Source organism: Chionomys nivalis, chromosome 10, assembly GCF_950005125.1.
Source record: "Chionomys nivalis chromosome 10, mChiNiv1.1, whole genome shotgun sequence".
Taxonomy (NCBI): domain Eukaryota; kingdom Metazoa; phylum Chordata; class Mammalia; order Rodentia; family Cricetidae; genus Chionomys; species Chionomys nivalis.
The window spans coordinates 10,353,707-10,425,795 of record NC_080095.1 but is presented as its reverse complement, the minus strand read 5'-3'; the positions used below and the strand labels follow the sequence as shown (position 1 = coordinate 10,425,795).

Genomic DNA, 72,089 nt, shown 5'->3' with positions numbered 1-72,089 from the left:
TCTCTCTGTGGGTTCTCTGTGTCGTTTATGCATCAGTCCAGGCAAGAGCAGTTTCTTGCCCAAATGTCTATCAAACTCCATAAGGAGCCTCTTCGATGCCCATCTTCCTCTTGAAGTAGATTGGTGCTGTCAGGAGCAGATGTGTCTCATTTTCATAAAAAGCCCTAAATTATTAAAACACTTAAATGCCATATTCTGTAGCCTTTGAAAGATATGAAGAATGCCTATCTGAAATATATCTATGCATATCTAGAAAATCTAACTAACATGACTACAAGCTTTACTATTATCGATGATTATCCATTAACAACCTATATTTACATTACATTTTTAAATGAACTATACAATCACAATACCTTAATCAAGATTAGAAATACATATACTTATAACAAAATTGACCTTAAAATCATACCAATGCAAATTATTCATATCTATATCATATCCCCCTTTAAATGTAAAAGAACATTTATAAACAATATATGGGAACATGGGCGCAGTTTTTCTCTCCAAACTGCTTCCTGCTGAATGGGGGCGTCGTTAATTAGGTCTTTTATGGGATAACCTGTGTGCCAGGGTCATCTCAGTTGGCAGTTGAGTGAAGTAATTTTTTGAGGGCGTTCACAGTAACGTTTCAGGAGGGCGTGGTCTATCATACCATATTGGGATAGAAGAAATCCACAGGGTCGCATCCTGTGTGAAAACAAAAGAAGACCCTCTCCAAAGCATCATATCCTTAGACCCATATTCTGAAATAATAATACCCTTATATCCATTCTGGTTTAGCTTGGCAGCCCATATAATGAAATGTCTCTCTGTACTTAACTCCTTCACAGTCAAAAATTTTAAAGAAAACACAATAATACAAAGAATCCAGACTCTCTGTGAATTTTCCATTTTTACGTGGCTTATTTTTCTTTATTTCTTTTAATCTATAACTATCTGTACTCTGTCTCTTTAAAGACTTTACCCGTTTTTTTAAGACTTAACTTTATTCTTTATATATATGTTTTTCTCTCTCAAGCCTACGTACATTCATTCAACACTGTGATCCATTTATAGGTCTGAATCTGTCCTATTGTGAATCTGTAATTTTTTTACTATCCAGGAGCTTTTCTTAAAATATTAAGCATTTCTTAAAAACTTAAGTTGCACCATGTACAGGTAATACGGTACCGCCTGTGTCCTGCCCAGTGGAAACCTTAACTGCGCTGTTATTACAGTAATTATGGTAGTTCCTGCCTGAGAGGAGCACAGTTTAGCATGGTGGAGCTGAGCCCTCCTGCCTCAGAGCCATTTAGTGCCCCTGAGCCACACACAGTTCCAGGCACACAGCAGTCCACATTGCCATCAAGCAAGCCATAGCACTTTACTCCAAATGCTCCATTCAAAAGCTCTGTCTCCTGCAGGAGCCAGACAGAGATCGCAATGGCGGCACAGCCCAGAAAGCCGGCATTTTAAAACAGCCAGTTTTTTCCTGCTGCTGAGTCAGGACAATTTCTTTGCGGCACGCAACCCACAAACAGCAAAAAGCTGTCTTAAATTCTCTTTCTGTCCTTTTTAAGCCCTCTCAGGTTTTACGTGGAGTTCATTAGCACGTTGGGCGCCACTCTGTTGTAATAAGAGTGGCGGGGCTGCGTCCACGGCACCCGGCCGCCCGCATGGCTAGCTTATGCCCGGAAATAATTACACGGAATCTGTATTCTTTTAATCACTGCCTGGCCCATTAATTCCAGCCTCTTATTGGCTAGCTCTTACATATTGGTCTAACCCATTTCTAATATTCTGTGTAATACCATGAGCTGGCTTACCAGGAAAGATCTTAACCTCCGTCTGTCTGGAGTAGGAGAATCATGGCGACTCCTGACTCGGCTTCTTTCTCCCAACATTCTGTTCTGTTTACTCCACCCACCTAAGGGTTGGCCTATCCAATGGACCTAGGCAGTTTCTTTATTATTTAACCAATGACCTTCCTCCATCACTTGTTCTATGCAACCTACTCTGCCCACATGCATTGGCCAAGATGGAAGAACCAAAGGAGAGGATGGCATGCAGGAAAATGTTAATGGGGGCTGTTATTATTTCTGTGGGGTTGGAAAGGAAACATGAGACACGCGGGGTCCCACGTGGGTAAACTTTAATGGGGGGGGGGGTAACAGACAAGGGACAGGAGTGAATAGACGGAAGGGAAAAAGAGGGGGAGGCAGGTTGAGACACCCCGTTTTTAAGGGGCTCTAGGTGTATGGGATAAAATGTCCTGCGCATACGTGACTTTCCATTGTGCTGCTGGGATTTGTGGTCCACTGGGAGGCTGTATTCTCTGCGCATGTATGGCCTTGTCTCCAAAAGAACAGCATTTCACCCTTTTGGTTTTATTAAAAAAAAATTGGGTGGGGTTGAGGGTCTTAACGGTAGGGAATAGGGGCATAGCCCGGTCTCTCATGACTGCTTCCTGCTGGCTTTGGGCATCGAGGGATCGAGGGAGCATCCGATTGTCCTGATGATGTCCTGTTGATTATGTCTTGTTCACTGGCATTGAGTGGCTGATTGAAGAAATCACATCTGTCTGGAAATCGCATCTGTCTGGCTCTTGAGTAGCTGGGTCATCATTAAGATCCTGGAAAACAAAAGTCGCATTAGTAGAGAGAAAAAAATTAAAGGGGAGAGGAGGTTTGGGAAATTAAAGGGGAAATTTGGGGTGGAGTGGGAAGATTTTAGGAGGCCAAGGGTCAAGAATAATAAAAAATTAAATGATACTTATTCCGTTAATGATCCGCTTGTGTCTGCTTTGTTCAGGTGGGTCGGGCTGGTGTCTTGGAGCTTAAAGAAAATGTCTTAAAAGAAATAGATTTTAATCATATATTCCTTAACATTTTAGGGGTCACTGCTGCAGTCAGTGACAAACCTGTTATGTCAGGAACTTTGTTAAGAATTTGCTTATCACCTGAACCTCTTGGCTCCGTGTTTGATGATGATTTCTGTAGAGACAGCTGGATGGTTATTTAGGAATTTAGAGAAGGGAGGGTGTGTTAGCACTGGAGGATTAAATGAAGATGAGACCACTGTTTTCCTTAGACTGGAGTAGAGGGGGCTGAACCCGGTGTCCTTTGGAACTTGAGAGAACATGGTCCTGTCTGAGTTACCGTGTAAGGAGGATTGTCTTGAGCCGTGGGGATGAATGGTTTTAGATGTGACAGGTGAATCCAGTGAGGAATTCCCTCGAGCTTGGCAGCTGTGAGAGTTAGAAGAATTACTCTGAGGGGACCCTGCCATTTAGGGGAAAGGGGTGAGCGACATTGGCCTGGAGGTGAGAATAATACCTTATCTCCTATTTTAACTGGCGGTGGACATGTGTTAACACATGGTTGAAGTCCCACAGCAGTGAACGTAGGTGGGAAAGGAGGGGAGTGAGCAGGTGATCAGGAAGGGGAGAGGTTCCCAGTGGGAGGCCAGGGGTTAAAACCGGCCGCCCATACATGAGTTTAAAGGGTGAAATGAAAAGGGGGTCCTTTGGGAGGGCCCCAAGGCTGAGAAGAGCCAGAGGCAGAAGCCTTACCCAGTCGAGGTGAAGTTCTTGTGACATCTTAACGAGGGCATCCTTTAAAGAGCAGTTAGTCCGTTCTACCTTACCTGAAGACTGAGGGTGGTATGGTATATGAAAATTCCAGGGGATTCCAAGTGCCCTAGACAGATTTTGAGAAATCTGGGAAGTAAACTCTGGGCCGTTATCTGACTGAAGAGAAGTTGGGAGCCCGAACCGCGGAACAATTTCTCGGAGAAGAATATCAGAAACTGTCTGGGCTCTTTTGTTAGAGGTGGGGAAGGCTTCAACCCACCCAGACACTGTATCCACCAACACCAGGAGATATTTAATTTTCTTGACTGTGGGCATATGAGTAAAATCCAGCTACCAGTCAGTTCCTGAAAGGGAGCCCCTGGCTTGGTGAGTAGGGAAAGGAAAGCTACGATATCTGGTCCTGGAATCTGACTTTTGGCAGATCTGACAGGAGGCAGTGGTTCACTTGGGAGGCTGGAAGAGGAAAGGGTGCCTTAGTGTCAGAAGATTGTGGGGCCAGGAGAAGAAGCAGCTACATCACCGATGAATCTGGAACAAAGCGAGTGGGGGCATAGGGCGGGAGGGGGATGGGGAAGAATCCCAAGATGTTTTTCACTGCCTGTGTGACCTGTGGTGGGAGCGAGGGGGAAGCCTCCAGCTGCCTGTGTGACCTGTGGTGGGGGCGGGGGGAAGCCGGGTCGGAGGAGCTAGGCGAGGTCCTTACAGATCTGGAATTTAACGGAAGGAATTAAGGCGTGGGGCTGCAGAGCTTCCAACAGCTGTCCCAGAGGGGAAGACGGGGGAACTGTTTTTGAAGGCTTAGCGCCCATGGCTAGAACCGTGAAAATATCCGCAGAAGGCACCCGAAGATGCCAGGAACACAGCTGCTCTGGACACAGGCGTCCGAGTGACCAGAGGGCCATGTTATGGGCTCACTGACCCGATCCCAGTCTCAGACGGGAGATGGGGGGTCCCGGACAGGAGGGGACAGTTACGCCTGAAGGCCGTCCGTTGCAGCCGAAGCGCTTCACCGTAGCAAGCCCATACGTAAAGAGGACAGAGAAAGAGCAGAAAGGAGAGGAGGAGAGAGAACCAGAAGCACAAAACTTCTGGACGTGGATAAAAACAGGTCTAGCCGAGGGTGGAAGGCCGGGGGAGGGGGGGTTAGCAACCATACCCAGGACACGCCAGAGGAAGCTGGGAGCTCGGCCGGCCTCCTCCGGGTGAGAGGGGATGGTTAGCCAACTCAGGTAAACTCACGAATCAGCCACTGATGGTTGGAGAGGGCCGCGTTGAGGAGCGCGTGGAGTGGTCGTAGGTTGTTGGTTCTGACCTTGCCCCAGGGAGGCCCCGAGCTCCTGGAGGTGCCAGAAAAAACCAGAGTCAAGGCCTCAGGTGAGGGCACCGGGCGAACAGGTCCCCAAGCAGACAGCACCAAAATGTTATTATTTCTGCGAGGTTGGAAAGAAAACACGAGACACGTGGGGTCCCACGTGGGTAAACTTTAATGGGGGGGGGGTTAACAGACAAGGGATGGGAGTGAAGAGACAGAAGGGAAAAAGAGGGGGAGGTGGGTTGAGACTGAAAGATCCCCGGTAGGGACCTTCCCTCAGGTGGAGACCCCGGACCCAGAGACCAGGCTGAGAGCATGAGTTGGATGCAAACTGCAGGAGGTTTATTAGGTGGACACAGGTACCTGCGGGCGGCAGAGTCTTTCGGAGGACTTGCGCACCTGCAGACTGGGAGGAGGACTTTTTATAGGAAAGAGGGCAGCGAAAAGCAACTTACAGAAGCAGAAGCGTGGTTATCAGAATGAGGCGGGGGGCATGAATGGTTTTCCTCTCCCAGCATGGATGTCTGGCAGCAGACATCCTGCTCTTATCTTATAGATATCCTACTTTGCAGCCATCTTGCTTTGTAGATGTCCTATCTTATAGATATCCTGTTTTCCTCTCACGAGAGCAGGCTAGCTGCTGATCTTGAGAATCTTTCAAGCAAACAGGACGTTCTCCCGGGGAGCCTGCTAGCTGCGGGTTCTGAGGAGGGGGTCTGTAGGGTCTTTCAGAGACGCCCCGTTTTTAAGGGGGCTCTAGGTGTCTGGGAGAAAATGTCCTGCGCATGCGTGGCTTTCCATTGTGCTGCTGGGATTTGTGGTCCACTGGGAGGCTGTATTCTCTGCGCATGTGTGGCCTTGTCTCCAAAAGAACAGCAGGGGCAATAAAGCTATGTGCTATCCTTAGACTCAAATTTCAGACAAGTGATAGAAATGAGTTATATTTGAGAAGAAAATTGAGACTGATCTTTTGGATGAGACAAAAAGATTAGAAGTTAAAGGTCCTAACCTTTTACTTTTTGAAATTTTCTATATGTATCAAAGCTTCATATAAACAATGGAGCACTCACATTGGGTTAACTCTCAACAGTGGATGAGAAAATGAAATATTTTGTTTTTAATTATGTGTGTATGTTTCTGTGTGAGTAGTGTAGTGTGCATGGGGACAAGTAGACACCATGGGTTCTCCAGATTTACAGGTAGATTTACCCATTGTGGGTGCCAGAAATTGAAACTGTTTCCCTGCAAGAACAGTATGCTCTCTGAACCTCTGGGTTGCTTCCCAAATGTACAGATGATCAGTGGCAACCTTCCCTTTTATGTTTGCTGCAACTCAGTTCTCAACAGTTGAAATATCAAATCAATCTGCATGAACATGGAGGGCATTGTATCAAAACAGCCAGGCATCAAGAGGACAAGATGACCACTTAGTCTGTGGAACTTAAGAAGCTCATTTTAGGAATAGTAAATAGGGAAGTCTGATCATAGTTTGGAGAGTGAGGAGTGAGAAGATTAATCAGTTAGTTGGGAAGGATTATCCCAAATAATGAGTTATATGGAAGTTGACATAAATTGATAAGAACACATCCTGTTTCCATATACAGAGAAAATCAGTTTTAAAGTTAGACAGACTGTAACACCCGATTCTGTGTTACACCCTCGGTACAGTTCGTGCGCCACTGTACCTTTTGCGAGTCGGGCAAGGGCCTGGAGATTAAACACACAAAGAGACCAGGGTCATTCAAAAGGAGATCAGCCAAATGCCATTTATTCAGACTTGGGGAAGTCCTTTGGTATCTAGCTGCTGCACAAGGACCCATGCCCAGGCAGGTGGGAAATTAACATATTAACAATGGAGTCAAAGTCCTGCAGCTAATCAGGCGGGGCAGGGAGAGCACAGAAACAAACAGAATGCTTAGTTAGCTGACCAGAAACTGTCCCCACAAATGCACCCCAGGAACAAGGGCAGACCCAGTCCCTACAACAGACCCCAAACAATAACAATTTGTTTAGCCTGAGGAACCACTGCTCATAAGTCTGATGGGAAAGCTAATTTTTACCAAGGTGCAAATGCATGAAATGGAATATGTCAAAAGCAATCATCAATTCTATCCTTTTATGGGAGCTTCTTGGTGTAGAAGGAAACTATGGGTATTTCAGTTTCCAGGGTGTTGTGGGAAAGTGACTTTAAATTAAGGAAGCTGTGGATTCTCTATCACAGCTGCAAAAACAAAGAGGACAAATTACAGCTCTTTTAAAGTTCTCTAGCTTATAACTGAACCTAACACCCAACAAGTGTCATAACTGCTGACTCCTTTAAAATATATTAAGAAAATGTGTGAATATGTATGTATGTTTGTACGTAAAACATGCAAAGTTTTATGTCATTCTGTCTAATAATAAGAAGCAGATTGTTAGCTTACAGGGCTTGTGGGAAAATCTATTCGTTATAGTATTTGAACAAATAGGAAGCTTATTAGACTATGGCAGTAAAGTGTTGCTCGTAGAGAATTTTTTTATTTGTGTTTGGAATAGGAAAACACGGATTCTAATATTGAAACATATTCTCATGAAGCATAGTCTAGAACTTCTTATCTTACTAAGCAACCACATATTTATTTGTCTTGGGAGACCCTGTTGGTCCCCATCGCCCCCTGCTGGTCATGAGTGTCTCCATATAGAGGTTTTCGTACAGGCTCACACTAGAGTTCTCTCACTGTGTCTCTGGCACAGTAATACATGGCTGTGTCCTCAGTTTGCAGACTGTTCAGTTTTAAGAAAACTTGGCTCTTGGAGGTGTCCCTGGTGATGGTGATTCGGGACTGGAGAGCTGAATTATAATCTGTGCTTCCACCACTATATATTATTCCCATCCACTCCAGACCCTTTCCTGGAGGCTGGCGGACCCAGTGTACATGATTGTTCGTTAATGAGAATCCAGAGACAGTGCAGGTGAGCGACAGGGTCTGTGAGGGCTGCACTAGGCCAGGCCCTGACTCCTTTAGCTGTATCTGGGACAGGGCACCTAGGAACAAGCAACATCACCATCAGTCATATAACCCATAGATAAAAAATCTGGGTCCCTTTCCTAAAACCCTGAAGCACTTACAATTTGGAAATGTCACCAGGGAGAGGAGCAGCACCAGGACAGCCATGCTTTGTTGGAGGCTCTAGTCAGAAGGAGATGGGGCCTCTCAGGTTGGCCTTGGATTTCATCCTGAGCTTGAGGACTGATTTGCATTGAGGGAGGTCCCAGAGTGTATAAAAGGAAGCACAGGCCATGTTTCCAATTTCTCCTCCAGGAAACTGAGATTTGCTTTGTGCTTCTTAGAGGTACTCAATATTCAACATCAGGAATGTTGCTGTGATGCTGTCTGTATTTCCAATTCCAGAGAAATAGGAAATATTAAGAGTCATACTGTACATTCCTTAGAAGCAAAACAAGGAAGTGTTTACATTAACTAAGTCCACATTCATTCAGTGCAGGCCGAAGACAAGACCAGATTCTCAATGGATTTATGTATCTCTATAACTTCCAGTAGAAAATATAAATGGTATTGTTACTTTTGGTGATCAGAAATTCTGTTTAAGGGACTACTTAAAATTCTTTCTTTTGTTGTCTATGAAGTTGTCTCATTCTTATAACTTCTCAGGAAATAACTTGTGAGGAAGCAGCTCACTCACATTTCATACATGTGATTTCACATATTTATCTGATAGGAAATCTGTGAGACTGACTTGGGTCTCATCTTACTAGGCTCCTATTTCACCTTCTCACTTAAGAGCATTCTACATGAACACTAGTTTTCATTCCTCTTGTTTTATTTCAGTCTATCCATGTACTTTTATATTTTTCTCTATCACTATCTTCAGTGTGTTGCCAATCACATGTTCCTAAATATGATTATTGATTTGGTAAGTTATGGAAAGCTCAGCTACTCATAATACTTCATAAAAAGCAAAAGCAAGCAGCCAAGTTTGTGGTTTATGTTCACTGAAGTAATAACAAGATAGAGAACATTGAGTGATGAAAAGAAGTAGACTGGAAATCATATATGAACATGGGAAACCCTGTGACTTGAATGATAGTCAAGACACAGGTAACAAGAGTTTCTAGTGTCTTTTCCTGTGTCTTGTTAATGGAAATCACCAGGAAAGAGAAGTGAAGAAATGGAACTAATTTGTTCATTCAAGACTCGGGAAATGTCTGTCTAACTTGGCATTAGAGACTTCGTAATTTGTGTCCATCATTTCTTTATGCATAGTCCTTTCACTTTTTACTGTGAGTTGTTGTGATATAACCTGCTCTTCACTTTAAGGAGACAGCCATCCTGTGAAAGCACTCATCATCATGTACAGTATGAGTTCAATGTTACCTGTATTTTTGAATGCTTCAGGGTTATGAAATGACATGATGCTTAGTATTTTTTCTTCTTGAGTTTCTTTGATATTTTCATTGTGCTTACAATAATCTGGGAAGGAGTATCTCAGAAAAAATGCACATTTCTTATACTATATTGGGTAACTAGGTATAAATCCACTTATTAAAATATTTTTTGTCATTAGTTACTTCAGAGATATTGTTTAATTTAGGTTTCCATTTCTGTGAAAAGACACCATGACCACAGCTGTTATAAGGAAACCATATACTTTAGGGGGTTTTCCTGACGCTCCAGAAGTTCAGACCATTCTCATCATGGCAGGAAGAATGGCAGCATTCAGGAAGATATGATGCTGGAGGAATAGCTGAGAGGCCATCATCTTCCAAGAAACAAGCAGTCAGCTGACTAAGCAGCATTCTGAGCATAGAAAACCTCAAAGCCTACATTGTACAATGACACATTTCCTCCATCTAGGCCGTGCCCTCTCCAGCAATGCCACACATCTTAAAAGTATCAAATATCCCTTTGAGATTATGTGGGCCATTTTCATTCAAACTCCCACGGAGAGTTTGTGTCCATATCCCGTACTCTCTTACTCCTTGGGTTTCTCTTTTCCCATGAGACTCTCAAGAAGGAAGTCACTGGGAAAACAGCATTTGCCAAGGGAATTCATTCATGGTAAAGTCACACATTATTTATTATTATCTTCTATTTGAGAGGTGTATCCTTATTCTTAAGGGCTTATTCAGTCATTTGTTTAATTATTTAAAGTGGATAGATGAATACTCACTTAATGAGCCATGTAGAATTAACAGTACCAGCCTGTCCATGGTATAAACTAGGGTCATCATTGGAAAAAGAAAACTTATTTGGAAAAAAAACTACCAACATTATATTGGTATGCAGGTAAGACTATGATGTCATTGTCTTGATTAATAACTGATGGAAGGGGGCTCATACAGATATAGACATTGTCATCCATGGACAGTTGTTTGTGCATTGTATAAGGAAGCATGCTGTACAACCATGGAGAACAAGTTTATGAATTGAGATTATTTGTGATCTCTGATTCAGTTCCCACTTTTAGTTTTTTTCTGATTTGACATCCTAATTTTCCTCCATGGTGGTCTGTAATATTTAAGATCACACAAACCCTTTCCTTTCCATGTTGCTGACCACATCCATAGGTAGCAGACTGGGATAGTTTAAAATTTTTCTGATGAGAGAATGGGGTGGGGATGGTGACAGTGTGCACAACTGCAACCATAGTCACACATACATTTACACTGGTAGGTACAGCCACACTCTGCAACACACACATTCACAGTCACACAGTATCACACTTACAGATATGGTCACAAATATAGTTACACATTCAAACACAAACACAGACACAGGTGCATACAAATGCATACACACACACACCACCACCACCACCACCACCACCACCACCACTACCACAACTACCACATCCACATGTAGAAATACTTATTCATAAGCAGAGGGGCTTAATTTCTTTCTTCCTGTCTTTTTCACAGGTTCACTCTGGTTGGCTTGGTTTCACTATGCACACCAAGCTGATATTGAACCATGTTACTGTCTCCCTGGTTACTGTATCAAAGGTGTGCACATTCAGTCCCAAACATCTAATACAGAGTTCTTAAAACTTTGAAATATTTTTTTTCATATAATAAATTCTGATCATTATTTTCTTCCCTCATCTTTTTCCATGTTTTTCCTCTTTCACAACTTGCCCAACTCCATAACAGGCATAGTTTTACAGCCAATTTTGGGACCAGACTTGTGACATTCATTTTCATATTGACAATAAATGGTTTGACAATCCAAAATAGACAACACTTTTTCTTTTAAAAATTATTATATTATGTATATTCTAGTTTCATAGTTTACAACATTTTTCGTAATGTTTACAATGAATCGTGCTACAATTCAGGGCTGAGGAGATCGCTCAGTAGAAAGATGCCTGCCTCACATAATGAGAGTTTCAGTTTGATTTTCAGCACTTAACACTGAAGTTGATGATGATGTTTTATCCTTATATATTCTGACCTGGTGAGGTAGTGAAAGGAGCTTCTCTGGATCTTGCTATCCAACCATTCTATCTGACCCTCCTGAACTTCAGGTTTAGTGTGAGACCCTCTAAAAATAAGGTAGATGCTGACTGAGGAATACACTCAGAATTAATTTGTGGTATGTACACACATGCGCAAACATACACTGTGATATTTAGTGTTTCCATTCATTCAAACATTTCCCTTGACATGCGTTGAGCTCATAGTTTATAATTATTTAGAAGCAAGTCATGGATGCAGCAGACCTAGGTAGAGCTGATTGTTATGGGAAGCAATAGCAGAATTCATCTCACTCACTGTATACTTATTCCCACTCCAAAACTTTCATCTGCCCTTCCTACTCTAGGAATTATCATTTTGTCTCCAGTCATAAGATTGTTTTTTTTTAATTGTATTAATGTGAGAAATGATATTTTCTGTTTATAATTCTGATAATTTTCTTTTTAGTTTGATTTTGGTTCTTAAACTTAATACCTTGTAGATGGAAGGCAAATACTATAACTCTGAGCTAGCCAAGACCTCCCATTCTTTAAAATATCACATTTTACATGAGAAAATAATGTTTTGATTATAACATTCTAGAAAAAACACCAGCCTCTCCTAGTTCTACTTGATAACCAGCACTTATGACTGCATGTAACACAAAAGGAAAAAAGTATAGGATCAATATTTTAAACATCAATGTTTAGAGTGTAGAGAGGAAGAACAAATAAAACTAAAGAAATAAAATGAGGCCAGGGGAAAGAAACTTCCTTCCCAGCTGCTGTCTCCCATCCACAATCTAGAGTACATTAATGAAATCATCATGTTCTGTAAAGATTCATAGAACATGCAGGAATCTCCCTATTTATATTCAACACCATACACTTGAATGAAATAGTAAAAAATAAGAATGTACTGTGCACACAAACAACATGTTGTCTGCAACCCACTGAACTGACGAAGGCAGGGGCTACTGAGTTGTGCTCTCACTCATGGATGGTCTGATTGTCACTTTGGATCTTAGGCAGAAAGTGGATCTGGGTTGTGTTTAGAGTCTTTGTAATGGAAGGGAGGCCCCAAATGTAAAGTCAGTCCCCCAAGTCTCCCAGGGTACATGACACCTTCTCTTGTCCCTGTCGTCAGAGGATGGTGTGCTAACCACTATAATGCAAAATATTAACATAGTATGAGAAAATATGCCTCTCTTAAGCAAACACATAAACTCCCAGACATAGACAGAGACAGACAGACATATAGCAACAGAGACAACCCTACACAAAGACATATATACTAGAGTAAGCAGATATGTGTGTGTCAACATGTTATTTGAATGTCATTTATTCTACTTAAAATATAATGTAATTCATAATATAGCTTGATAATATTGATACATTCCAGTACCCTCTCTCTCCTGCATCCTACTCTGGATGACCCTGTGTTCCCTGAGCTATGTGTTGCCCTGTGGACTGAAATATCAGAGAATTGATTGAAATGAATTGTTCTTGAAAAGAAAAATGAGACAGTACTTTTCATGAGAAAAGGTGTCCTAACCTTTAACATGGAGTAGTGATGATTCAAACACAGCATTTGTTAATCAAAATGAGGAATTAATACTTGAAATGTTTCTTTTTGAATCAAAACAACATTTTTATTACACAAGAATTCTTCCATCAAATTAACTCCCAACACCACATGAGTATTTTTTTTTAATAAATACATTTTTGTTGTTTGTTTTCAAGACAGGGTTTCTCTGGCTGGCCTGGCATTGGCTGGCCTTGAACTCAAATGATCAGTCTGCCTCTGCCTCCTGAGTGCAGGAATTAAAGATGCCAGCCACCACCACCAGGCAAATACATTATTTGAGTTATGCATACATGATCCTGTGTGGATGGTGTCGTGAACATGGAGACAAACAGAGGTCACAGAGTCCTCTGAACTCACATGTGGTTATGAACTGTCCTGAGTTTAGGGTTTACAATCTCCAGTTTCTTTAGTTTCTTTCAGATCTGATGCTGGTAACCACAGAATCAGTTCCACCCTTTATGATGGTTTTTATTTTGTTCATGTCTGAATACACCCTAAATTTAAAAAGCAACTTAAATGGGACAATGAAAATAGCTCTGCAGTTTAGGTTCTTGCTGATCAACCTTCAACTGGGATCTTAATTATAAGCTCAAGTCTTCAAGGCTACAAAACGAGTTGTGTGTCAGCCAACAAGTTTTCACATTCATATGATGTGGAGGCAGCATAATCACTGGTACTCACTAAAACTAGTCTAACCATTTGTGATAGCCATGGTGCAGGAAGTCCTTTTGTCTATGTGTTGCTTGTATTGGTTAATAAATAAGGTGCTTTCGGCCAATGGGTTAACAGAATATAGCCAGGCTGGAAGATATGTGTATGTAGCGATCTTAGGCAGAGTCAGTGAGAATCCATGTAACTGCCAGAGGAGGAAGACATGAGCTGCCTGCCAGAATCTTTTCAGTAGGGCATGAGCGTCGTGGTAAAATATAAAGGAGGGGGAGGGAAATGGGAGGCAGGGAGGAGGCAGAAATTTTTTTCAAAAAAAAAAAAAAGTAAATAGAAGTAGGTTTGACAAAGATGTAAGAGCGAACTATCAACATGCTTAAGTGATTGGCCAAGCAGTGATTTAAATAATGTAGTTTCTATATGATTATTATGGGAGTCTGTGAGACTGGGAAATGAACAAACAGCCTCTCGCAACAAGGCTATGTGATACAGCTCGTCCTTATAATAAGAACCAGATTCATAGATGAATAAATCACATATCAAAATGTACAGAAATACACACATACATGGGGGAGGGGTTAGAGGAAGAGAGAGGAAGAAAAATAGTATAACATATATATATATAATTTTATAAAATAAAAATGAATAAAACAAATACAAACAAAAACACTTATCAAACTGAAAAACAGAAATTTAAATGAACATTTGGACACTTCAAGGATTACTACACACCACACCTGTAGAGAGAATCCTGAGTGTGATTTGGAGAAGCAGCACAGACAAAGATGTGTCCGGCCTTTTATGCCTCTCCCAATAGGCTCTACTGTGATCCAGAGCTCTGTGTGAACTTAGTGCCCCCTGCTGGTTCTTAGGTTCCTGCAGGGAAGTTTGCATCTGAGCTCACAATAGTATTCACTAACTGTGTACTTTGCACAGTAATACATGGCTGTGTCCTCAGACCTCAGACTTCCTATTACCAAGTACACAGTGTTCTTGTCCTTGTCTCTGGAGATGGTGAATCAGATCTTCATGGCATCAGCATAGTAGTTGTTGAACTACTACCATCCTGAATGCATGAAAACCACTCCAGCCCCTTCCCTCCTGCTGGGCAGAACCCAGTTCATGTTATAGTTACTAAAGGTGCATCCACACAGTCTCAGGAGCTTTTCAGGTTTTACTAAGAATCCCCAAGACTGCACCAACTGCACCCCTCACTAGACACCTGAAAGCACAGAGAAAATTGATGAGGAAGCTCAGCCAAGCACATTTGCCTAGGGTGTGGCCACTTGGGGCAATGGAAGAAGGAGCTGGGCATCCAGGTACCCGCCCCTTGTTTTGTATTCATTAGGCTGCGCCTGATTCTCACTGGATCCCGGTCGTGTGAATTTCTCTTGATCCCAATTATTAAAATTATATTCATTGTTTTTGAGCTGATCTGATTAATTCTGACTACTGGTCAACCACGCCATTCAGAAATCTCATCATAAAACTGACCAAAATCCATTTTTTATTCTCATGAACACACATGACACACGGTCTCATCTCTATATATTACCTTTTAAAATAATGACAAGAAAAAGTGAACTAAGCCTCAAGTCTATGGTGAGTGGCCTGTTTTTAGTGCTAACCATCACCAAACACATAATCTAGGTTCTAAAAATAATCAAAACACGCAGTGTTCCTCACTGGATGGTGTTTAGGGAGATGGCAAGAGTACAATGAGTATAGCTAGGTCACTAAATGGGTTACTTTAGCCATCTAAGGACAAAAGATATACTGAAAGCAGGACATTGGGGATATTTGAAATGTAGAAAACCAGAAGATGTTCAGGGTAAAGGATGATGGCTGAGTTTGGGGAAGAGCACAGGGCCCAGGAGAAAATGAAAATTTACCACTCATACTTCCTCAATACATGGGGCAACTGAAGGATCAATGACTGGTGAAAATATAACTATAGAGACTCTTAACAGAGAGGGAATGAGACAAAATAGTGGGGCATTGGCAAGTGGGACTTTATGATGTTCCTAAGTGGAGATGTTCACAGAGTAAAAGTTGTAAGATCATTCATTGTATTGATCTGCTGGCTTAGTGAGAAAAGTAGAGGGCCCTTGATGGTCTGTGTTTGTAATTTGGGGATGCCTCAATAAAGAGGGACCAGGAAGATAAATATAGGTACTGGTTTAATAGTGAATGGGTATTTGGGAATTTCCTATTGGTAAGAGTGATTAGGAGGTTCAGGTGTATTCATGGGGCCTCCCAGGCTTATGAGATATTTGTAGGATCTCTTTGTGGGGGGGGAGATGAAAATAACCATAAACTTTTATGTTTCATGAATTTGTAAAAGCACATTTAATTAAAATTTTCTTAATATCTACTGAATTTCAAGATAGTGGGAACCAAAGATCCTTCATAACATCAATTCTACACCCTTGAAGACTCAGGTGTTTGATCAGGAAGACTGAAGACAAACAATCTATGAGATTAGAAAATTATAAAAAATATAAAATCCATCATAAAATTTCAGTGAGCATCTTTCTAAAGATGAAAAGACCAGGAAAACTCATCCAGAAAGCATAAACATTTCAATACATGAGCTTCAAAGTGGTTTACAAAATTGTATGATGTAATATTGATGGGAAATGCATGTTTTACTAGTGTTTACTCCCAAGACAACTCTTTTAATGTATATCAAGTTATACATTAGTAAGCAGAGATGGTAGTGCTGAAAATATCTCAATAAATTTCTTTTTAAAATTCTGACTAATGTAACTTCAGTTCCTGTCATGCCACTTTCTGCAGAGTCTGTGTGGCTACTCATGTAAGATGTGGCACAATCTTCAAGGAAGAGTACCTGCAAAGAAGGTGTGCATGTGCTGTCCTTCCTGCACTGGATCCCTTGAACTTTGGGCATTACCTGTTTATGCTCTAAGGAATACAGTCTGATTTCTTTTGGAAGGAAAGATAGTATGTTTATGTTTCTAGAGTCTACTGATGAGCCATCTCTACAGGAGTATATAAGGCTAATGGAAGACAATGGGTTAACATTAAAGAGAAAAAGTTTCCAGATTTAATGTGGTGCTTAGTAAATAAAGAGCAAAAGGAAAACTTAATTAAGGAATTAAGACAGATTCAGCAAAGATAAGTTTAAGAAGAGAGAGACAAATGCCTGTAACATCTTGAGATTGGCTTTGGGGAAAGTTTGAAAAGGAGTTAGAAACATGGAGGAGAAGAAGAAAAGTTCTTCTGCATAGATTGCAGAAATATAAAAAGACTGTAAACTATTTGACTATTAACCCCAGCTCCTTGCCCTCAGCTCAAAATGCCAAAATGCCTGAATGCATATCCTAGATAAAGATTTATATCAAAACTAATGCCAAGCCATGATAAGCATGACCAATCACAGACTCATACCAGGAACATCTGTCTGATGAAAATCTATTCTTATGTATCTGATATAATGATTCTAAGAATAATCCGTATCACATGAAAAACAATGCATGCTGTTAAGCACTTTTTTTCTGTATAAATGATGACCCTCATGCCTAGTAAAAATGCATTCAGATGCAAGTCTTTTGAGTCTTGTTTCTGTCATTCACTGACTCCTTTCCCACCTATTCCTGGAGACCCTGTCCCATCAGTCCTAGTGCCCTGACTGAGCCAGTTCATTGCAAGTCCCCACTTTCATTCAAGGAAAAGCTCCATGCTTTTTCATTCAAGGAAAAGCTCCATGCTCCATGTCCTTAGTATAAGGACAGTGGAAATGAGAGAGGTAGAAGCACCATTCACTAAGGGGGTCTTTATGGGACGTTATGGGGCTCAGGATTTCAGACAGAGAATCCAGACTGAGAGATAGTGTATGTAACTGTGGTATCAGGAAATAAACATGGAAATGCAAAAAAAAATCTATTCTAAATGGAAATTCCACTCCATTTCTACACAAGTCATCCATTGCTGGTCACATGACCTTTCTTTCTAATTCTCTGAAGATCTACACATTATTAACCAATGTCTAGCAGAACCATGTTCCCAATGAAAGGTGCAGTGGCATTACATTTGTACTTTAAAAACTGTATCTTGCCTGAGGATCAGACAAGTAAACAAATACAATGGCCAACCTTACAGAGCAGTTCATACATTTAATCCCAGTAGCCACACTAGCTTGCCTTAGAAACCAGGCAGTAGTGGTACAGGCCCTTAATCCTAGCACCAGAGTGGATTATAAAGCAGGAGGAGACTGCTCTAAGTTTCTGTCTCATTCTGAGTTTCCTGGAGGCAGGGTTGTCATTTTGGACTGAGGTATAGGTAAGAGCCTGTATCTGGTTGTTTTGCTTATCTGACCTTCAGATTTAACCCCTATTTCTGTCTCTGAGTTTTCTTAATCATGTTATATTTGGTGCTCAAATTTGGGATACAAATTCACCAAAAACCCTTTATTGATTGGAAATATGTTAAACATCTCAGAATTTCAAAAAATAACCCCATCATTTCTAGAGCAAAGCTTTAAAAAAGGACTTTTTCATTACGTGGCAACAAGACAAGGGAATTATAAGGAGATACTGTACTTGTTCTTTTTAGAACAAAACACCACTCCCTGTAGGAAGTAACCCAAAGAGTATTCAAAAGAATGAAATTTGGCAGGTGTGTGTGTTTTATTTTTTAGAATTTGGAACGATTGATACCTATTCACATTTTCAATGGGCAATTGTCTTGAGTTCAAGAAAGGCTGATTCAGTATCATAGATTTGCTTGAAGTTATGTCCATCATGTTTATACCAGCACAAATAAAAACAGATATTGCTCCAGTATATGTCTCTAAGAAAATGAAACAGTTTTTTTCTTATTATAATATAGCGTATATTATAGGTATAGCTAACAATCCTTCAAGTTAGGCAGTTATAGATTGATCAAACTGAACTATAAAGAATATATCAAACTAACAGAAAGTAATCAGAAAGACTGCCAAAATAGATTGCATAAAGCTCTATAAACTTGAACTTTTAATGCTAATAAGAATAGAACAGCAGCTGCATAAAGACATTAGATTACAGAGAAAAATAAACATTATAGTGGAAAACAGGGCTTTGAAAATATTCAGATACATTATAGATTAGTACAGAGTAAATTCTAGAAGAGTGCAATGAGATACACGACTTTGATGCACAGAGCAAGCCAAGGAACAGAGAAGCAAACTTGTCATGGGCTTGTGCACCTGCTGTGATTCAGCACACTGAAATGTTTTGTGTTAGTTCTGGGGAGTCTCAGTTGGCCCTTTGTACCATCTGATGGCCCTGAGATCTCTGTAGGAAGGTTTTGTAGAGGTCCATCACTGTTTCTCTGGTTGAGTAATATACGGTTGTATATCCAGTTTGCAGACTGTTCATTTTTCAGGAAACTTTGCACTAGGAGGTGTCCCTGCTGATGGTATCCCAGGATTTGAGAACTGAATTATAATCAGTGTTCTCATTATACCATATTATTTCTATTAACTCCATACCCTATTCTGGAGGCTGGTGGACACTGTATATGATAGTTGGCTGGGAACACAGAGACAGTGCAAGTGAGAGACAGGGTCTATCTAGGTCTGGTCTCTGATGGCTGCACCAGGTCAGGTCCTGACTTCTTCACCTGGACCTGGAACAGGTCACCTGTGGACAAGCAACATCATCATCAGTCTTAACATTTCATACATGGTGTACCTGGGTCTCTCTCCTTAAAACCTAAAACACTTAGAGGTAGGAAAGGTCATGAAGCAGAGGAGAAGCACCAGGACAGTCATGCTCTGCTAGAGGCTCTAGAATTCTCATCTAGGCCTTGGCTTTCTTCTTGTGGCTGAGGCTTCTTTGAATTGGGAGAGAGGTTCCTGAGAGAGTAAAAGGAAGCAGAGGAGGTTTCCATTTCCCCTTCAGGTGACTGACATTTGTTTTCTGCTTTTTAGTAGAAATAGAAATGGATACTCAGGAACATTTTCCAGGTTCTGGCTGGGTTTCCAATTCCTGACAAACAAGAAATATTTTGAGTCACATTGTGCAGATCTGCCAGGAAAAGATGGAAATGCTTAGGGTAAGTCCACATTCAATCAATGATGGTAGAACGGAGTATAACTTACTCTATGTATTTGCCTGTCTCTGCAAATTCATAAATTGGATTTAGAATGGACTTGGGGTTCATAGTGATCAGAAATCATACTCATGAAAACTTAGAATTTATTTTTTTGGTGTCAGTAGAGGCATCTTATTCTTATCCCTCATCTATAAGATAACGTGATTACTAACATTTAGTATGTGTTCATTGGGAAAAAACACAAGTGACTGACTAGGATCTGATCTTATTAGGATCAGACTATTTACCTTCTTAATTAGAGACACCATACCTGGGAACTTGTCCTTGAACATGTTTATTTACATCAGTCTTTTTTTCTCTTTGTATTTTTATATTTCTCTTTCTCTGTCCTCAGGTTGTAACACATAAGAACCCAGGTTTTATGATTATTTCATTGTCAATGGATGAGAAGCCAGCAGTTCATAACACCTCATGAAAAGAAGTACCATCCAGCCAGGCTTGAGGGTTATGTGATCTGAAGTAATAAAAAGACAGAGAAACCTATGTGATGACAAGACATGGAAACAGGGTGTACTTGAACAGTAGGCACTGCTTGCCTTGTGCTTAGGATTACCATAGAGGACAAGGGACTGCATGGCTTTGTCCAATGCCTTAGTAATGTAAATCAGTAGGGAAGAGAAATCAGGAGCTGTAACCAACCTGCCATGTCAGATCCCAAAGAACACCCACCACTTCCTTTATTGGAATCCCAAATTTTAAGTCCCTCAATTTGTTGTGCACAATATATTTACTGTGAGTGGCAGTGGGGGAGCTAGAACATAGGTCAGACAGTCATCCTTCCAAATACTGATGGGGAACAAACACTATGAGTGCTGTGTTCTACTTATTTGCTATGTTCAGTAAGTTAAAAGAATATTTTTCAGACATGTTTAGTTTGTCTCATCTTGGGTTTGTCTGATATTCTCATTGAGGTTACCAAAATCAGGAAAGGAATATCAGAGAAATAAAGAAACATTTTTGTTACTACATTCAGAAAATTGGTATAGATCAACTTATTATTCACATATTTTTGACATTGTCTACTGCAGAGATAGTTTGCATCTATATTCTGTACTCTCTTAATTTCTGGGTTTCTGTTTCTGTGAATCAGTCTAGAAGGAATTCACTAAGCAAAAGTCACTTCAAAGGGAAAGAGTTGATGGTAAAGTCACACATTATTTACAACGATCTTTTATTTGGGAGGTGGATCCTTATTCTTAAATGTTTCATCAGTCATTTTCAACTCTCTGCAACCTCAGACACACATTCCAACATACACAGACAGAGACACAAAAAGAGAATGAGATTCCCACTTCCAGATACAGTCCCATACCCATCCTTCACACCCACAGTCAGAAACACTGTCACATTTACTGGTAGAAGGGATGACTTTTTTGATTTTTGACAGGGTCATCTATCTAGGTGGTGGGGACTTTCCATATAGACCAAGGTATGAGAGAATATTTTGCTTCTGTCTCTCTATTGAATGTATTAAGACTGTATTTCACCATGCCCTACCATCAAATACACTGTTGTCGATAATTAAAGAATTTATTTCCTTGAAAAACTTTCAATACAATGTATTCTGTTAATTATTTATATTATCTCTTCTTTTGTAGATCCTACCCATTTTGCCATTTCCAGAATTCCATAATGGTAATTTTAAGGGTTATTTATGAGGACTCAAGTCATTCATTTTCATAGAGACAGTTAATAGTTTAAAAAATCCATAATTGCCAATGCATTTTTCTTTTAAAAAGTATTTTACAATACATGTATTTGCTTTTACATATTAGAATTCTTTTATCAATGTATCTAGGGCTCAACAGTTGGCTCAGTGGTAAGATGCCTGCCTTCCAGTATTAGTATCTTAGCTTGATTCACAATACTTAGCTTAGAAGCTTGGTGTGATGGTTTATTTTATATTCCCAGCACTGGAGGGGACTGTGACTGGAGGTTTTCTAAAACTTGCCATCCCAAGAATGTATCTGCACATTTATGCTCCAGGTTTGCTGTGAGATCCTGTTTCAAAAATAAGGTAGAAATGAACCAATAAATGCACTCAATTTCAACTCTTGCCTTCAGATATATGTGCAAACCATACACAGTGCACACACAGTCTAGACAGTTAGGTTTTCAAGCCATCCAAACATTGCCATTAGCCTGCATTGGATTCACAGTTAATAGTTATTTAAAACTGTGGCATGGATGTTGCAAACCTTGGATGAACTGCTTGCTATGGAAGTCAAGAGATGATTTCCTGTAGACTTGTTTCTTCTCCACAACTTTACAACTGCATTTCCTGTTCTGAGGACTTCCATTCCTTTTCCAGCAATGTGAATGGCTCATTTAAGTCTCTATAAGTAAGAAATCATATTTGTCTAAGTGCTTAATTCCTATTTTTAAGAGAGTTTGGTTCTTAAACTTAACACATTTCACATGGTCCCAACACATTTTACCATAGAGCTTCAAGTCTAGATCAATCTTTTAAAACATCACATTATTCTACTGAAAATAATTTTTGAAGCCTGCTTTTATGCACTTCTAACAAATACACCAGAAACAGCAAATTTTTCTTCCTTGATGCCCAGCACTTATAACTGATTCTGTAAAGGATCAATTTACTGAGCATGGATCTCAAGAATGTTGGGGTATTGAGGATAAATCAAACCAAACAAAGAAAACAGAGGAAGAGGACAAGGATAAGTAGAGGGAAACTTCTCTCTCAGCTGGTGACTCCTATTCTGAGTCTGGACTCCATGACCTTTTCAAGACTACTATGTAGCTGAACCACAGCGTGTGCTGGAATCTCACTATTCATGTTCAACTCACACACCTGAATTAAAAAGTAAAAATGAGAGCAGTCTGCACATATGAGTAACAGTGTGTGTCACAGACGGTAAAGTGAAGATAGGTTCTGTCGAGCATCATATGTCAGAACACAAACACATACAAATGGAGAGTAGTTAAAGAGAAAGTGTGAGAGAGAGAAAGAGAGAGAGAAAAATGAGAGTGAGAGAGAGAGTGAGACATTGAGAGAGACAGGTAGACAGATAGATTTAAGGGAAACAAGGAGAAATACTATAATAAATAAACACACAAAAAGAAATTGTAAAAAACACTTGGACATTCAAGGATTACTACATTATTACATTACTATTATACATGTAGAGAAAATCACTAAGTGTGATATGGAGAGGCAGTGCAAACACAGAGAAGTCCAGTCTTCCATTCTTCTGAGCAGGCTCTTCTCTGACCCTGATTTCTAAATGCTTTCTGTGCCCCCTGCTGGTCCTGTGTTCCCCACAGTGGTGTTTTTGTCTGAGCTCACAGTAGCATTCACTCACTGTGTCTCTTGCACAGTAATACATGGCTGTGTCCTCAGACCTCAGACTGTTCATTTCCAGGTACAGAGTGTTCTTGGCATTGTCTCTGGTGTTTGTGAACTGGTCCTTCACAGCGTCCATATAGTAAGTGCTACCACCATTACTAATGGTTGCGACCCACTCCAAACCCTTCCCGGAAGCCTGGTGGATCCAGCCCATTGCGTAACTACTGATGGTGAATCCAGAGGCTGCACAGGAGAGTTTTAGAGACTTTCCAGGCTGCACTAAGTCTCCCCCAGACTCCGCAACTGCACTTCACACTGGACACCTGTAAACACAAAGAATTCAGATTAGAAAACTGACACAGAAGACATTTTTTCTCTTTCTCGTGTACACAGAACACACGGCATCTCATCTTTGTGAATTACCTTTTAAAATAAAGACAGAGAAAACCAGTATAAGCCCTAAGTCCATGGTGAGTGGCCTGTGTTGAGCGCTGAACCCTGACTGGGAGGATTTGGGAATCCACAGCTGGTCTCCTCTGTCAGAACTGCAGGGTCAGGGCAGGCCTAGTTTTTATGGAAACAAAGAAGCCTTATTTGCATATCTTCCTGCTAAAGCAGGCTCTGTAGTTGGACCTGAGCAGAAGGCAGTACTCAAAGCAGATATGAGTCATCATACACACTGATGACAGTTACAGAAATTGAAGCATTAACGTAGCTCTGCGTAAATATTTTCCTCTTAGGGATTCGCTACACTGTACTTAGTTCTCTTTTCACCATATGCGTAGAAAATGTTGGGTTTCCACACTGTCATGTCTCTTTAGGATCAATGTGAAACTGAGGAGGTCCACACTGCTATGTTTCTAGGTATTATCTCTGTCTGTCCCTTTGTCTCTGCTGGACATGGCTTCTTCCTGTGGTGGAATTTGGGAGGGTGACACCTGTCTCTAAGAAAAACTCCTTTTCTGTGAAAGGAACACTTGAGACTTTTTTGATTTTTCCTCAGTTCTGAGAAATTTTGTCCTAAGATCACTGGAAGTTTGCAAATGAGACGTTCCTTGTGTTTGTATTTCTTCCTATCAGTGACTGCTATGGAGATATATTTATATTTGTAGCACTTAATCTTTTGCATTCTGAAATTTTTCCTATGATCACTTTCTACTTCCCACTGTGCCTTTCTTTTTCCCAACTTGATACCAGGCAACATATGGTTGTCTTCAGTTGTCTTATGTCAGTTTTTGTTTCTGCATATTTATATCAGCATAATGGGGGCATTTAATAAATTTTTATAACAAAACACAGAACTTTGAAGTCAGTTTGGTAGTGTCAGAAGACTGTTTTTATTTTCCTGAATTCTCATGCTTTCTACCCACTCATCACCCTTCTCTCACTACCTCCAACATTTCATTTAAAAATCTCTGTCCTATCCTGTGCCATTTCCTTCCCTCTTGCCCTTCACTTAAAATGTCTCTTCCTGTCTTGCCTTCCATTCTAGTTCCGAGCCTACAAAACAGAAGTCACAAAACCAAATACACAGAGTCTCAAACATACAATCTAGATTTTCAATAAGGCAGAAAATGTCCTTCCCAATCTTCAATATGTTGTGTGATATAAGATTTTCAAAATCATTCAACTTCTTCCAAGGCTCACTGACCACTGAACTGAGGGAAGAATGTGAAGAGTGGAGCACAAAGAGGGGTGCTGTGAAATGCTGTCTTCTGTACAGGTCATGGATATTATAGTCATGGACTCATAATGGCTGCTGTTGTCTGTATAATCCTAACTAGGGCCAAACCAGCCTGGTATAGATAAGGCTGATAATTCCTTGGCCCTACTTCTTACAGAGGAGCAGATGGAAATGTATTTTCTGGACAAGGGACATAGTCCCTCTTTTCTGAGGGTGTGGTCACTGGTATGCTTCCAATATTGCAGTCCATGGGTTCACATCCATGCACATATGGGTAGCACTTACAGGGCTTAAATAAGTATAAGATTGATATGGTACCATGCTTGCCAGATTTGGAAAATAATATAAACTATAAAACTGAGGCTCAAAACAATAAGTTCAGAAAGCAAATGATTAAGGAACACTGGTAAATATCAAATATCTTGGTAGGCAACTTTATCTGGGACCATCTTCCCATCCAACTAAGAACTGGTGGAGTCCTTCACTTATTTAGTTTTTTAAAATTTATTAGTTTTTTTTTTTTTTTTTAAAAAAACTACCAGGCCGGGCGGTGGTGGTGCACGCCTTTAATCCCAGCACTTGGGAGGCAGAGGCAGGCGGATCTCTGTGAGTTCGAGACCAGCCTGGTCTACAGAGCTAGTTCCAGGACAGGCTCCAAAACCACAGAAAAACCCTGTCTCGAAAAACCAAAAAAAAAAAAAAAAAAACTACCAGTCCAAGTTCCCACTTCCTCCCATGCTTCCATTACCTCCACACACCCTCCCACCCTCCCCCCATCTAATCCTCAGAGAGGGTAAGGCACATTGCCTTGTGGAAGGTCCAAGGCTCTCCCTACCATACCTAGGCTTAGCAAGGTATACATCCAAAGAGAATAGGATCCAAAAAAATTAGTAGATATAGTAGAGATATATCCTGGTGCCATGCCTCAGTCTTCCCCAGCCTTACAAATGTCACCTCCATTCAGTGGAACTGGTTTTGTTCTATTCTTGTTCCTTCCCATTTCAGCTGGAGTTGGTGAGCTCCCAACAGCTCTGGCAAACTGTTTCAATGGTTGAACTCTTCATGGTCTTGACCTCCTTGCTCATATTATTATTCCTTCCACTCTTCAGTTGTACTTGGGAGCTCAGTCCAGTGCTCCAATGTGGGTCTCTGCCTCTGCCTACATCAGTTGCTGGATGAAAGCTCTATGGTGATATTTAAGACAATCATCAGTCTGACTACAGGGCAAGTCAAGTTTAGACACTCTCTCCTCTATTGCTCAGGGTCCTGGGGTGTCATTCTTTTTGATTTCTTGGAATTTCTCTAGATTCAGGTTTCTGCTTACCCTATAATGGCTCCCTCAATTATGATATCTCTTTCCTTGCTCTTATGTTTGTCTTCCTCCATCCCGCCCATTCCATTCCTGCAAGTTATCCTCTACCCTCCACCTCTCCCCTTTTCTTCTCATCCTGCCCTCCCCTCTCTCTATCCCCACCAACATGCTTCTAACCCTGACAATCAATCCTGTCCATTTCCAATTTCCAGGTGGATATATATATTCTATGTGCTTACCTTATTATTTAGCCTCTCTAGGATCATGAACTATAGGCTCAAAGTCCTTTGTTTATAGCTAGTATCCACTTATGAGTGAGTACATACTATATTCATCTTTTTGAATCTGGGTTACCTCACTCAGTATAGTGTTTTCTAATTCCATCCATTTGCACGCAAAATTCAAAATGCCATTGATTTTTACTACTGAGTAGTATTTTAATGTGTAAACGTACCACATTTTCTTTATCCATTCTTCGGGTGAGGGGCATTTAGGTTGTTTGCAGGTTCTACCTACGGGAAATAACGCTGCTACAAACATAGGTGAACAAATGCTTTTGTAGTACAATTGATCATCTTTTGGGTATATGCCCAAGTGGTATTGCTGGATCTTGAGGTATGGTGATTCCCTATTTTCTGAGAAACCACCATACTGATTTCCCAAATGGTTTTATAAGTTTGCATTCCCAGCAGCAATGGATGAGTGTTCCTCTACTCCACATCCTCTCCAGCATAAGCTATCATTAGTGTTTTTAATCTTAACCATTATAACAGGTGTAAGACAGTATCTCAGAATTGTTTTGATTTGCATTTCCCTGATAGTTAAGGATGTTGAACATTCCCTTAAATATCTTTTGGCCATTTGATATTCTTCTGTTCAGAATTCTCTGTTTAGTCAGTACCCAATTTTTAATTGGGTTATTTTGAATTTAATGCCTAATTTCTTGAGATATATATATATATATATATATATATATATATATATATATATATATATATTGAAAATCAGTTCTTTGTCTTAAGTGGGGTTGGTGAAGATCTTTTCTCTTTCAGTAGGCTTTTCTCTTTCAGTAGGATGCCTTTCTGTCTTATTGACTGTGTCCTTTGTGTTAAAGAGGCTTCTCAGTTTTAGGAAATTTATTTGCAGATAACCCTATACATGATTTGTAAAATCTCTTTTCAAATTTGTTTAGTTGTTACTTTACTATAAGGTGACATTATTCCATCATCATTTAGAATTAAGGGAAACACATATCAATCCTGCCTACCCTTTCAGGGCTCATGCTGCAATAACAGTCATTCTGGTCTCATCTAGGTATCTCCTTTTCTATAAATTATCTAGAACAAACCAGAGGACATACTGAAGAGAAGAGAATTTCAAAGGCATCTCTATACATAACTGCTACTTCTTTTCTACTCCAGAGGGAAAACTTTGCATATGCCTATTTGTTCAATAATTTATTTACGTTAGTGTGGATACATGAAGTCTTTTAATTAATATTGGTAGGCTCTGCATAAAATGTTCTGGATATTCTTGTTAAAAAGTAAAATCCTTGGGATTAGAACAGAGGTATTGTTCTGATATATTTTGTGTCCAAAAAACTCATTAAAAACTTTATCCTGTTCATCCTTCTCAGGAGCACCCATGTAAGCTAATCCTCACACTGACCCTGGAAATTATGACAGTGGAACCTAAGGGCATAGATATTCAGGAATGTGCTTCATCCGAAAGAATTGTTCCTGTATAAAGTGTCCTTCTCCAACTTTTCATATTGATTTTAGTTTGAAACCAATTTTGTTAAATATTAGGATAACACATCAGCTTGTTTCTTAGGTCCCTTTGATTGGAAAACATTTTACCAACCCTTTACTCTGAGGTAGTGTCTGTATTTGTTGTTGAGGTGTGTTTCTTATAAACAGCAGAATGTTGGATCCTGTTTTTGTATCCAGTCTCTTAGCTTGTGCCTTTTGATAGGTGAATTGAGTCCATTGATATTAAGGGATATTAATGACCAGTTGTTAATTCCAGTTAATTTTTTTTTGTTGGTAGTGTTTGTGTTTCCCTTCTTTGGATTGTGCTGGTGGAGGGTTTTCGAATGTCTGTGTTACTTTGGGTGTCTTTGGCTTCCTTGCATTTGGATTTCCTTCTAGTACTTTCTGTAAGTCTGGGTTTGTGGCTATGTATTATTTAAATCTGTTTTCATCCTGGAATATCTTGTTTTCTCCATCGATGGTGAATGCAAGCTTTGCTGGGTATAGTAGTCTGGGCTCGCATCCATGGTCTCTTAGTGTCTGCAGCACATCTATCCAAGACCTTCTGGCTTTCATGGTTTCCATAGAGAAGTTGGGTGTAATTCTGATAGGTTTACCTTTATATGTTACCTGACCATTTCCTTTGCAGCCCTTAATATTCTTTCCTTATTCTGTATGAATTGTGTTTTGGTTATCATATGGCCAGTGGGTTTTTTTTTTTTTTTTTGATCCAGTCTATTTGGTGTTCTGTATGCTTCTTGTCTTTTCATAAGAATATCGTTCTTTAGGTTGGGAAAGTTTTTTTTTTTTTTTAATAATTTTGTTGAATATATTTTCTGGGCCTTTGAGATGTAATTCTTCTTCTTCTACCCTTATTATCCTTAGGTTTGATCTTTTCATGGTATCCCGTATTTCCTGGATGTTTTGTGTTAAGAATTAGTTGGATTTGCTGTTTTCTTTGATCAGTAAGTTTATTTCCTCTAAAGTATCTCCTGCTTTTGAGATCCTTTCTTCTATCTCTTGTATTCTGTTGAATATACTTGACTTCATAGGTCCTTTTTGTTTTCCCAGATTTTCTATATCCAGGCGTTCCTTGGTTTGTGTTTTCTTTATTGCCTCCATTTTGTTCTTCAAGTCTTGAATTGTTTTCATTACCTGTTTGATAGTGTTTTCTTGGGTATCTTTGAGGGATTTAATAATTTCTTCTAACTTTTTTTTGTCTTCTCTTCCATTTCTTTAAAGGAGATTTTCACATCTTGTTTAAGGGCCTCTATTATTTTCATGATGTTACGTTTTAGTCTATTTCTTCTACTTCTTCTGGAATACGGTGATCAACTCTTCCTGTTGCATGTACACTGGATTCTGGTGTTGTCATGTTGCTTTTCAGGTTGTTGGAGGAATTCTTGCATTGTTGCCTGCCTATTTCTTCCTTCAAATGCAGTCTTGGCATTTTGGTCAAATCTTTGCTCTGATTGACTGTACTTGGGGGATTTTCTTAGTCTGCCCTTTCTTAGCACCCTCAGCACTGGAGCTGGCTCTCAGATCCCCTCTGCCCTGAAGTATGCTGTGATGGTGGATCTAAGGACTATGCAGTTGGAAAGGAGTGCTTGGGGGCAAGATGAGATGGGGTAACTAGAGAAAGCCAGTAGCCTGGGAGACAACCCTCTGAATGGCCAGAAATGTTTAGGATTGTGGAGGGGGCCTGTACTGATTCCTGGGAATGTCCAGCAAGGTGGGCACACACTTACCCCTCTGGATGGATCTCCTCAGTACAAGAGCAGGGACTCTTGCTGGGCCAAGGACCTTGCAGACAAAAGGGCGGACTTGGGGGAGGCAGGGTCATGTCGAACAAAGAAGTCCCTGCAGCAGGAGCTGGAGGGGCCCTGTACTCTGTTCCTGGGACCAGTGGGCCAGGCAGGAACACACTTACCCCTCTGAATGGATCTTCTTAGCGCAGAAGCAGGGACTCTTGTAGGCCAAGGACCTTGTAGACAAAAGGGTAGGCTTGTGAGAGGGAGGGTTATGTGGAACAAAGAAGCTCCTGGAGTAGGAGTTGGAGGTGCCCTGTACTCTGTTCCTGGAACTTTCCGGTGTTCGGGCACAAACTTACCCCTCAGGATGGGTCTCCTCAGTACAGGAGCAGGAACTCTTGCTGGCCCAAGGACCTCGCAGACAAAAGGGCAGACGTGGGGGGCAGAATACCATGGAAAAGAGAAGCCCTTGCAGCAGGAGCTGGAGGGGCCCTGTACTCCATTCCCAGGCGAGCACACACTTACCCCTCTGGATTAATGGGACTTTTTGAATAAAAGCTTCATATATACTACAGCAGAACTCTCCCATTGAGCTGTCTCCCAGGAATGAATAAGAAACTTTTAAATAAATGCTTTATTTTAAGTTATTTGTATATGCTTCTGTGTGAATGCTACAGTGATCGTGGAGAAAAACAGAGGTCACAGGGTCCTTGGGACCCATGTGTGGTTATGAGAGGCCCTGAGTCTAGGATTTACAGTCTCCAGGTTCTTCAGCTTCTCCCAGATCTTTTCTGGTCACTACAGAATCACTTCTACCTTGTGTGATTATCTGCATTTTGTACATATCAGAGCATATCCTAAATTTAAAAAGCCACTTTAATGGATCTGGGAAAATAACTCTGCACTTTAGATTATTCCGCAGCAGAACTGTTGATTCAGATCTAAACTACGATTTCAGGTCTCCAAGACTGCAAAAAAAGAGCTGTATGGCAACCAAGTTATCTGATCTGGGGGATGTACAGGTAGAATAATCACTGGGGCTTACTGTTCCACCAGTCTAGCCATTTGTTAAATCCAGGCCAAGTGATAGAAGTTCTCTTTATAAATATGGTGCAGGCTGATAGATGAATGAATCACATATCAACATGTACACAAATACACACATACACAGTGAGGGGGAGGGAGGAAGGTAGAGAGAAGGGAAGAAAACAGTTTAATAAATAATTTAAAAAACGCATATCACACTAGAAAACAGAAATTTGAATAAACATTTAGACACTTCAAGAATTACTATATGCTACACCTGTAGAGAGAATCCTGAATTTTATGTGAAGAGGGAGACAAGAAACAGAGGCGTCCAGATTTTATGTCTCTCTGAAGAGGTTCTGTGAACCTGAGTTCTGTGAGCTTTTAGCACCCACTCCTGGACCTTAGGATTCTGCAATGAGGTTTGTGTTTGAGCTCACAGTAGTATTATCTCACAGTGTGCTTTGCAGAGTAATATGTGGCAGTGTCCTCAGACGCCTGACTGCTCATTTACTGGTACAGAGTGATCTGGAAATTGTTTCTGAAGAAGGTGAATTTGTCCTTCATGGCACCAAAAAAGTAGATTGAACTACTACCACCATTAATGAATGCTTACTACTCCAGCCCCAACCCTGTGGCCTGACCAACCCATTAATTCAATAGTCACTGAAGGTGAATCTAGAGTCTGTATAGGAGAGTCACAGGAACTTTCAAGGCTGTACTAAGTCTCTCCCAGGCTACAACAGGGGCACCTCACACTGGACACCTGAAAGCAAAAAGAAATCTGGTGATGAAACTGTCTAGGAGCCATTTTTTTCTTTCTCATGTCCAAAGAACACACATCATCTTATCTCTATAAAATACCTCTCAACATAATTACAAGGAAAACCAGCTGAGCCTCAAGTCCATGATGTGTGTTCTGTGTTCAGTGGTGATCACTGAATGGGGAGACTTGGGAATCCAGGACCAGTCTCCACTGTCAGAGCTGTAGGGTCAGCAGGCCTGATTTTCATGGTCATATAAAAGCCTTATTTGCATGTCTTCCTGCTATACTAAGTCCTGGAGTTGGATCTCAGGGGAAGGCATTTCTCAGAGCAAATAAAAGTATTTTGGAATGATGACATTTATAGAAATCAACACATTATTGTAGTTTGGTATTCATACTTTCCTGATTAAGTATTCATCACCCTTTGTTTTGTTCTCTTTTGTGCATATGCACAGAATTTGCTTTCTTTCCATAATGTCATGTCTCCTTTGTATAAATGTATAATTAAGTAGTTCCACTCATGTCTGTATGACATGATTTCAGTCTGACCCACTGTCTGGTCTGGACATGGCTTCTCCCTGGTGTGTCTTCTGGATAGGGTCTGCCCCTCCAGGTAATGTTTGCAGAACTCCATGACTGTGATGGGAACTGTTTGGAATTTTATTAATTTTCTCACTTCTGAGACAATTGCTGTCCTTAGGCAATAGGACACTTACAATAATACATGTCTTGTCACTGTCTCTCTACCACTTTGTGGCTACTATGTAGTAATATTTCCATTTGCATCAAGCTCACTTGTCTGTCTCATGATGTTCTTTCTTTGATTATTTTAAAATCTCTGCCATTATCATCTCCCTTCTTTACACCAGGCAACTCATGACTGCCTTTATGTTGCTTTAGCCTCATTTTCATTTCTCCAATTAATATTATTAGCTTAACCTGGGCTCTTGAATAAGATTTACGTTGACCTTGTTTTTTTTTTTTTTTTTTAAGTATTTAACAATATTTTTTTCTTTTTGGTTTTTCGAGACAGGGTTTCTCTGTGGTTTTGGAGCCTGTCCTGGAACTAGCTCTTGTAGACCAGGCTGGTCTCGAACTCACAGAGATCCGCCTGCCTCTGCCTCCCAAGTGCTGGGATTAAAGGCGTGCGCCACCACCGCCCGGCCGTATTTAACAATTTTTAAGTCTGTTGTTTCCTTCCTACTCATCCCCTTTCTCTCATCACAATTCACATTTGCTTTCACATCATGTATGTACCTCTGCCATTCATCCCCTTTGTTCCTCAATTAAGATGTCTTCCCTTCCTAGGGTTTTCATTTTAGTTCCACTATCTTAAAAAATGAAGCCAAAACATAAAACACACATAATCTAGGCTCTGAATTTGGTCAAAAAGGCAGTGTTTGTTCCTTCAATCTTTATTATATTGTTTGACATATAAATTTTCTAGTCCTATTCATATTTCCCCTATGCTCAAAGAACACAGAGAAAGAAGAGGCAGAAAGAATGTAAGAGGTGGACCATGGGGAACAGAGCTGGGAAATCTTGTCTATTGGGCATGGTAATCACATTTATGAATCATAATGGTTGTTGTTTCATGTTTAAGCCCTAAAGAAGACCAAGCTAGTTAAAACACTAGTGGAGATTATTCCCTTACCTTACCGCTTACTGAGGAGCTGTTGGATGTAGACAATTCCTGGAGAAGAAGAATACTTCTTTTTTGAGACTGTAGTGATTGGTAGTTTCCTAGGCGGCAATGTTTGTCTCCACACACATGTACATATCACTATTATTAACTGACATTGTACATGTCATGAAGTGGTGAGAAACTTACATTGGTGAGGATATGGCAGAGGGTTGAAGGGGAAATAGCATAGATGTGTGATCATATTTAATTGTATACAAGTAGAGTAGATAATTTTTAAAATAAAGAAAAATAGTACCTACTGAATAACTGAATGGTTTAAAGACAAAACAAAACTCCAATAATGCTTAAGTAAGATTTGCTAAATGTCATATACAGGGGGTCGTCAAGGCAACCCTCAGTAAAAATAATGCTAATGAAGGTGTAATACACATTATTACAGGTGCTACACTCAGTACCATGATAATAAATTCAGCTTAAGACCCCCAGAGTGAGACCATCAGAGAGGCCCAGACTGTAATAAGCAAGGTTTAATCAGCATAATACAAACAAGTTTGGAACTCATCTCTATCCCTGTTACAACAAGGTAGAGAGGAGTTGTATCTCCTCTGTGGGGTAAGCTTTTAAAGGGATAACTACAAAGAGATCTTTGAAGATGCTTTGGCATAGGTACAAGGAATTTTGCTCCCTCCCATTCTGTTAAGTCAGCTTTTTCCTCGTTTTTAGACCAAGGCCTCCATTCTTGAGTTAGGCCATCTTTATCAGCCTGTACCAGGTGGCTGGCTGGGCTGAGCTAAGTGACCTTGTGCTCAGAATCTCCTGGGTAGGAGAGGGGAAGGCCACTATCTTCCTGGGAAAATATTCTGCTAGGAAACTTCTTCTTGCCCTTTTGAGAATAAGGGGTGAGGGTCCCAAAGGGACCAGTAAAAACCAGACTGACAGAGAGAGAGAGAGAGAGAGAGAGAGAGAGAGAGAGAGAGAGAGAAAGAATTCCTTAGTGGAGATGTGCACAGAATAAAATGTGCACAATCATTCACTGTATTGTTGTGCTGGCTTAGTGACACAAATGGAGGACCCTTGATAGTCTGTGCTTATTATTTGGGCAGTGCTCAGTAAAGAAGTACCAGGAAGAGAAATACCAGATACTAGTTGAATAGTGGATGGGCATTTGGGATTCCCATTAGTAAGAGTACATAGGAGGAGGAGGTATGTTACGAGGGAACCCAGAACTATGCGACAATTGTAGGATCTCTAGAGGAGGCAGATGACAATAATCATAAATTTTTATGTTTTATAAATTTGTTGAAAACACATCTAATTTACATTTCTTGAATATCTGATGAGTTTCAAGATAGTCGGAAGCAAAGATCATTTATACCATAGATTCCCCACCATAGAAGACACAGGTGTTTGATCAGTAAAGCTGAAGGCAAACAAGCAACGAACATAGAAAATTATAAAATCATTTATAAATATTTCAGTTGGCATCCCTCTAAGTAGTAAAAAGCCAGAAGAAATCATTCAGAGACTTAAATATTTCAGTATATAAACCTCAAAGTGACTAGTAAGATTGTATGATGTAAGACTGATTGGAACATCAGGGGAGAAATGAAGGTGTTAGGGCACAGTGCCAGGGAACATGACATTTGTTTGTACAGCTTGGGAAATTTCAAAGTTGCCACAACAGCTCCGTTGTGGTGGGGTTCTACAAAAAGCTTCTTAGGTACAAACAAGCCAAACAGGCAGGGTTGGGAGACTGCTTGGGCCATGTACCAGCTATACCATTAGGCTATCCACATGGTAGATGTGGTGTCCGAATCAGCGTGGGTGACACATGAAGAAGGACACTTTAAAGAAATGCCACACTAGCTCAGAACTGAGAAATAGATGGTTATTTATTTACGAGTAGACTCATAAATCAGAATCCTCTGGTTGAACAGAGATTAGAAAACTAATGCCACAGCCAGAAAAGAGGCAGAATGCATGCTCCACATTGGTATAAATAGTATAAGAGGCCATGTTCCAGTGGGCGGGTAACTACTTGCTGTAGGATATCCTACAGCATCCGTGTACAGTGAAAATAGTTAATGAGAACCCAGAGACTGGGCAAGTGAGAGACAGGTTTTGTGAAGGCTGCACCAGGCCAGGTCCTGACTCCTTCAGCTACATTTGGGACAGGGCATCTGAAAACAAGCAATATTACCATCTGCAGATCCTCTCATACGTATCATGACCGGGACTTTCTCCTGAATCCTTGAAACACTCAGAGCTTGGAAAGGTCAACAAACAGTCAGAGGAGCAGCTCCAGGACAGCCATGATTGAGGCTCTAGTGAGAAAAAGATGGGGCTTCTCAGGTAGGCCTAGAATTCCAGCCTGAGCCTCAGGGATGTTTTGTATTTGGGGAGGTTCCTGAGATGAGCACAGGATAAGGTTTCCCCACTTCCCTCAGCTGAACAGATTTACCTTTGTGCTTCTTAGAGGACTGGCGATGGAAACTCTGGAATATTTCCTTGTTATTGTCTGGATTTCTAGACCCTGAAAAACAGGAAATAGTATGAGTGACACAGTGCAGGCCTGGCAAATAAACTTAGGAGTGTTTATACTAAGTGAACCCACATTCACATAATAAAGGCAGCACAGGGTACCATGTCCTAAATGCATTTATACATATATATAAATTCCAGCAGTGGGTTTGGAATGGAATTGGGCCTCCTATTAATCAGAAACCTTGCTTAATGAGCAACTTAAAATGTATTCTCTTCTGAACGTGGCTGACAAGGAGGGCTGACTGAGAAGCCAAGGACAATGGCACTGGGTTTTGATTCTACTGCATGTACTGGCTTTGTGGGAACCTAGTCTGTTTGGATCCTCACCTTCCTACACCTGGTTGGAGGAGGGAGGACCTTGGACTTCCCACAGGGCAGGGAATCCTGACTGCTCTTTGGACTGGAGAAGGAGGGGGAGGATGGATGGAAGGAGGGAAAAAGAAATGGGAGGAGGGGAGGAGGTGAAAATTTGTGATAATAACAATAATAATAATAAAAAGAAAACAAAAAATTATTCTCTTCTTGACAATGGAATCATTCTTGTTCTCATCACCATCTACAAAATAATTTGTGATGAATCAGCTCATTAATATTTAGTATGTATATTTTTGTCTGTTTATATGAGAGGAGACCCCAGAGATGATTTGGTTCCCACCTCACTTAGATCAACCTATTCACCTTTTCATTCGGAACACCATATATGGGGACAAGCTTTAGTACCTTTAATTTTTTGACAGTCTCTCTTTCTTTGGGTACTTTCTGTTTCTCTTTTTAGGATGTAATGCAGAAGAACCCAAATTCCTAAGTATGATTATTGCATTGGTAAGGTATGAGAAGTTTAGCTGTTAACTAAAATTCATACTACAAAATATTGTGCAACTAGTCTTAAGGGTTATATTATCAAAAGTAAAATATAAGTCAGGGAAGCTGAATCATAAAAAGAAGTGGAAAAGAGGAAAGACAGGATCATTAGGAATCCTGTGCCTTGAGGTTTAAATCACCATAGGGAACAAGAGCTTGCAGGGATTTCCTCCATGTATTGGTAGTATAAACCACAGGGGAAGGGAAGTAAGGGGCTGGAGCCAACCTGATCAGTCAGGACTCAGAGAATGTATGTCTCTGAATGACACTTCCTTAGCTTACACATAAGACAGCAGACTCTTCATCATCATCAACAGAGAGTAGGTGTAACTCTGGAAGCCTTTGTTAGCAAAAGCATCAACAAATCACAAACAGAAAATCATAGGACTCAGTTGTCTATGGAAAGGGCTGGTGAGAGAGATGGAATGGAGCTAACTCCAGATGAAATATGCAGATGGGTGGCTGAGAACTTTGGAGCTTGCGAGAACACAAATTTATCTACAGAGGAATTACTTTAGACTTTGAAGTGCAAACTAACTTTTGCCAAGATGCTTACAAACATTTTTTTTTCTCAAATGATAACCAAGTATACTTGGTTAGTTCTTTTGGTTTAGAAGGAAATAATGGATATTTCAGTTTCAAATCTACTTTTGGAAAGTTAATTTGTAGTTTCTCCATCAAATGTTAAAAAGCAAATAGAATAAATTACAAGATACTCAAAATTCCCAAATTTTGTCATTAAACTTAAACTAAACAAGTATCATAATTTCAGACACTTTTTGATATTGCTGATATATATATATATATATATATATACATTATATTATATATATCAGTAATTCAAGTGGTATATATACACATACATAATATATAAAATTAAATGTATGTCTGTCAGGTAATCAGAAGGAATTGGATAGCTTAGAGTGTATGTGAGAAAAAAAATTGTTCTAATGAGTGCACACATAGAGAGTGGAATAGAATATGACAGTGGAGAGGGTCCTCCAAAGATATCCTTGGCTGAAAGAGAAAACCACAGGTTCTGACATTAAAACTCATGCTGATGTAGCATAGTCCAGAGTTTCCTTGATTCTGAAATGAATCTTCCTGGTGGTACTCAGGAAAGATGCTGGTCCTCGCTGCCCCCTGCTGGTTCATAGTGTCTCTATAAGGAAGCTTTTGTGCAGGCTCATACTGGGGATCCCTCCCTGTGTCTCTGGCACAGTAATACATGGCTGTGTCTTTGGTTTGCAGAATGTTCAATTTTTTGAAACCTGGCTCTTGTAGGTGGCCCTGCTGATGTTGATTTGCGATATAAATGCTGAATTATAATCAGTGCACCCACTGCTCCATATTGCTCCCATGCACTCCAGGTCCTTTCCTGGAAGCTGGTAAACACGGTGTACATGATAGCTGGTTAATGGGAATCTAGGAACAGTGCAGGTGATGGACGGGGTCTGAGATGGCTGAACCTGGGACAAGACACCCAGGGAAAAGCAACATCACCATCATTTATACATCTTTTATATGTCTTTCCTGAAACACTGAAACACTTACAGATTGGAGAGATCACCATGCAGAGGAGCAGCTCCTCAACAACCATGTTATCCTGGAGGCTCTATTTAGAAGGGGATGGGACTTTCCAGCTAGGCTTTTTGCTTTTAGCCTGATCCTAAGGACTGCTTTGTATTGGGGGAGGTCCCTGAGAGAATAAAAGTAAGAACAGAGCAAGGGTTACAATTTTCCCTCAGGTGACTGATATTTGCCTTGTACTTCTTGGAGGAAATGGTTGAAAGTCATTAAGAAAACAGTACTTTCACAGGGAAAGAGTTCAAATTAAAAATACACTATGATTATTTTCCATTTGAGAGGTAAAGCCTTATACTTAAGTGCTTGTTCAGTTAATAATTTACATGTGTGTAGGGGACCCGTGGACACTCATTTAATGGTACATGTAAGGATACAGGAAAAGTTTGTAGACATTTATGGTGGTGAGATATTTGTCATTGTAGCTAAAGCAGTGATCATCTGAAAAATGGGAACCTCAGTTTTAAACAAAGTGCCTCTAACAAACCTGCCTGGAGTGACATTTTAGAAACATGGGAATGGCACAATTTCCTTTATCTCTTTATTAAGGAGATGGAGAATATTTACTTTGAAACAGGCAAAGGGAATTTATTGTGAAAGACATTTTATTAATTCTCTTTCAATCAAGCTATATTAAAGCTTACCCAAAAGTTTCTGTGAATCATTCCTTCCTACTTCCATCTTTCCTCTGTCTCTCATTCCTGATGAACCTTTCTTGCTTCTCCTTCTCTCATGTCTCATTTATTCTTTTCTTCCTCTCTTTGTTTACTGTCTTCCTGACAACAAACCTTCTTCTTTATTTCCTTTCTCTTCTCTTCCCTCTCTCTCACTCCCACATCATTTTTTCAAACACTTCCATCCTTTTATTTTTTCTGGCAATATGCTGAAATTTGCTGTTGCTCCATGTGCATAATTGCATTAGATAAATTGTTTCTATTAGACCTTGCCCAACTCAACAGTATTCCTTCAACTGTCTGAGGCTATATTTCTTAGGCTCCAGTTGGTACATCACACACACACACACACACACAAACAAACACACACACATGTGGTGAGAGTCATTTATTTTTAGTATTACCCAGTCATTGATACTGCTATAGAAGTCATACGCTTCAGAAAGAATTACTCTGTCCAAGGTATAAATGATCTATAAGTACAAAGTTAGAAGACAGTTAAAGTGTATGCTGTTTAGCAAAATACAAGTAGTAATTATTGTTATGTGACCTTTGTACTGTAGATTTTAAAATATTTCTGTGTTGTAACTTAAAGTGTTTTAATATTAATTTATTTTTTTATATTTTGTAACATGGGAAGTGGTGAAAAATAGTTCCTTTATTAATTTTTACATTTATTTTACATACTGATCACAGTTTTCCCTCTCTCTTTTCATTTCCTCCCTCAGCCTCCCTTCAATCCCTCCATCCAATATTCATCTATTGTTTTCATTCAGAAAGGGGCAGGGCTTTCATGGACACAAACAACCCATGACATAATTAGCTCACAAAAAATTATTGAAGATATTAGGTTGGTGGGACATAAGTGACCCCTCTCCTCTAATTGGTAGACCATTTATTTTGCTTGTTTTTGCATATGTCTTTTTTTTTTTTTGATGTATGTTTTTATATTATTTGAGAGCTGTCAAAAATATGACAGGAACAGCTAGAACAAGTATTCAAAATTAACCCAATTAACTTCTTAAAGGACAACAGATCAAAATCTGAGACACATCTAGGTTAAACCACAGTCCAAGGCACTGGCCATAATTATCACCAACGCTCAGAATAGAACGCAATACAAGAATATATTTTACAAATCACGAAACTTGTTCAGTCTTTAGGATTCTGTTTCTTATTTAACTTTTTTGAGAAAAGGCTCTACTATGTAGCCATCATTGCCCTAAAACTGGCTATGTAAACCAGACTGGCCTGGAACTAGAGATCTGCCTGTTTCTCCCTCCTGAGTGCTGGGATTGAAGGTTCATGACATCATATCGGACCTATGATTATTATTAAACATTAAAAGAATGCATGGTTAAATACAGGCTTGTACTAGATGTATATTTCAATATGGAACTGATTTCTCCAATCTAAGTGAATAATTTAGTTTAGATGTACAGTTTTGTAACTTTATCAATATATTTTTATTCTAAAGGAGGTAAACAAAAATATTTCCTAGGAAATTTTTTTACCTGTTCTTCAGAATCTCCTTTAAGTTTCAGCTACCTGCCTTCTTATGACCTCAGGTTTATAAAGGTGCAAGTGAGACATAGTTATTGAAGAGCTTCTTTTTTGTTGAAGGCCATGCGAATTGTTTTTCTTTCTTTTTTTTTTTTGTTTTGTTTTGTTTATTTTTTTTCTTTTATTTATTTTTTATTCTTTTTTTAATTAAAATTTCCACCTGCTCCCCGTTTCCCATTTCCCTCCCCTCCTCCCAAATATTGCCCCCTCCCCCCACTCCCCTCCCCCTATCCCCACTTCTCTTCTCCTCCCCCCACACCATTCCCCCTCCCTCTCGATACTGAAGAGCAGTCCAAATTCTCTGCCCTGCGGGAAGACGAAGGTCTTCTATCTACGTCCAGGAAGGTGAGCTTCTAAACAGGCTAAGCTCCCACAAAGCCAGTTCATGTATTAGGATTGAAACCTAGTGCCATTATCCTTGGCTTCTCATCAGTCTTCATTGACCGCCATGCTCAGAGAGTCCGGAATCAACCCATGCTTATTCAGTCCCAGACCAGCTGGCCTTGGTGGGCTCCTAATAAATCAGTTCCACTGTCACAGTGGGTGGGTGCATCCCTTGTGGTCCTGATTTTTTGCTCTTGTTCTCCCTCCTTCTGCTCCTCATTTGGACCTTAAGAGCCCAGACCGTTGCTCCAAATTGAGAATCTGTCTCTACCTCGATCCATCGCCAGATGAAGGTTCTAAGGTGATATGCAAGATATTCATCAGTATAGGATAGGGTCATTTCAGGTTCCCTCTCTTTAGTTGCCCAAGGTACCAGCTAGGGACATATTCCTGGACACCTGCGAACCCCTCTAGAGTCAAGTCTCTTGCCAACCCTAAGATGGCTCCCTTAGATAGGATATATACTTCGCTGCTCCCGTATCCATCCTTCCTATATCCCAACCATCCCAATCCCCCGAGCTCCTCCCATCCTCCCCTTCTCATATTTCTCATCCCATTTCCCCTTTGCCCCATGCCACCTCACCCGCAAGTTCCCAGTTTTTGCCCTGCAATCTTGTCTACTTCCCCCTCTCCATGCGGATGACTATATGATTTTCTTTGGGTTCACTTTCTTATTTAACTTCTATAGGATCACACATTATATGCTTAATGTCTTTTATTTATGGCTAGAAACTGATTATGAGTGAGTACATCCCATGTTCCTCTTTTTGGGTCTGGGATACCTCACTCAGGATAGTGTTTTCTATTTCCATCCATTTGCACGCAAAATTCGAGAAGTCATTGTTTTTTACTGCTGAGTAGTACTCTAATATGTATATATTCCACACTTTCTTCATCCATTCCTCCATTGAAGGGCATCTAGGTTGTTTCCAGGTTTTGGCTATTACAAACAATGCTGCTATGAACATAGTTGAACAGATACTTTTGTCATTTGATGTGGCATCTCTTGGGTATATTCCCAATAGTGGTATTACTGGATCTTGGGGTAGGTTGATCCCAAATTTCCTGAGAAATCGCCACACTGATTTCCAAAGTGGTTGCACAAGTTTGCATTCCCACCAGCAATGAATGAGTGTGCCTCTTTCTCCACAACCTTGCCAGCAAAGGCTATCATTGGTGTTTTTGATTTTAGCCATTCTGACAGGTGTAAGATGATATCTCAAAGTTGTTTTAATTTGCATTTCCCTTATCGCTAAGGAGGTTGAGCATGACCTTAGGTGTCTTTTGGCCATTTGAATTTCTTCTGTTGAGAATTCTCTGTTCAGATCAGTGCCCCATTTTTTTATTGGGTTCATTAGCATTTTAAAGTTTAGTTTCTTGAGTTCTTTATATATTTTGGTGATCAGACCTTTGTCTGTTGCAGGGTTGGTGAAGATCTTCTCCCAGTCAGTGGGTTGCCTTTTTGTCTTAGTGACAGTGTCCTTTGCTTTACAGAAGCTACTCAGTTTCAGGAGGTCCCATTTATTCAATGTTGCCCTTAATGTCTGTGCTGCTGGGGATAAACGTAGGAAGTGATCTCCTGTACCCATATGTTGTAGAGTACTTCCAACTTTTTCTTCTATCAGGTTCAGTGTGTTCAGACTAATATTGAGGTCTTTAATCCATTTGGACTTGAGTTTTGTGCATGGTGATAGATATGGATCTATTTTCATTCTTCTACACGTTGACAACCAGTTCTGCCAGCACCATTTGTTGAAGATGCTCTCTTTTTTCCATTGAATACTTTTAGCTCCTTTATCAAAAATTAGGTGTTCATAAGTTTGTGGGTTAAAATCAGGGTCTTCTACTCGGTTCCATTGGTCGACTTCTCTGTTTTTATGCCAATACCAAGCTGTTTTCAATACTGAGGCTCTGTAATAGAGTGTGAGGTCAGGGATGGTAATGCCTCCAGACGATCCTTTATTATATAAGATTGTTTTGGCTATCCTGGGTTTTTTGTTTCTCCATATAAAGTTGATTATTGTCCTCTCAAGATCTGTGAAGAATTTTGATGGGATTTTGATGGGGATTGCATTGAATCTATAAATTGCCCTTGGTAGAATTGCCATTATTACTATGTTGATCCTCCCTATCCAAGAGCAAGGGAGATCCTTCCATTTTCTGGTATCCTCCTCAATTTCTTTCTTCATTGACTTAAAGTTCTTGTCAAATAGATCCTTTACTTCCTTGGTTAGGGTTACCCCAAGATATTTTATGCTATTTGTGGCTATCGTGAAGGGTGATGCTTCTCTGATTTCCATCTCTGTTTCCTTATCCTTTGTGTATAGGAGGGCAACTGATTTTTTGGAATTGATCTTGTATCCTGCAACGCTACTAAAGGTGTTTATCAGCTGAAGGAGTTCTTTGCTGGAGTTTTTGGGGTCGCTTATGTACACTATCATATCGTCTGCAAATAATGAAAGTTTAACTTCTTCCTTTCCGATTTGAATCCCTTTGATCCCCTTATGTTGTCTTATTGCTATTGCTAGAATTTCAAGCACTATATTAAAGAGGTATGGAGAGAGTGGACAACCTTGTCGTGTTCCTGATTTTAGTGGAATAGCTTTGAGTTTCTCTCCATTTAATTTGATGTTAGCTGACGGCTTGCTATAAATAGCTTTTATTATATTTAGGAACGACCCTTGTATTCCTAATCTCTCTAAGACCTTTATCATAAAGGGATGTTGAATTTTGTCAAATGCTTTTTCCGCATCTAATGAAATGATCATATGGTTTTTTTCTTTCAGATTATTTATATGATGGATTACATTGATAGATTTTCGTATGTTGAACCAGCCCTGCATCTCTGGGATGAAGCCTACTTGATCATAATGGATAATTTTTCTGATGTGTTCTTGGATTCGGTTTGCCAGTATTTTATTGAGTATTTTTGCGTCGATGTTCATGAGTGAGATTGGCCTGTAGTTCTCTTTCTTGGTTGTGTCTTTGTGTGGTTTTGGTATCAGAGTAACTTCAGCTTCATAAAAGGAATTCGGCAATGACTTCTCTGTTTCAATATTGTGAAATACATTAAGGAGTATAGGTATTAGGTCTTCTTGGAAGTTCTGGTAGAATTCTGCATTAAAGCCGTCTGGACCTGGGCTTTTTTTGGTGGGGAGGTTTTTTATAACAACTTCTAATTCTTCGCGACTAACAGGTCTATTTAGATTGTTCACCTGGTCCTGGTTTAACTTTGGTATATGATACTTATCTAAAAAAGTGTCCATTTCTTTTACATTTTCCAATTTTGTGGCATACAGGTTTTTGTAGTAAGATCTAATGATTCTCTGAATTTCGTCTGTGTCTGTGGTTATGTCTCCCTTTTCGTTTCTGATTTTGTTAATTTGCGTATTCTCTCTCCGACGTTTGATTAGTTTGGATAGGGGTTTATCAATCTTATTGATTTTCTCCAAGAACCAGCTTTTTGTTTCATTGATTCTTTGGATTGTTTTCTGTGTTTCTATTTTGTTGATTTCAGCCCTCAATTTGATTATTTCCAGTCTTCTACTTCTCCTAGGTGAGTCTGCTTCTTTTCTTTCTAAAGCTTTAAGGTGGGCTATTAGGTCTCCAATGTGTGCTTTCTCCGTTTTCTTTATGTGGGCACTTAATGCTATGAACTTTCCTCTTAGCACTGCTTTCATAGTGTCCCATAGGTTTGAGTATGTTGAGTCTTCGTTTTCATTGAATTCAAGAAAGACTTTAATTTCTTTCTTTATTTCTTCCTTGATCCAGGTGTGGTTCAGTAGTTGACTGTCCAATTTCCATGAGTTCATAGGCTTTCTGGGGATAGCATTGTTGTTGAATTCTAACTTTAATCCATGTCTTATAGAGGGAGTCATAGCTATTGTAATTTCAAGTGTGCGATGTCCAGAGATTACAGTCTCTAAGCACTCCTCCCCATTCTTTGGTACTTCTTTCAACTCACTCTTTTTTTTTTTTTTGAGACAGAGTTTCTCTGTAGATTTAGATCCTGTCCTGGAAATACCTCTTGTAGACTAGGCTGGCCTAGAACTCACAAAGATATGCCTGCCTCTGCCTGATAAGTGCTGGAATTAAAGGAGTGCACCACCACCACTGGTTTCAAACCACTCTTTAGTGATGTTCTTGTGTCTAGGTAGGACGTATATAGAGGGATATGGAAGAAGATCATGTGTAAATTTTGATATAGTGATTCTATCTGTGAATAAAAACTCACACAGTTGTTTATTCTTAGTACTGAACAGTCATAGTCTCTGCATTCAACAGCTGCTGCTGATGTAATTTTATGTGAGGATGTGGCTACTCTTGGTTGCCATTGTCATTTGGGTGACTCCACACACACAAAAATGTGGTCAGCATTAACAAGATTGGTTGTGTCAAAAAAGAGGACCTGAATTTGTCAGGAAGCTGTTGTGGTTGGCCAGAGGTAGGGAAACAGGAAGGAAATTTTTTTTTTTTTTTTTTTTTTGGTTTTTCGAGACAGGGTTTCTCTGTGGTTTTGGAGCCTGTCCTGGAACTAGCTCTTGTAGACCAGGCTGGTCTCGAACTCACAGAGATCCGCCTACCTCTGCCTCCCAAGTGGTGGGATTAAACGCGTGCGCCACCACCGCCCGGCCAGGAAGGAAATTTTTGAGTGAGGCTATGACCAAAATGCTTTGCAAACATGTAAAATCCATCACCTTAGAACATTAAAGGTCTCCAACCCTAATGTTCTTATGAACATCTGGTTCACCAACAATAACTCCCTTTCATTACAAATTTAAGTCCTTGAAATTAGATAATGTCCAATAACCCTTGAGTCAATCACATCTTGATTTTTACTTTCAATTGGTTCTGACAGTGTAACACTTGTGTTGAACACATCCTCCACTTCTCACGGAATCTGAGCTCTTCAAAAACACTAGTCACATCTAGTTCTAGGGACAGGATCTCCTATGGATCCTGTACCTTGAAAACAACTCCCTTATTTATCTTCTAGGACTGTCAGAGAAACACAGACTTTAACACAGTCAGAATACAAACATTTCACCTTCATTTAAGTAAAATAAAGAATAGCTCATTGCACTATAAATCTGGGCATCCATCTTCAGCCTACAGGCCATAATATCCAGCAGACTTTTTCACAAAGCAGGAGATGTTAAAGACAGTTCAGTCACTTTCTTCTGTATCTTGCAAAATGTCTTGCAGACTCTTTCATAAAGCAGAAACCCCAAAAGATCATCTCACCTTTAATCAAGTTCAGCAGTCATTTTTCTGTGGGTACGGCATGTCCAGTATAGCAGTTCAGGCAAGAGCAGTTTCTTGCCCAAATGGCTAACCAACTCCATAAGGAGCCCTTTGATGTCTATCTTCCTCTTGAAGTAGCTTGGTGCTGCCAGGAGAAGATGTGACTCATTGTCATGAAAAGTCCTAAGTTTTTAAAACATTTAAATGCCATATTTTTAAGGTCTATGAAAGATTTGAAGAATACTTACCTAACTTAAATGTATCTCTATACATCTAGAAAATCAAACTAACATGACTACAAATGACTATTATAGATTATCTATTACTTATTTTTATATACATTACATTTTGAATGAACTATACAATCACAATACCTTAATCAAGAGCAGAAATATACATATAACAAAATAGACCTTAAAATTGGATCAATAAAACAAGATCCATACCAATGCAAATTATTTATATCTATATCATATCCCTCTGTAAATGTAAATGAACATATAAATGATATTTGGAAATATGGGAAGAGATTTATCCATACTGCTTCATGCTAATTGGGGGCACTGTTACTCAGGTGTTTCATGGTGTATCCTGTGTGCTAGGTTTATCTCAGTCAGCAGTTGGAAGAAGTAAATTTTTGAGGGTGTTGATGGTGACCTTTCAAGAGGCCTTCATTCATGAAACCATATTTGCCTGGAGGCAATCCACAGGATCTCTCATCTTCTGAGATTCTAACCGGCGTACATCTCCGGAAGAAGATCCATGGCTTCTCTGAATCTGCCCTTCTTCCTCCCAGCATTCAGTTTTGTTTTCTCCACCTTCCTAAGTTCCACCCTGTCTATTAGGCCAAGGCAGTTTCTTTATTCATTAACCAATGAAAACAAAACACAACCAGAAGAAACTTCTACACCAGGAAATAACACTTCATAAAAAGCAGTAGCATGCCACCAGGCCTGAGGTTTATGTTAACTGAGGTAATAAAAATGACAGAACTGAGATGCTGGCAAGTAGTGAAGAGAAGAACATGCTTATACATGGGGAATTGAGTACCTTGAGTTGAGGATCAGTATAGAAAGTTTGTAGGAGATGAAGGTCTTTGTTCTGATTCTTGATAATATAAACCACCAGGGAACAGAAGTGCAAAGCTGAATTTAAACTTCATTATCTTTGTAGATTATGCTGCTAAGGGCAAACAGGCAACACTCCCTCCTAAAAGTCTCAAATAAAATTTTTCTTTGTTTCCATTTGTGGTTATAAAATTTCCTGAGAAAATCAATGAGAAGGGGAACAGATTTATTTTGTGTCAAACTTCAACAGCACAGTTCATTATGACAGAAAGTCAGTACAACAGGAACTTAAAGGAGTTGGTTTCTATTATCCTTAATTATGAAGAAGAAGATGAATGAGTGTTGAATAGTGTCTCAGATGTCCACAGTCTCTTATTCATAGTAGAAATATTTACTATAGGTAACACATAGGAATGACATTCATATTGATCATAGAAAGAATGGATTAATAAAATTGATGCAAGTGTGTTTTTGTATATGTGTACATATGTATTATGAAATAATACAGCCTTACAGAAAGCAAGAAATTCTGATTTTTTATCATCTTATGGACTCTACATTGAGCAGAAATGTCCTGATCCAGAAAAAAAAAAAAAAACAGAAAGAACTGAAGAGGAGGATGACTGTCATTTGATTGATGAGAAGAAAAAATAGCAAGCGGTGATCACAGGGCTTTCTAATGTAGTCAGGTTTTTCCAAAGTAGTGGAAAGGATATATAAAAAGAGTTTAATGAAATTCCTTACAGAATATGGTCTGAGTAGTACAAAAGAAGAGTCTCACACTGGAGAAAATGGGAATCTGTTAATTTTTCAGACTACAATTCAGGTACCCGAACAGCTCCAATCTCACTACAAAAATCCTTCAGGATTCCTTGAGAACTACTGGTTTTCACTGTATGTTTTATATCTGGGCATGAATGCTGCAGTTAAGGATAGATGAACTTGCCAGGAATGAAAACAAAAAGATAAAAAGTTAGATTCCTTTCTTTCATGTGCTTTTATCTAGTCTGTTATCTAACAGTGCTGACCACACTCATCTAAGTAGGACATTTCTAAAATAATATGATCAAGAAGACGCAAGGAATGATAGAAGGATTGTGGTGAAGTTGGCATTGGAGATGGGAGAGGTAGGGATAAACATGATATAAATTATATTCTCTGTGTGGAGTTTACAAAAAATATAATAAAAAAGCAAAAAGTTCCTCACGGGAATCCCTAGTAGACAACAAATTAGTTAATTTCAAATCCTTTCAAGTTGAAAACCAAGATTAATTATTACAATTTTATGCAGAAGGGAAGTCTCTGTAACTTCAATGTACAGCCTGAGCTCAGTAGTAGTAACTTGTAGAGTGTGATGGAAAGTCCCCTAAAATGAAGTTTAAGCTTCACACAGGGAAGAAATGTAGAACAGGAACTATTAAAGGGTAATGATAAAATTTTAACACAGTAGTAACAATAATTCAATGTTTCTCATGTGTTTACTCACATATGGAAACATCAGTTTTTATATAGTAAACTCAGTTCTGCTCCCATCTTATTAAGTCAGTTAATATAGACAGGTGAATGTCATGTCAGTTGGTACATAGATATATGATAGAAAGATGTTATGCAGGTAGATGGATAACTGTGTTACTAAATATTTGTAATTGGTAGATACATAGTTGGATCACAGATGTCTATGATGCATGATGAATGTGTATTTGATATTTGTATATATCAGAACACAGGCATAGACTTAGGCATCTTTTCTCTCTGGCCATGATGTGTTATGTGAAACTATGTTCAGCTTTTTATTCACATTTCTCTTAATTTTGGGTGCACATACAAATTTCTTGCTGGAACATTTGCTTGAAATTAAACTGACCTCGTCATATCAGTAAGTTATCACATCTTAAGCATCAATGAAAAACATGACTGCACAGTCTGATGCATCTGTGTGTGCACAAATTCTGTTAAGTATGTCCTATCTCATAAGAGAAAGCATGCACAAAGCCATTAGCTGCAATTATATTCTGTTTTAACCAGTCCTAAACAATATGAGAAAAAAGAGTAGAGTAAAATCCCTAGTTTTTTCCTCATGTCTGTTCTGAATTTGAATCCTTGGCTTTATTGTCTACTGATTGTGCCCTCCTGGTGATAAGTTCCTCTGAAAGAAATTTTGTGCCTGTGCTCACTCAGAAGTGCTCTGACAACATTTCTTTCACAACAATACATGGAAGTATCCTCAGTGGTCACAGAGTAAGTTTCAGGAAGAACTGGTTCTCAGATGTTTCATTAATGATGAAGTGTTAGCCCTTGAAGAATGGACTATAACCAGTGCCACCACTACCACCACTAATATGTAACTCACCAACTCTAGAACCCCCCCTTAGAGCTGTCAAATCCAGGCCCAGGCTCGTGATTAAATAACCAGTGACAGTGCAGGTGAAGGAAAATGAGCGTGAGACCTTAATCAATCTAAGTCTTGTCTCCTGAAGCTTCACCTGGGGCAACACACCTGAGTATAAGAAAAAAAATAGTCACTGTTAATTACCTCCTATTAAAACCTCTATACTGACATATGTGTGAAATTGTAACACTCACCTTGGGGTGTTGTCACCAGTCACAGGAAAAGATCCAGTAGTCTCATCAGTAGACAAGAACCCTGTTTGTTTGCATAGTGGTCAGGCATGTGTGTGAGAGAGCTATGAGTTCCCACAGCCTATGGTATCCCATAGCCCAAGAAAGGATATAACAGACTGGAAGATAAATTTTTATGCACAAGGTCAGCCATTTCTTTTTAAGTCAGGAGGCAAAAATTGACTTCCAACATTCCTTTCAAGATGAAATAACTGTCTTAACATTATTGATGCATGAGTCTAGAAAACAGCGTGTGGTTTTTAGTGTTATGATAAAGACATCTATGACTGTACCTATCTTCCTTTTTATAGACCCACCATCTTCTAGTTAGTCTGCATATGTTTTAGGGCAGTTCTCAGGATTCTCTGGTACTTTTGATATTACTAATTTTGTGGAACCCCATAGAATTCCTGATATCCTTCCATGTTCAAAATGCTATGGTGTATTCACATTGCCCTTAGTGCTTCTTGTTATAAGAAGTCCACACCCACCCTGTTCCAATTTCCCTGAGTGATGTTGGTGACACTTGATGGATCTTCAACATCCCATACCACTTCTCTAATGGAATCAATTCATTCTTTATACACTGACATAGCTCACAGCCTACTCAGGGCATCTGTGTGACAGTATGTTGGGAGGAGATACGTGATTGGCCAACTACAAGGACTCAGGGAGAGGGATCAGAGATTACCTACACAGCCCTATGTATTTGTAGAGGTGATGTCATTACCATCATACATCCCTACTTCACTATAGAGTTGGACTTGGAGTCAAGTCTAAACAAAGTTTTCTCTAGAGAATTTTGGTTTTGATTCTATTTGTCAAAGTTTCAGCATAAATGTCAAGATTTAGATTGTGATTGGTGGTACAAGGAATTGAGTAGCAAAGGCACTAGAGTACAGAGAAAGCATTGGAGGTCATGGAAGGAATTCACTCTTTACATCAGGATATGGGGAATAGTTTATTCAATATACTACCACTTTCTTCATTCAAACATTCACCAATTTCTTGTCTTAGGAACTTGCCATGTAGTTTTGCATTAGGGCTCACATTGACAGCACCTCTATTTTTTTTTAACCAAATCACTATATGGTCATATTCTCCATATTCACGAAATTCAATTATGGGATAAAATGTTTCTTCATTGTGTATGTGAAGATGAAGATGTGGCTCAGGAGACATCGAATCTATTCCAAGTTTCAAGTGTCACTTTTACGCCATATATTAAAGCTCGCATCCCATTTGCTTAACAGTCACTAATAGAAGAAAAAGCTTGGTGATATGACTGCTCATATTCTTTACCTTTCAATGCACTTCAAGACCTGGGCATTATTTCCTACTCTGTGTCAGGGATAAGAGGGCTCCTTATGAGTGGTTTCTCATAAGAAAAAGCTCAAGGCTCCACAAACAAAACAAGTCATTGACATTGACTCTGGCTTCCAACCAGAAATAGATAAAAGATGATTTTACTGAAGACATCTTGACACACAGTTTGAGGAGTCAAGCGGAAAATAGCTTAATTTACATGAAAGAATCCATGGCTGATACTCTAAACCCTCAGGCTTTAGGGGGGTGGGGTCATAGTTCTTAGAGAAGAACCTACTCAGTCATTTTGCTAACTGGACATGTTAGTAAATTTGTTCTAAATATTTATGTTTAAATACATAGTTAGTGCTGATCTCTGCCTTCATCAAATAAGCTTATTTTGCAGTAGAGAGATGCTTACTTCTGAGGCATATAACTTTTCACATTTCTTAGAAAAAGTTAATGTGTTCAGCTCTAGTGGGCATCTATGTCCCCTCCTCCATGCCCAAAGAATACCTCATTAGAGAGGGTGGAGAACAAAGAATGAGGAGGAGTGCTATGCTGTAGAACTCCATGACAATGTGAGCAGACCAAGAACAGATCCTTATTTTCATCACATTTGAGTTGACAAAAGTTATCTCTTTGCTTTGAATACCCACTTGGTCCTCTCCAGTGAGATCAATCAGAAGGTTCCAATAATGTGATGGAGGATAGCCCACAACACCCAAGACTTTCCCTGAATCCTACAGGTGCCACAAGCGGGGACATCTGATACTCAGATCAAGGATCTGTGACTCAGATTATCACTGAAGAAACAGAAAATTGTTTGCAACTGAATCAGTGTAAGTTCTCTTTTGAAAAAAACAAGGGAGAAAGAAGTATATTACATGATGAAATTAAAATCTTGTAAACTTTTAAAGTGTGCTTAATTACCTTGGAGAGGTAGCATATTTATTTTAGCCAAAAACAAATTGATTACAAACCAGGAATCTGGGAAGACCAGAATAAATCCTAAGAACTACAAATTACAATGCGATTTGACAACATTTCCTGAAAGGGTCATGAAACTAAAGAACACCTTAAGCAGGATGTTAGGCAAGAACTTCTTGCAGGCTTCTGAAGTATAGCCAGGATCAATGATAAATTTTATGTTCATGTTTCATGTGAGGATGATAGAGAGAGTGTAGGAAATCAATGTTAATGATTTATAGGTCCTACCAGGGTATTCCTGCATGATCTGTTGACTCTAACCAAAATCCTAAATTCTTCTCTAACTGGAAAATTAACTGAATCTCTGTTGTGAATCTAGGGAATCCACTCTCAATGACTCCTGAGTCTCTTCAAGATTAATCCCAGTGCCCACAGTATAGCCAGGACTTCCCTATGTGATGCTCTCTATCTTGTTCATATGAGATCACAAGCTGTATAGAAAAATAAACATTACAGGGAAAACAGAACTTCAAAAATATTCAGATGCATTAAAAATTAGTACAGACTAAGTTCCAGAAGATTGTAATGGGAAAATATCTCTGATACACAGAACAAGCCAAGAATCTGAGAAGACAACCCTTCACGGGCTTGAGCACCGCTTTGATTCAGCACTCTGAAAAGTCTTGTCATAGGACTGGTGAGTCTCTGTTGGCCCTTATTATTGCTTGCTGTTTCCATGTTCTCTGTAGGAAGGTTTCATACAGGTTCACACTGCATTTCAATCACTGTGTCTCGGGTAGAGTAATATATGACTGTGTTGTCAGTTTGCAGAATTCAGTTTTAAGAAAACTTGCCTCTTGGAGGTGTTCCTGCTGATGGTTACTGAGGACTTGAGAACTGAATTATAATCCGTGTTTTCATTATACCATATTATTCCCATTAACTCCAGACCCTATCCTAGAGACTGGTGGACCCAGTGTACATGATAGCTGGTTAATGAGAACACAGAGACAGTGCAGGTGGGTCTGTGATTGCTGCACTAGGTCAATTTCTGATTTCTTCACCTGAAACTGTGACAGTGCACCTGGGGAAAAGCAACATCACCATCATCTAAATATTCCATACATGATATACCTGTTTCTCTCTTTTTAAACCCTGAAACAATTACAGGTTGGTAAATTCAAGAGGCAGAGAAGCAGCACCAGGACACCCATGCTCTTCTGGAGGCTCCAGTATAAAGGAGATGGGGCTTCTTAGCTAGGTCTTGGCTTTCTTTCTGAGCCTGAGGGCTGCTTTTCATTGGGGGTGGTTCCTGAGAGGATAAAGGAAGCCCAGGAAGTTTCCTTTCCTTTATGACTGACTTTTTCTTTGTGCTTCTCAGTAGAAATGGAAATGGATACTCAGGAACATTTTCCTGGTTCTGGGTGGGTTTTTAATCCCTGACAAACAAGAAACTTTTTGAGTCACACTGTGCAGACATGACAGGCAAAAGATAGGAATGTTCATGGTGAGTCCACATTCATTCAATGATCTTGGAGCAGGTATCATTACTTGATGCATTTGAATGTCTCTGAAAATTAATAAGGTAGACTAAGGATGTAAATTTGAGCTCATAGTCATTAGAAATCTTACTTAAGAAATCTTACTTAAAATTTATTATTTTGGTGTCAGTCGAGACAATTTATTCTTATCCCTCATCTAGAAGATAACTTTTTGATTACTAACATTTTGTATCTTATTAGGCTCACACTATTTACCTTCCTAATTAGGAACACCCTACATGGGCACTTTCCCTTGAACATCTTTATTTACTTCAGTCTTCTTTTCTCTTTGCATTTTTTGTCTCACCTTCTCTGTCCTCACATTGTAGCATATAAGAACCCAGGATTTATGATTATGGCATTGGTGATAGAAGAGAAATCCAGCAGTTCATAACACCCTGTGAAAAGAAGTAGCATGCAGCCAGGCTTGAGGGTTAAGTGATCTAGAGTAAGGAAAAGATATAGTGATAACAAGACATGGAAGGAGGTCATGCTTGAACAGTGGGAACTATTTTCCTTGTGGTGGGGATAACCATAGAGGACAAGGCACTTTCCTGCTATTTTCACATGCCTTGGTAATGTAAATCACCAGGGAAGGGAAATGAGGAGCTGTAACCAAACTGCCCTGTCAGATCCTGGAGAACATCCACCATTTTCTATGTACTTGTACCCCACATTTTATGTCCCTCATTTTGTTGTGCATAATCTGTTTACTGTGAGTGGTGGTGGTGGAGCTAAAACATAAGATAGATGAGACAATCATCCTTGCAAATGCTGATTGAAAAACAACATTATGAGTGTTGTGTTCTTCTTATTTCTAACATTTGGGAGGTTAAAATAATATTTCTCAGAAATGTTTACTATGTCTAATCTTGGGTTTGTTTGTATTTTCATTGTGGTTACAAAAATTGGGAAAGGACATCACAGACACATTTCTGATATTACATTTGAGAACTTGTTTTTGTTGACTTATTCAGGTATTTTTGACTTTGGTAACTTCAGAGATATTTTCTATCTATATTCTCTACTCTCTTGTTCCCTGGGTTTTTCTTTCCTGTGAATCTGCCTAGAAGGAAGTTACTAAGCAAAAGTCATTTGCAAAGGGAATGAGTTGATGGTAAAGTCACACATTATTTTTAATTATGTTCTATTTGAGAGGTGGATATTTATTCTTAAGTGTTTCATAAGTCATTTTTCCTATGTGGTGGACAAATGGCAATCATTTAATGGGCCACATTATCATGACAATATCAGCCTGTCCATTTGTGTTGTAGTTAGAATTCCATCAACATAATATAAAATAGAGGTATCATGAAACAAAGAACCTCAGCTGGGAAATATGCCTTCATCATTTTGGTCTGCATGCAAGACTTTGGGAACCATTTTCTTGTATAATGACTCATGTGAGAGAGCCCCAGGCTGATGTTGAAGATGCCATCCATGATAAGGTGTTCCTGGTTTGTATAAGAAAGCAGCCTGAACAACCATGGAGACCAGGCTGGTAAATCAGAGTTTCTGATTCAGTTTCCACCTTCAGGTTCCTATCTAGATTTAGTGTCCTGATTTTCCTCATGATGGATTGTGAGAGTTAACATGACAGAAACCCTTTAATTCCCATGATGTTTTTGTTCAAAGTGTTGATCACATTGAAAAATCACAAGGTAGGATAACTGAAAATTCTTCTCATGAAATTACGGAAGTAGGTCACATGGCAGGCTTTACAACTACAACCTCAGCCACACACAGAGTCCCCCTTCCACATACAGCCACACATTCCAACATATACAGAGACACATGAAGAGTATGAGAGTCCCACTTCCAGATACAGTTCCATACCCATCCTACACACCCACAATCAGAAACACTCTCCCATATACAGGTAGAGAGGAGGACTTTCTTCTTTTTTGGCAGGGTCATCTGGGTGGCCTAGACTTTCTTTATAGACCATGTTATGAGAGACATTATTGTTTCTATCTCCATAGTGAATGGATTAATACTATGTTTCATGATGCCCAACCATCAAATGCAGTGTTGTTGATAATTAATTATTTTTGTGAGAAATTTCAATACAATATATTCTGGCAATTATTTCCTTTCTCCCTTCTTTTGCACATCCTGTCCATCTACCCAAATAAAAGAATTCCATAAAAAGTCTGAGTTTTAAGGGTCATTTATGAGGACATATAAGGGCTTGGACATGAGGCATTCATTTCCACATAGACAGGTAATGCTTTCAAAATCCAAAATTGGCAGTACATTTTCTCTCTTAAAAGTTATTAATATTAAAAATAATATTAAAATATTAATTAAAAATATTATACAATACATATATTTGATTTTATAGATTATAATTCATTTATCAATGTATAGTAATAAAATTCAGGGCTCAAGAGTTGACTCAGCTGTACAGTGCCTGCCTCCCAGTACTAGTATTGATTCACAACACTTTGCTTGGAAGATGGGTGTTATTGTTTATCCTATATTCCCATCACTGGGGGAGAGGCATTGTGACTGGAGGTGCTCGAAGTCTTGCCATCCAAAGATACTATCTGCATATCTGTGTTCCACATTCACTGTGATATCCTTACTCAAAAATAAGATAGAAATCAACTGGTAAATATACACAAATTCAACTCTAGCCTCCAAACACATGTGAAAACCATGTACTATGCATGCACAGTACAGCCAATTAACATTCACAGCCATCTAAACATTGTCTTTACTGTGCATAGAATTCACAATTTGTATTTATTTAGACCTGTGTCATGGATACTGCAGACCTTGATGAACTGCTTGCTGCAGAACCCAAGAGATGAACTCCTGTAGACTTGTTCCTTCCTTCTCCACAACTTCCCAACTGCACTTCCTACTCTGAGAACTTCCATTCAATTTCCAGCCATGAGAGTGGCTCATTTAAGACTATGAATGCAAGAAATGATATTTTTCTAAGTGCTTAATTCCTATTTTTAAGTGAGTTTGGTTCTCAAACTTAAGATCTTTCACATGGTGACAAAGCACTCTATCACAGAGCTACAAGCCTAGCTCAGTCTTTTAAAACATAACATTTTTTCTACAGAAAATAATTTTTGATGACTGCATTTATGCACTACAAAAAAAAAAAAAAAAAAAAACAGGAACTGTAGGGCCCCGGTCTACCCTTGTTGCTGAGGTTCATCTTGAGGACAGTTTCTGGTCAGCTAACTAAAGCATGCTGTTTGTTCCTGTGCTCCCCCTGTCCTGCCTGGTGATTAGCTGTAGGGCATTGACTCCATTGTTGGTATGGTAATTTGCCACCTGCCTGGGTTTAAATCTTTGTGCAACAGCTAGGTACACAAGGATTTCCCCAAGTTTGAATAAACGGCATTCTGCTGATCTCCTTTGGAATGGTCCAGGTCTCTTTGTGTGTTCTTTCAATCTCCAGGCCCTTGCCTGACTCGCGTATGGTACAGTGGCATGTGAACTGTACTGAGGGTGTAACACAAAATTGGGTGTTACAAGGAACCACAAATTTTTCTTCCTTGACACCCAGAACTTATAACTGATTCTGTAAAGGATCAATTTACTGCCAGGCAGTGGAGGCACATGCCTTTAATCCCAGCACTTTGGGGGCAGAGGCAGACAAATCTCTGTGAATTTGAAGCCAGTGTGGTGTACAAGAGCTAGTTCCAAGATAAGCTCCAAAGCTAAAAAGAAATCCTATCTCAAATACACAAAAACAAAACCAAACAAACAGAAGGATCAATTTAGTGAGCATAGATTTAAGAATGTTGGGGTACTGAGGATAAACAAACAATGAAACAGAAGGAAGAGAACAAGAAATATGGAAAGCATATCCTCAGCTGGTGACTCCTATTCTCATTCTGGACTCCATTACGTTTTCAAGACTACTGTGTAGTGGAACCACAGATTGTGCTGGAATCTCACTACTCATGTTCAACACCACACACCTGAATAAAAAGAAAAATAAGAACATACTGCACATATGAATAACAGTGTCTGTCACATATCTTAAAGAAAAGACAGGTCCTGTTGAGCTGTGTTCTCTGGATTTGATGCTTTGGGAATCATTGGGCTCTTAAGGAAGAATGGAAACTGGAATGTCTTCAGAATCTTGCTCAGGGTAAGGGAAGCCCTGAACCTGAAGTCAAACCTTGAATCCCAGCCCTGCTGCTCACCTGACCTCAAAGCAGGTTTCTGTCATCAGATGATGCTATGGTAACCTCTCTAATGCAAACTATTTACAGATGATGAGAAAGTTTGCATCACTGAAGCAAGCACACAACACTCAGATATATACACACAGAGAGATATACAACAACAGAGAAATTTTTTTCCAAAAACACACTTACAAGTATATTAACTTCATATGATATTTGAAAATGTTCTTTTTCTACCTCTTGTTATTCATTCTGCTTAAAAACAAATCAGCATGCTTATTTATAATGCACTGTGATTACATTGATTCATCCCACTACCTTTTCTCCTTTTTCTCTCACTTCTTTGACCCTTCTGGCCTCTCAGTTCTCATATCTCTTCTGTTCTATCCTCCATTCTTTCCTGATTTTATGCACCAACTCTGCTTCTTTTTCTGCTCATCAAGAAGTGAGATTGCAAGGTCACATCATCTTGTGTAATTCTCTAAGTCCCCCCCCCCCAGTTTCTATAATGTCTCAGTAGAACCACATTCCCATTTCCATAGCACAGACATTCCTTTTCCTCCATTACAATAACACTCAGTCTTATTCTTTCCTTGGGTAAATGAAACTCATATCATTAGTTACAGGCAACCAATTCTTTTGGGTTTAAGATCCATTTCTGTGGTTATTAAAAATATCAGCTTTACGCAACCTGTTCTGCCCACATGTACTGGTCAAGTGAAGTATCCCAATGAGAGAATGGAGGGCAGAGCAATGTGTGTTCATGATGACATCACCTCTCAACCTTGGGTTCCCAGTGTTATCTATTAACTTCCTGACTCAAAACTTAGAGAAGTGGAAGAAAGCAGTTTTTCTTGAAAAGAAAAAAAACAAACTGTTCTCTTGGATGACTGAAATCATGTTATAACATTTAACAGGGAGTAGTGATGTTTCAAACACAGTATTTATTAATCAAAATGATAAATCTCTTTTGAAATATTACCATTTGAATCAAGGTCTCATATAAACTACACAAGAAGTATATCATTGGGATAAATCACAGCATTGAATGAGAAATTTTTTTAAAATACACTGTGTTAATTAGGGGTTTATGCTTCTGTATGGGTAGTGTAGTGCTCATGGAGACAAACAGATGGCCCAGGGTCCTCTAGACTCACATGTGGTTCTCAGATTCCTGCCTCTTCTAGGGTTTATCTCCTTCTTTGCCTTCTTCAGGAACTTCAGGAACATTTTGCTCTGTGTGATGATCTGCATTTTGTTCAGGTAAAAACACATCCTCAGTTTTTTAAAAAAAAAAACTATAATTGGGCTGTGAAAAACAAGTTTTTGCAACACAAGAACCCATCAGTGGGTCTTGAACACAGAAATCAAAATCCACAATTAAATAAAGAAATGGGTGTGACATTCAACCAGGTACACCATATAGGGAATGTGGAGACAAAGCCATCACTGGGACTCATTGGCCAACCAGACTATACAGTCGTTGAGATCCAGGCCAGGTGAGAGAAATGGTCTCAAAACAAGTAATACAGATTGTTAGAGAAATTCATCATGTGTCAGCATACACACACACACGCACACACACACACACGGAGAAGAGCAAGAAAGAAAGATTGAGAGAGAGAGAGAGACAGAGTGAAACATAGGCAGAAATAGGGAGATAGAAAGAGATAAAGGGAAACATGGAGAAACACTATAATAAATAAACGCACAACTGGAACCAGAAATTTAATAATCATTTGGACATTCAAGGATTACTACTCACCATACCTGTTGAGAAAATCTCTAAGTGTGATAAGAGGAGACAGTGCAGGCACAGAGAAGTTCAGTCTTCCATGCTTCTCTAAGCAGGCTCTTTTGTGACCCAGATCTCTAAGTGCTCTCTGCGTCCCCAGCTGGTCCAGTGTTCCCCACAGCAGTGTTTTTGTCTGAGCTCACAGTAACATTCACTCACTGTGTCTCTTGCACAGTAATACATGGCTGTGTCCTCAGATCTCAAACTGTTCATTTCCAGGTACAGAGTGTTCTTGGCATTGTCTCTGGAGAACGTGAACCGGCCCTTCACAGCGTCCATATACCAGGTGCTACCACCATCTGGATTAATGTGTGTGATCCACTCCAGCGCCTTGCCTGGAGCATGGCGAACCCAAATCATCCAGTAGCTACTGAAGGTGAATCCAGAGGCTGCACAGGAGAGTTTCAGGGACTTTCCAGGCTGCACTAAGCCTCCCCCAGACTCCAGCAATTGCATCTCACATTGTCCACCTGTTTACACAAAGAATTCTGGTTATAAAACTGACACAGAAGACATATTTTCTTTCTCATGGTCACACAACATACAGCATCTCATCTTTATGAATTACCTTTTAAAATAAGAACAAAGGAAACCAATATCAGCCCTAAATCCATGGTGAGTGTCCCGTTTTCAATGCTGAACCCTTACTGGGCTTGTCTCCTCTGCCAGAGCTGCAGGGTCAGGGAGGGGCTGGATTTTATGGGCACAAAGAAGACTTATTTGCATATCTTCCTGCCATAACAGCCTCTGTAGTTGGACCTGGGCAGAAGGCAGTACTCAGAGCAGATATAAAGCATTACATCCACTGATGACACTTATAGAAATTGAAGCATTAATGTAACTCCGTGTATATATATTTTCATTGTTAGGGATTCACCACACTTTACTTTAGTCTCTTTTCATCATATGCATGGAACATGTGTTTCCACACTGTCATGTCTCTTTAGGATCAGTGTGAAATAGAAAAGCTCCACACACATCTGAGTTTCTAAATATTAGCTCTGTCTGTCCCTCTGTCTCTTCTGGACACGGCTTCCTGAAGTGGATTATGGTTAGGATCACACCTGCATCTGTGTAAAATTCCTTTGATGAGATAGGAATATGAATTACCAGAAAAGAGGCTAGACACACTTTACATGGGCATAAATAGTATAAGAGACCACACCCAAGTGGGCTGGTAATATAAAGGCTACTGTTGGTAGGAATTCCTACAGTACTTCCCCATTTTGTTTAAATAAGGGAGTTCTAAGCCTAATACAAAATTATACACAATAGGAACAAATATATCATGCCACAAACATGTGATAAATGTTTCAATAATTATCCTATCCTGATAAGTTTTAGTCTTATATAATAAATAACTTGGCCAAGTAATGAGAGGAAAGTCACTACAACTATCTAGTCTTCAATCCCATTGAAGATTTGAGAATAAAAATAATAATACTGGAATGAGCAGGAAGTATAATTAAGTAACTTTCAAAATGTGCAACAATTGACAGAGGTAACTGACTACCTTGGCAACCAACTTTGTTTAAGGCCTAGAATAACTGACAGACCATTTTCTGAGGCAAGAAATTTTTCAAAACCTCTTAACCTGTATTGCCAAGGTTTGACAGTCTTTTTTCTTGTATCCTGCTTGTCCTGTCCAGACATCGTGCCTTTTGTCAGTGATAGATACATAGGCAGTTCCTTGCACAAAGGCCAGTTTTGCCAAGAAGAAAACAAACTCCAAGAGGAGTGTCTTCTTTGGTGCTCAACATTCTTTTGGGAAATAGATTGGTGCTGCTAGGAGCAGTTGTATCTCACTTCAACAGAACCCTAAGTTGTTTAAACGCCATATTCTACAGTTCTCTGAAGTGGTTGAAGATTACCTGTCTATGCAGAATAAAATATCTATGTATCTAAAGAACCTGATTAGTGTAACAATAAGTATGACAAACATAGATAACTACTGATTTATAATACCTATATGACTTAAAGTCTACGACTTCATATTAGAATATTATACAATAAACAACAGTGCAACAAATGAGGACAATGACCTCAAAATGTAAGCAATTATAAAAGTATTTTGATTATAGGTAGAAATGTACATCGTAATATGATAAATATATCCTAAATTTGTATAAATATACAAAAATGTTTTTAAGCAAAGGTAAAACCATGCATGAACACAATATGACAAAATAACTTTTCCTAGATATACAAATAGATGAAAATAGGAACATATTCAATATAATTTAAGTTTCTATCAATATACAAGAATCTATACCAATGTAATTTGCCTATAAATAATAGCTCACAAGTGTTCACTCAATTACTCATTATTATTTATAGTGTGAGTAAGCTGACATTAATTTATTATCCCATCCAAGTTTCTCCTTTTTTTTTCAAAGATATCCCTTAACCCACAAAATGTTTCCTGAAAGCCCCAACCCTATACCAATTATAATCAACCCCTAAATGATGTCCCGAATCCTGTGGACAAACTTTGGTGGGAGAGGGGATGTCATCTTCTAGAATTACTTCCAGCTGTCATGGAGTTGATGTACTTTTTATGGGATCATGTGAAAGTAAAATGATGGTTACTGTCCAAGATTACTGTCTGGTATAATTAGAAATAGTCTCTGAGTATTAGGGTATTTCTGAGGTTCCTATTTGGAGTTCTGGGCAGAACGTTGTAAAAAAAAGTTTTAGCTAACACCATTTTAGCTAACCAAGTTGGAATCATCTTGAGTAGCTGATACCTAAAACAGATCTTAATTATAGCACTATTAGCACAATGATGTCATCTTAACCAGGTGGAGTTGTTGCAGGCCCCATCTTCTTCCTGAAAATTTCAAAGATTACTGCAGGAAAATTCATTGTTCATTGTGGAAAACTTAAACAATGCGTATATAGGCATATACAGAAATATATATATATATATATATATTCAATGAAAAGTACAATAGAGACAAAAATATGTATGAAGAAATGTAAATTTTTTTATGAATTTACTTGAATTTAGAGGACAGAACCATTGTCTAACTCCAAAGTCAGAATATATGTATATATATACATATACATATACATATATATATATATATATATATATATATATATATATATATAAATGTATATGGTTTGATCACCTGTCCTAACATGTCATACTACTTTTTCTTGATGATCCTTATTGGATAGTTATTTTTCCTTCTGTTAGCATCCAAACATCCAGGGTCTCTTGAATTTTTGAAGATGTATATTTTCCTGTAAAGACAAGAGCTAAACTGTGCCCCATATTTTATAAGGTTTCTTACCACCTGTATTGCTGTCACCACTGTGAATGAGCTGTCATTTCTCTTTCTCAAGAGTTTTCTCTTTTCAAACTGAATATTTATAAATTTTGATGCTATCCATAGTTTTTCTTCTCCCCAACATAGCACATCTCCTGGTTTTCATTGTGAAGTCAACACATCCATGAAATAAACTGACTGATTTAATTCAGAAGACTTTTCTATTATCCAATGTCTCTCTGCTTCTGTTGTCCCTTTCTCATTAGTGTTAAGAAAATTAAATTTTAATAAAGCATTATGCAATCTATTCCTGGGGGGGTATTTTCCATCCCTTTCTGTTTATTTAACATATCCTTTATAATTCAGTTTAATCTTTCTACAACTGCCTGACCTGTAGGATTGTGTAGTATACCTGTAATATGCTTTATATTATAATAAGCAAAAAAAAACTGTTTCATTTTCTTAAAGACATATGCTGGACCATTTTCTATCTTTATTTGTGCAGGTATACCCATGATGTCCATAACTTGTAATAAAGGTGTGATTACTGAATCAAACTTTTCTGAGCTCAAAGCAGTTGCCCACTGAAAGCTGAATAAGTGTCAATGGTGTGGTGTAAATATTTTAATTTTTCAAATTATGCAAAGTGGAAAACATCCATCTGGCATATTTTATTCCTTTAGGTACCCTTTGAGTTAGTCCCTGCAGAAAGAGGTCTTTGGTTATAGAAAGAGCAAGTAGGATATCTCTCTATAATCTTCTTAGCTTGTTGCCATGTAATAGAAAACTCTTTAAACCTTTGCTCTTGGCATGATCTTTCTTATGGAATTCTGAGGCCTTAAACGTTCTTCCAATTAATAATTGATCAATTTCTTCATTACCTTGTGCTGAAAGACCTGGAAGACGTGTATGAGATTGAATTGTGTTATGTATCTGGGACAAAGCCTATTCCTGATTATATCTTGTACCTGTGTGTAACATAATGGGCCTGCTTGTCTGGGTTTAGTGTCCTGTCCAGTTCCCATAGCTGGTAAATCCCAAAGAATATCACATAGAGGCCTCCATAACTTACAAACTGATTGGCCCTTTAGCTTACGCTTTTTATTAACTCTTATACATTATATTAACCCATTATTCTTATCTGTGCTAGCCTCATGGCTTAGTACCTTTTTCAGTGGGGTAGGTCACATCTTGCTTCTTTGGTGTCTGGACAGGACTGCAGGAAGAGCTTCCTTCTTCCCAGAATACTCCTGTACTCATTGCCCTGCCTCTATTTCCTGTCTGGTTGTCCTGCCTATACTTCCTGCCTGGATACTGGCCAACCAACATTTATTTAAAGTATGATTGACAGAATACAGACAATTCTCCTGCACCATTTCCCCCTCTTTTTTTTAAACTAAGGAAAATATCCATAATCCCTTTTTTGGGAATGTGGGCGTAGTATTCCAGGATACTTCCAGATGGTTGGGAGTGCTGATAATCTTATGGGAACCTAAAGAAAATTTAGAGTTATGATTAAGTCCTGACTGGAGTATCCTCTGAGGCTTGATCATCACAGGCAGCATCTTGAATCTGTTCTGGATGTAGAATTCAGACATTTGGCCCATCCTTTCCTACTGGAGAATTCTCAAGTGCTCTTCCTTGATCAAATTTGATTTTTCTTAACTCAGAATTAATCCACAGCCTCTCATTTCCTGTGGAAACAAAAGCAAAATCTCTTCTCCAAAGTAACATACCTTCTGACTTAATTTTGAATTCAAGGTATTTTAAAATACCTATCTTGGATTAGCTCAACAACATTTATAAGCAAATATCTTTTAGCACCTGTTGCTCCTTCCTCAGCATTCAAACAATTGAAGGAGAGCATAATAACATACAGCATTCAGATTCTCTGTGTGTTTTCCAACGTTATGTGGCTTTATTTTAAACTCCATTTCTTTTATTTTTAATTTTTGGCTTTTTGAGACAGGGTTTCTTCATGTCTTTGTCCTGGAACTCCCTCTATAGACCAGGCTGTCCTTGAACTCAGATATCTGCTTGTCTCTACCTCCCCTGTGCTGGGATTGAAGTTCTGTGCTACCACACCTTGAACACACAGAGATCTGTCTGCTTCTGCCTTGAAGGCATAGGGATTAAAGGTGTGTACTACCATTCCCAACTACTTTCTTTATTTCTTTTTTTAGGAACTTTAAACTTTTTCTTTTTCTCCAAAGCCTCCATATATTTTTAAACACACTTAAGGTATTTAGAGGTTTTGTTTCTCTTTGAATCTGTCTTTACTGTATAACACTCTTTTTCTGATGACATGAGTCTTTAATTTGCTAAGCAATATGGAAAGGATTAAGGCCGTGGTTTTGATGGCTAGATCCAATCCATTTCTTAGTTTTCTGAGATTCCAGCCTAAAGGCAGATGTACTGTTTCTAGCCATGTTTAATGCCACAAGTCTATGGCGTTTTAAGGTCCTTGCCAGCAAGAAAGCTAAAGCAGTGTGCTCAAAAAACACACTCAAATTCTCTGTAGCTGGACCTTCTGTCTGAAAGAGTCAGAGTTAGCACTAGCAGGATGGAACAGAAAGCCAGCATTTTAAAATGGTGTGGCTTTTTCCTTCTATGGCTGAAAACTAAAAAGCATGCTGTCAGCTTTTCATTAAAATCATTTAAGTATTTTGTGACAGGACCTCTTAAAACAGCTGCAAGGTTTTACAGGTAAAGATGAGTCAGGAAACCTCTCTTAAATGAGAGTGCTTGCCTCTAGAAAGGAGAGCCCACCCGAGAAAGTGCTGCTATCAATAAGCCATGCTTGACTCTATTATTTTAAGTCTGGAATTACTTCTCAAGGTCTCTCAGGCTTTATGTGGATGTAGTTGTCCACATGTTGAGCATCATTCTGCTGTCTGAGATTTTCTGTCCTGCCCAGTTCCTGCAGTTTTTAAGTCCCAAAGGAATTTACACAAAGGTCTACATTAACTATAAACTGATCTAGTAGCTCAGACATCTTATTAACTCTTATAACATATATTAGCCCATTATTCATTTCGTTTCTATGTTAGCCACAGCATTTGGTTCCTTATTTGGCAAGGCAGTCACATCTTGCTTCTTCTGTGGCTGGGTCATGACTGCAGACTAGGACATCTTTCTTCCCATAATTCTCCTTTCTCATTGACCCACCTCTATTTCCTGTCTGGTTGTCCTGCCTATACTTCCTGCCTGGCTACTGGCCAATAAGCATTTTTTTTTAAAAAAATAGAATTGACAGGATACCAACTATTGTCCCACAGCAACATCTGATATTCAGATCAAGGATCAATGACTCAGATATCACTGCAGAGACCACAAAACTTATTTGCAAGTGAATCTGTGTAAGTAAGAAGTCTATGAAGTAAACAATGGAAAGAGAAATATATCTACATGATGAAATTAAAATCCTGTAACCTTTTAAAATGTGTTTAAATACTTTGGTAGAGGTATGGTATTTTATTTTAGCCAAAAACAATTTGATTATTCACTAGCAATCTGAGAAGATCAGAATAGATTCTAAGATCTATAAATCACATTTTGATTTGAGAGCATTATCATAAAGAACGTGAGGCTCAGGGACACCTTAAGCAGTGGTTATCTAGAAACATCCTACATGCTCCTGAACCTCAGCTGCTGTCTCTAGCTGCATTACTTCCATGGTCTGAGTACCAGAGCATAACCAGGATCAATGATGAAATTGATGTTCATGTTTTATGTGAGGATGATGGAGGGAGTAGAGGAAATCAAGGTTAAATACCAGGGTATTCCTACATGATCTGTTGGCTCTTAATGAAATTCTAAATTCTGTTCTAACTGGATAATTAACTGGAGATCAGTTGTGAATCTAGGGAGCCCACTCCCAATGATCCCTGAGTCTCTTCATGATTGATCCTGGTGCACACAGCACAGCTAGGTCTGCCTGTGTGATGTTTACTATCTTGTTCAGATGAGATTGCAAATTATATAGAAAAATAAATATTACAGTAGAAAACAGGACTGCAAAAATATTCACATATTAAAGTTTAGTACAGACTAAATTCTAGAAGAGTGCAATGAGAAACATGACTTTGATGCTCATAGCATCCCTTCATGGTCTTGTGCAACTGCTGTGATTGAGCATCTGAAATGATTTGTGTTAGTGCTGGGGAGTCCCTGTTGGCCCTTAGTACTGCTTTTTCATCCCAAGGTCTCTGTAGGAAGGTTTTGTACAGGTTCACACTAGAGTTCCATCACTGTCTGGTAGAGTAATATATGGCTGTGCCCTCTGTTTGAAAACTGCTCAGTTTTAAGGAAAATTAGTACTTGGGAGTGTGCCTGCTGATGGTGACTTAGGATTTGAGAAGAGAATTATAATCAGTGTTTTCATTATACCATATTATTTCCAGTAACTCCAGATCCTATCTTGGAGTCTGATGGACCCTGTGCAAATGACAGCTGGTTAATGAGAACACAGACACAGTGAAGCTGAGAGACAGGGTCTGGGTCTGTGATGGCTGAACCAGGTCAGGTCCTGACTCCTTCACCTGGACCTGGAACGGGCCACCTGGGGACAAGTTATATAATCATCGGTCATACATTCCAAACATGGTGTACCTGGGTCTCTTTCCTTAAACCCCAGAACACTTCCAGGTTGGAAAGTTCATGAGGCAGCGGAGCAGAACAAGGACAGTCATGCTCTGTTGGAGGCTCCAGTGAGAAGGAGATGGGACTTCTCATATTGAATAATAAATACTGTTGTTAAAACCTCAAATTACCATTTGAATCAAGGCCTTACATAAACTACACAAGAAATAGATCATTGGACTAAATCACAGAATTGGATGAGAACTTTTAAAAAATACACTGTTTTAATTAGGGGCATTAATTCTGTGTGGGTAGTGTATTGCTCATGGAGACAAACAGATGGCATAGAGTCCTCTAGACTCACTTGTGTTTCAGAGCTCCCTGTGTCATCTAGGGTTTTAATCTTCTTTGCCTTCTTCAGGAACTGATGCAGGTCAAAAGACAGGATCACTCTAGCTCAGTATGATGATCTGAATTTGGTTCAGGTAAAGGACATCCTAAATTTAAAAAGCAGCTATTATGGGGCTGTGAAAATCAAGTTTTTGACACACAAGAACCCTTTAGTTAGTTCTAAACACAGAACTCAGAATACATAAGTAAAAAATAAAGAAAGAAGTCAGGAAGAATGAAAGGAAGGAAGGAAGAATGGAAGGAAGGAAGGAAGGAAGGAAGGAAGGAAGGAAGGAAGGAAGGAGGGGAGGGAGGGAGGGAGGAAAGGAGAGAGGGAGGAAGGAAGGAAGGAAGGAAGGAAGAAAAAAATGGGTGTGATAGAAAACGAGGTATACCATGTAGGTAATGTGGAGACTAAGCAATCACTGTGAATAACTGTAAAATCAGACAATCCAGTGGTTGAGATCCAGACCCATGGAGATAGAATTTGTCTCAAAACAAGTGTTACAGGTTTTTAGAGAAATGCTTCATAGGTCAACACACACACATACACACACACACACACACACACGGAGAGCGAGAGAGATTGAGACAGACACAGTGAGATAAAGGGTAATAGGGAGAAACACTATAATAAATCAACACAAACACCACAACAAGAAACAGAAATTAGAATAAACATTTGGTCATTCAAGGATTACTACACATTATATCTGTAGAGATAATCCCTAAGTGTGATATGGAGAGGCAGTGCAGACACAGAGAAGTGAAGTTTTTCATGTTTTTCTGAGCAGGCTGTTCTGTGACCCAGATTTCTAAGTGCTCTCAGCGCCCCCTGCTGGTCCTGTGTTCTCCTCAGTGGTGTTTTTTTCTTAATTCTCAGTAGCATTCACTCACTGTGTATCTTGTACAGTAATACGTGGCTGTGTCCTCAGATCTCAGACTGTTCATTTCCAGGTACAGAGTGTTCTTGGCATTGTCTCTGGAGATTGTGAACCGACCCTTCACAGAGTCCGCATAGGAGGTACTACCACCACCAGTATTAATATATGCGACCCACTCCAGCCCCTTCCCTGGAGCCTGGCGGACCCAGCTCATCCAGTAGTCCCTGAAGGTGAATCCAGAGGCTGCACAGAAGAGTTTAAGGGACTTTCCAGACTGCACTAAGCCTCCCTCAGACTCCAGTAATTACACCTCACAGTGGACACCTGTAAACGCAAAGAATTCAGGTTAGAAAACTGACAAAGAAGGCATTTTTTCTCTTTCTAATGTGCACACAATAGACAGCATCTCATCGTTATGAATTACCTTTTAAAATAAGGACAAAGAAAACCAATATGTGCCCTAAGTCCATGGTGAGTGGCCCTGTGTTTAGTGCTGAACCCTGACTGGGAGGACTTAGGAATTCAGGACAGGTCTCTGCCAGAGCTGCAGGGTCAGGGCAGGACTGGTTTTTATGGGCAAAAGAAGCCATATTTGCATATCTTCCTGCCATAATAGGCTCTGTAGTTGGACGTGGCCAGAAGGCAGTACTCAGAGTAGATATAAGACATCATATACAGTGATGATAGTTAATGATATTGAAGCATTAATGTAGCTCTGTGTACATAATTTCCTTGTTAGGGATTCACCATACTTTATTTACTTCTCTTTTCCCCATGTGCATAAAAAATGTTGTGTTTCCACATCGTCATGTATCTTTAGGGTCAATATGAAATAGAAAACCTCCACACAAAGCTGTGTTTCTAGATATAAGCTCTGTTTGTCCCTCTGTTTCTGCTTGACATGGCTTCTTCTTGAGGTGAATCCTGACAGGAACACTTGAAACTTTTCTGGATTCTACTTAGTTCTAAGAGGTGCTATCATACGCACTATGGAATTTTGCAAATGATACATTTCTTGTTCTGTCTGTCTTCCTCTTAGTGGAAACATATTTGTATTTGCAGCACTTAGTTGTCTGCATCCTGAAGTTCTCCCTATGATCACTTTGTACTTCCCACTCTGCCTTTCCCACCTCAATACCATTCAACCCATGGCTGGCTTCATGTTGTCTAAATTCACTTTTATTTCTGCATATTTATATTTTCATCATAATGTGGGCATTTCATAAGCGTCTATAACCAAACACAAAACTTCTGCATCAATTTTGTATTTTCAGAAGGCTTTGTTTTTGTTTTTCCAAATTCTCATGCTTTGCTTTCTACCCACTCAGGAACTCTTTCTCACTACACCCAACTTTTCCTTTGAAAACCCTTGTATTACTTTGTGCTTTTTAACTTCTTTCCTTCACTTAAGACGTCTTTTCCTGTCTTGACTTCCATTCTAGTTCTAAGCCTACATAACAGAAGTTTCAAACACACAGTCTGTATTCTCTATAAGGCAGAAAATGTTCTTCCCAATCTTCAATATGTTGTATAATATAAGATTTCCAGTACCATTCAAGTTCCTCCAATTCTCAACTGATGAAGGGGAGGTGGGAAGAATGTAATGAGTGGAGCACAGGGAGGAGTGCTGTGAAATGTTGTCTTCTGCACATGACATGGATATCACAATCATGGACTCATAATGGTTGTTGTTGTCTGTCTAACCCCAAATAGGGCCAAGTCAGCCAAAACCCTGGTAGAGATAAAGCTGAAAATTCCTTGATCCTACTTCTTACTGAGCAACAGTTCTTAAGTTCTTAATTAAGTATACGGTTGTTAGGGACCCATGTTTGGAAGTTGTTGGAGTAGCTGGGTGGAAAACATTGCGTATAGGGATCCTAAACTGAAAGAATAAAGAAAATTAGTAAAAACTGTATAGCTGAGGCTTAAAGAAAAATTCAGAAAGCAAATGATTAAGGAATATTGGTAAATATCAAACAACTTGGTAGGCAACTTTATCTGGGACCATCTTTCAATCCAGCTAAGAACTGGTGGGGTCCTTCAATGATGTATAAAAATCTATTTGCATATAATCCTATACATGATTTGTAAAATACTTTTTTTTTTCACATTTAGTTAGCTGTTACTTTACCCTTAGGTAAAAATATCCCATCTTCAATCAGAATTAGGGGAACCATATCATTCTTTCCCTACACTTTCAGAGCTCATGCTGCAGGTACAGTTATTCTGTTGTCAGATTATATATGTATATATATACACATACATACATACACGTATATATATGCATATATGTGTATCATCTAGGTATACTCTTTTCTTTAAAATTATCTAGAATGAATCAGAGGACATACTGAAGAGAAGAGAAAATCAAGGGCATTTCTATAAACAATTGTTACTTCTTTTCTACTCCAGAGGAAAAATTTTGCCTGTGTCTATTTAATAATTTATTTACCTTAATGTGAATATGTGAAGTCTTTTAATTCATATTGGTAGGCTTTCCAAAAAATGTTCTGGATATTCTTGGTCAAAAGTATAAACCTGGTATTAGAATAGTGGTATTGGTTCTGATATATTTTAGGTCCAACAAACTCATTAAAATCTTACCCTATTTATCCATTTCAGGAGCAGCCATGTATGCTGATCTTCACACTGACACAGGAAAATATGACAGTGGAAACTTTGAGTTCAACATTGAGTGGAGTTATTCAACTCACGGTTATGTATTCTTCTGTCAGGATTCTAAGAATGTAGTCAATGTGGTCTCCGAAGTTTTATCACACACTATTGGTGTCACTACCTGGATTTTAGGAGACGCCTCAGATGAAAAGAATCTCATTTCCTTTTTAAACCTGCCCCCAGTCTGTCATGCATTAACATTTAGCCCACAGTCAACATGACTTCTCTGAAGACACTTGTCTAGCTCACACATGAGACACCTGCTGTTTATTTCACCAACAACAGAGAGTGCAGAGGAGTAATTTTGGGAGCAACAAAAGAAGCACCAACAAAAGCACAAACTATGAAAATCATAGAACTCAGTTGTTTATGGGAAGGACTGAAGAGAGACGAACCAGAGACTGGAGCTGTTGTCTGCTGGGATGTGCATATTTGTGGCTGAGAAATTTGTGGTCTGAGTTGCACAATATGCCTTTAGGTGAATCATTAGTTTGGATTTCAAAGTACAAGCTAATTTTTAACAAAATGCTTATGTTCAAAAATAGAATCTTTTCTTTTCTTTTTTTTTTTTTTTTTTTTTTTTTTTTTTTTTTTTTTTTTTTGGTTTTTTCGAGACAGGGTTTCTCTGTAGCTACGGAGCCTGTCCTGGAACTAGCTCTTGTAGACCAGGCTGGCCTCGAACTCACAAAGATCCGCCTGTCTCTGCCTCGCGAGTGCTGGGATTAAAGGCGTGCGCCACCGCTGCCTGGCTCAAAAATAGAATCTTGCAACAATTATAACAACTGTACACTTTTATAGGGTCCTTGTGAGGATGTAACTCACAAACTTTTAGTACAAGTTATTTAATTTTTTGTCTAAGAGGAGATTCAAGGCAGTGTTTTTCATACACATAAGTGGTCTCAGGGACACTACACCTGGATATTTCTAAGTTCCCATTTTCTGTTTGTTTGTGTCTCTGTCACTATGTACTTTTTATTTACTTCCTTGTCTCTTTACCACTTGAAACACATTGAAAAAGCAGGTTCCTAAATATGATTTTTGTATTGGTGACAACTCA

General features: G+C 39.2%; 2 pseudogenes and 1 gene segment (V, D, J or C); all 3 read right to left on the bottom strand.

Annotated features, from left to right (window-relative positions):
* Window positions 1–22,832: 22,832 nt before the first annotated feature.
* LOC130882808 (Ig heavy chain V region 914-like) lies at window positions 22,833–23,492 on the bottom strand (annotated as a pseudogene).
* Window positions 23,493–31,284: 7,792 nt separating this feature from the next.
* LOC130882807 (immunoglobulin heavy variable 3-74-like) lies at window positions 31,285–59,840 on the bottom strand. The segment is given in 6 exon segments: window positions 31,285–31,313; window positions 35,420–35,491; window positions 37,706–37,832; window positions 39,026–39,094; window positions 59,386–59,696; window positions 59,795–59,840. Coding segments are annotated over 6 exon segments (654 nt in total).
* An 8,511-nt stretch (window positions 59,841–68,351) lies between these two features.
* LOC130882806 (immunoglobulin heavy variable 3-74-like) lies at window positions 68,352–68,826 on the bottom strand (annotated as a pseudogene).
* Window positions 68,827–72,089: the final 3,263 nt, after the last annotated feature.